We start from the raw sequence: 52,993 nt of genomic DNA, 5'->3' as shown, positions 1-52,993 counted from the left end.
GCAGCAGAACTGACGCTGACAACCAGCACTGGGATTCCCAAAACTTCCCAAATGCAGGCGAGCCAAGGTGAACAACCAGCACTGAAATCCAGCAGACAGAAAACAGGCAACCCCCCCACTGAGGCCACCAAAGAGCATCCAAACAAGCTTTGATTCAACAACTACATCTTTCATCACCATCTAATGTTAAGTTGAACTTAGATTAAGAAATAACCTTGGTAACGAAGTAAAATGGATTTGAATTCAATGGGGAAATGTATACAAACAAGTGGTAATAAATGTAAAATGTATATATATATATATTAATTATATATCCAATTGGCAAATTTAACACAATTACATGTTAATGTCACAAAACTTAGTATCTAGTTAATCTAATCAATCACAGCACAATTAGCCAACAGTTTTAAATTACAGCCCCAATAGAATTATTGGCAAAGGTAATAACTCTGTCTTGTCTTGATGCATTTTCTGTCTGCATTGGGATTGTGAGTCGTGCTTGGGAAACCTGGCTCTGAACAGTTAAAACAACTTTATCAACGGACAGATTGCTGGTGTAGAATATATCATATTAATATTTACAAAATCTCTGTACAATCAAATACACAATATCTGCCCCGCCAGTCAAGCATTCCAGAAAACAGTTAAAAGGCTGGATGTCTTCTCGTACCAGGATGTTCGACCAGATTAACAACCTCTGAGGAAATGTTAGGAAAATGGTGTGAAAGATATTAGACAAGCAAAAGGTCAGAGGAACATGTCATCACAGTGGCTTGTATTTAATATTAGGTTTCACTAACACTACAGAGCTCCAGGACATTTCAAATACTTTTTCCCCCTCAAACATCCATCCAACATGATAGACTAGATTAGAAGAACATCTGGCACCATTCAAAAATAACTGTCAGACACATCTGGAAAAAAAAAGAAAAGAAAAAGAGCTTCTTCTGCTGCATAATTGGGTCTGAAACATCCTGATTACGAGCATCCACCTTGATTAGTGTTAACTAAATCAGCAGGACAGAAACTTCAGGAGGAGAAACTCTCTCTCTGTCAAGATTCAAACAGGATTTCTCAGAAGGAAAAACTAACAGGGTTGCATATCTTTTAGAGTAACATCAAGTCAAATCAACTCTGGTAGGTATTAAAGAAGAGACGTGGGGACAAAGATATCAACAGACGAGATACTGCATAGCTTGTTGGTTAGATTTCACTATGATGACATAAGATTTGCAGTTCAGTGGACACTGTAAGCCAGGGGTCCCCAATCCCAGTCCACGATGGCCAGTGTCCCTGCAGGTTTTAGATGTCTCCTTGATCCATCACAGCTGATTTAAATGGATAAATTACCTTCTCAACATGTCTTCAGTTCTCCAGAGGCCTCGTAATGAACTAATCATGTGATTCACGTGTGTTAACCCATGGTGAGATCTAAAACCTGCAGGGACACCGGCCCTCGTGGATTGGAATTGGGGACCCCTGCTGTAGGCCAAGACTCTGTACAGTACATAGAAATACATACTGGTCTGAATACAGATGGTCCCTTCCTATGGGAAATAAAACACCAAAAAAGTGTTAGTGATGTTCAAGCAGAAAACTCTAAATTCAGACTGCTGTGAAAGCAGACAGACACCCACACTGATCACTTCTGATAACAGAAAAACCCACCACTTAGTAGTTCATTTCCTTAAAAGGACTTAATTCTTGTTTCACATTTTATCTACAGCATGATGCAGTTCCATAAACATTTTATCTGAAGAATTTAAAACCCAGCAAGTGTTCTCATTAGAAACAGTGAAGCTACAACAGTATGCAAGTACACCAGTTAGTTTCAACAATACTAAACGTATCTAAACTCAATATAATCCCATAATCCCATAATCCCACAACAGTCTATAACACCAGCTTCAAATTTCTGGAGTATGAAAATTATGTAATAGCTTGCAATTGTTAGTGGGGATATAGGGGTGAACAGTAACATTAACAACATATCATTTATGTTCTACAGTGATTATGTATCATCTCAAAATGCTTCCCCTAACACCAAGTAAAAAGATACAACCACTGGTTTCCATAAAAAGATGTTCCCCTGTGCTGCGAAACAATGTTCTGCAGACATTGGTGATATGTGTTCAAAAACTTGCTAAGATAAACTCAACGCTTTCCCACAGATTTCTGCACATTGACAGATTATGACGGCTGGAAGAAATTACACTGGTCTGTTGGGCCAACTGAAATCAATGGAAACATCAATAGAGAACAAAACAAACAAAATAAAACAGGCATTTTAGACATTTTGAAATCACACACACACAAAGATGCCAACTCACATTATCACTCCTTACTGGCCACAAAAAATAAGGATTAAAAAAAAAAAAAAGACAGTCACAACCTCTACCAAAATAAAATAAAAAACAAAGGAAACCAAAGCTAGCGCATAAGGTTAATGTTGTTTATGTACCAAGATCCACTTGGGACTGCAGGTGGACACTTTGATATTCAGACTCTGAATGGGTATTAACTGCAATGAATCTTCTGTTACAGTACAAATGAAAAGGAAAAAAAAAGCAAGAGTAAAACTTAAAACTTGTGAAAATGAGGTGAAGTAGCAGGGAACTGAAGGGCACAAACACGGTGCAACCAGGCTAACACATGTTAAAAGGCAAATGATTTGCTTTTTTCAGATTAAATGAAGTGGTGGCACAAGTTATCAAACTCCAGCCTGATTTTAAAGCAGAGTGGCACCTGACAGATTGAGGTCACTAATTAACATCCAAACATCAGTTGGTACAAGGCAAAGGGGGGAAAACAGAAAAAGAAAAACACACAGAGAAGAAAGCATAGCTTGTGTCACAGTTTGCAGTGTCATCACAGCTAAAAGAAAACATCAGGAAACATTGATCATTTTTGAGGAAGCAACTGCAAAACCTCTCTTCACAATATTATGCCTCCATTATTTCACTACACTGTTACTCAAAACACTTGCATAAGTGATGGCATTTACATTGTTCAAGCCATTACAAAGCTTATAAAGCCTGTTAACCTTTCAGCAGAAATTGAATACAAACTTTTAGTATGAATCACACTGGCTGGACTACAATGAGACAGATAACCCAAACCATTTGTCACAAAAAAAAAGTACAATTATCTATTTTGATTCGGTTCAATCACCAAATGGGAAACGATGATGCATTTTCAATTCACAAGAAAATCTTTATAGATGTTATTGCACTATGGGTGTCAGATTAAAATAAACGTTTCACAAAAAGTGGTCTATGATCCTACCCTCCTATGTGTTAAACAAACAGATCAGCAAAGCAGCTTAAGGGTCAGGGTCAAAGTGTAGTCAGTGTGTATGTTAGATGGTGAAGTGGGGACAATATTTGTCAATAAAATGTTCAGAATACTTTAGTAGGCTACATTAAGCTAGATCCTTAGGATTTTACCCTTGTAATTTTAAGTTTCTGTGTTATTCAGGTACTGTAGGTAAGATTTTCACGAAAATCCGCAATACTGAACACAGCTGGAGGTGTGAGTGTTGATAAAAAGTCTAATGATTAAACGAATTAAGCGACGACTAACTCGAGATTGCGGAAAGAGCATAGTTCCTATTCGGGAGAGTAAAGGCAGGTAGACAGTTACGCCTAATATAAAACAGTGGACAGTATTTCCTGCTTTGCCCAGCTTTATAGCTCAGCTGCTTTTATGATAAAAAGAAAGGCTGTAAAGGTTCAGGCTAGGAAGTGAAGATGGGTGGGACATAACAGCGTAATACACTTGTGGTCTGTTTCTCAAAAAACACTAGACAATTCTTATAGCAAATGGAAAATTTACTAGTAGTGGGACTCTCTACAACTGTTGTTTCTAAGCTTAGTAAATAACACAAACCTTTCCTGTGACCATGCAAACATGCGCTCATGTTAACTAAATTTCAGCATTCTCAAATAATCGCAGATCACGCTATGTTTCCTTTAAAAAATGGCAATGCTAAATTATTACATATTAAAGCTCTACGTGCCATTTTCAAGTATATGATAAATATACAAGTGTGTTACTTTAGCCCCGGTTACCTCAGTGCAGAAATCTGGACTGGCTCTCGGTTCAAAGGGTCTGAGTCTCTGATCCTATGGGTATTACCCTAAGTGTTAAAAATAGACTTGTTTATAGTGCTAGTGTCAATATAGACTTAGATCAGTGCAAACAGGCAGTAATAGCATATGAAGCCCATTCTCTGTTCAAAGTCTACCACATATTTGTGGCTAATACTCACCAATTATTTCAATTTAGACAATTTGTTTTCATGGTTGTTTCATAGCAAGCATAAAGTACCTGTTTAAAATTCTTGGGAATGTTGGACAACTCTTAATATTCTGTAAGTGCTTGTTTTTAGAGACGAGTAATTGGGGTTTGGGGGAAAATACAATTAATGGACCAAACCTAAAACAGCTACCAACAGTGTCGGCACCAGAATGGTAAACAGTCTAACATGTTGGGATGACTCCCCCAAACTGACACTTTACTTTTGCATCATCAGCTAACTATTTTTTATGTTGGGATTCTGAGTCTGAACATTATTAAACTCACACTACAAATCCCCAAACAAGGCATCAGCGTGGCAGAAAAGCCAGAAAAGGATGAATGAAGCTTCCATCTTCCTGACACTGACAGAAAACAGGGAAGTTAAAGAAAAACAGAAATAAATATAAAGATTAGATCAAGTATTTCATACATCACAAACACAAGCCGCCGAGTCAGACTGGGTCCTCAACAGTAGTTCTGGCGATGCCAATCAGAACAGAACAGAACAGAAATCAATGATGCACTGCAATCTGTTGGAAGACAACGTCTTGGTCCCGTCACCTAACACTAAACTCAGCAGGTTGAGTATGCATGCATGGCAATCTGGTGGTGCTAGTTTTGCTTACATATAGGCAGACAAAGGAGAGACAAACAAAAAGCAAAGGCCATATGCAGTAGAGCAAAATAAAAATCGTTTTTTGTTTGTTTGTTTTTTTGCTTCCCGTTGGAGCTGAAGGAGGCAGGTAAAGTATGAATCTCAACAGGTTTTGGCTTCAGTGCACTCTGCAGAAACAGTAGAGCAATGGGCTACTTTTTGTGCAACAAACCGGCAACCACAGCTGCCCAAAGGTGATGTTTCCTTGAGTTGCTGGTGGTACAAATCCCTCATTCAGCAGTTAACTCTTCTGCAAAGCTATCCTATTTTAAAGAACTGTTGCACAAATTGTTTCCCGGCACACTACTGTCCCCAGGATGTAATGCTACAGTAGCTATTCACACAAACACATTAACAAAATACACTAAAATACTTTGTGTCTCTGCTTCCTGACATAGGGCTGATTACACGAATCAGCAGACCCATTTAACGGAAACCATAAATAAAAGATTACAATATTAAACCTCTATGATGGGGGATGATGGGAAATTTAAGAGATGAATATTAGAGGTCATTGTTATTTACAGGTGTTAAATTATTAAAAATGGCTTTTATCAGTTTCTGTGTTCTCTCTTAGTGTTCCTTTTGTGGCCTCGACGAATGGGACCTTTCAGCAGCTTCAAAAGTTGATGATGTCACAGCATTAAGACATCACGGCCTTCAAGGGCAGGTGACATCGTCTTGTCAAGAGTTGATGTTGTCCTGACAGAATTTCCTTCAGGGGTCCTCTGTTGTCTTGAGCAGCTCCATCAGTGCTCCCACAGCTCCAAAGTAACCCTGGAGCAAAAAGACAAGCAAATATATTTTATAGGCTTTTATCATGTAACCAACCAGTGCTTTGTTTCTGAGGGTATATATAATGATTATAATTATTATAAACACATTAAGTAATTACTTTAATTTAATAAAAGGACAGCCGTTTGCTCACCTCGTGTTCAAGGAAGAGAGCTCTTAGTTGGCCTTTGGACCAGTAGTCCATGGCATAAGCTAGCAGCTTGGTGGACACTGTGTTGATACGGAGGAAGTTCCCAACAAACACCACACGCTCAATTTTCTTATGAGAAAAAGAAGAAAAAATTAATTTTAGAGAAACTGAGACCCAACAAACAAGAGTTTAAACAAGTAATTCACAAATTGTTCTGATAATGAAGAAAGGTCATTTCTAAACACTCCTGTCATCTTAGTAATGACTCATAAATAGCTACACATAAAACATGTTAGGTTATGTTCTCTTTATCTTTCAAGAGTTCAGCCAATATACTTAATTTTTAGATCTAATATTTTTATAGGCTTTAAAAATCCTTTATTAGTGTGACTCTAAAATCCTCACATATGGCCTAACAAGGAATAATGCAGGGTTCTTATTTCTCTCCCCTCTGTCCCTGGACACGGTCACCAAAGTGATACTAAATCCCAGATCTTTCATTTGGTAAATTTTTGTTTATGACATTGACATTTAATCCATGTCATGCAAATCTGATTAAAAACTGACTGTAATAAAGGCATATAATCTGCAAATACAGTAATAAAGAAAATATAAATAAAATAAAGGTTCTCGAGCACCACCACATGGTGGTGCTAGAGAACCAATAAACAAACACTGATGAAATCTGGTAGAATACCAAAGACACAAAAATGTTGAAAAACATCCTGCTGTGGTGTGTGCGAGTGTGTAATTCTTCCTGAAAACTTAGGGTAACTTTGTGTTTGTCGATGTAGCTTAAACAGCACAATTCTTTGCCAATAAAATGGTCAAATACAGGACTGAAATCCAGTTATCAAGATTTTTGTTTATGATAAAATGGGGGCCTTAATTTTATTACTAAGGCTTTCAGAAGTCATTTAAAAGAAACCCTCCATAACCCTATATATGCACGTTTTTCTTCGCTGCAGCTCTGCATGCAGTGATAGCCCTGTACAATGCTGCTTGATCGCCATGCCACAAGGCAACACTGTAAAGAAGCTCACAGCATGTAGAAATACTCCAGACTGATCCTTTACTTCAGCTTTAGCTGCTATGGCTTTTGTTTTTAAATTAATTTTACAGTTGCCTATTAAAACTAATAAATTGTTGTCACATAGTACCAGTAGCCCCAATCCCAGAATTGTTTTCTAGCTTACAGCTGCCTATTTACAAAATATTACAACAAAAGTGTGAAATCTGGTGATTTTGTTTTTGCCAGCAAAAACCCCCCAAAACATAAGCATGGTTTAAAATATAAACAAATCCAGCAACCTTACCAAAAGAAACCCCAAACTTAAAATTAAGGAATATATTTGGACTTCTAAAAATGCAAAAACAAAAAAACTAAACAAAAAAGAAAGCTCCACCCTCCACCACCACCACAGACACACACAACAACAAAGAACTTTTCTTTTCTATTGTTAAATAGCTATAGCAAGCCATAAGATGTAGCTTTTGAATGTGTTTGTAAAGAACAATTAGTTGATTTTATGTTTTCGGTAATCCTGAGTAGCCAGTAAAGAGTAGTTTAGGTGTAGGAGTGTCGATGGGTGATGCAATGACTAAATTCTGGTCTGGGTGTCTGTTTCTAAGAACTCAAAGAAACTATCTTAGAGGTTTATGAAACAGTAGATAAACTCATGCAAGTATCTGTATTACATAACCTTTATATGGCTGTTATGATTAGCTGGGTATAGTTGACTGATTCAGCATGTGTGTGTGTACCTCGTTGACTGCACACATGCGTGCTATGGATCCTATGTTATTAGTGATGGTGACCAGAGTGGCTCTGGCCAGGTCTTCCTTACTGATGCTGTCTCGCTTCTCTTTGCTCATCATGTGACCAAAACTATAAAAGAGACCATAAAGAAAACAACATGTAGAAGACATTTTCCTCAAAGTTTGATTAACTTTTCACATTAAAAAAACCAAACAAACAAAAAACGGAAACAAAAAAAAAAGTGAACCCGTAATTTCTTCAAAAACCTTTTGAAGCAACTGTCACTGGGTGTGTGTGTATTTGTGTGTGTTTTGTTTAATTAAATCACTAAAAAGAACACCATAACAAAACACTGATTAGAACTTGATAACTGTGATTACATGTGTTTTTTACAATGCTTTATGGATCAACTTTGGACCCAGAACTGCAGGTTTACTGTATACATGGTAAATTCAGTTTAACCAGAGCACATGAGCCTATGTGTGTCTCTGTAAAATATTTATTACTAACTGTTCATTTATTGGTATGTTTTTGCTTTTTTTTTGCAATTAAACAATGTCCACACAATTTTGGATAATTTATCCTCTTATCTCATCGTGCTAAATGAGCAATTTATGTGAGCACATAAATCAGAGCTTTTAGCTCACTCATCAGGTTCCAATGCAATTTCATCCACATCCACAAACATCGCTATCGTTTGTTTCGTGGTGTTGCAAAATAAACTGTTTACGGCAATATTTTTTCATCGTTTTGATGGTCACTGTAGTGGCTATATTAATTTCTTAAAGCTCTCTCTTTCTCCTATATTTAATATAACCACGCTACCGACGGAGAGCGCCTGTTTTTTATGCGTTGTCGTTACCAACGACGATGGTAAAACCCTCGTGTCCGCTTATTTATTTTCCACATAAATCTTTCACAATAAAGCTCAAGATCCTGTTGAGACTTTTCAAAATAAACAGAATCATGTGAAAGAGTATGCAGAGTATTTACGGATGAGAAGCAAAAAAGAGCCATCAGGTGCTAAAAAAATAAACCTTTGACTCAAACGTTAGAACAGGCTTTTCCCTGCTGCACGCTGCGTAATAAATACTCACAAAGAAAACGGCGGCCGTTACAACTTATGTCTAAAAATGTATAGTATCATGCATCAGTTAAAACATTCGACTCCAGGTACACGACGCCCAGCTTGAAACACTTCACGCAAGTCGAGCTGCCCGACATTCACAGAATTTTCAGAAAATTTAAAATTTTTGTGATTTATATCGTTATCGGACGATAGATATTTTATATCGGGATATAAGATTTTGGTCATATCGCACAGCCCTAGTTACAATAACCAAATAGTATTTTAACAGTAAACAATGCAGTCCACCACAGATGCAGTGCAGCCAGCTGAAATAAGCTCCTATAACATCTCCTGTGACATCTACAAAAATTACAAGTGTCACATACAGTCATGTGAAACAGCACAACATTGTGAAAACTAAAGTACACTCTTATTGCTTCCACAGAAATAAAGAGCAGACAGACTCTCTTAATCAAATGCAACAGATTAATTGTTTATAAATCATCTGCAGCTGTGATCACCTATATAAAAGCAGATGGTTTGCCAGTTTGCTGTTCTGGAGTGTTCAAGTTAGTTTTAACACAATGCCACAATATTCCTAGGAGTGGACATGCTAGAAACCTAAGAGCTACATCTCAGATTTTACAGGCCTCAGTTAGCATGTTAAAATTCACTACAAGAAGAAAAAGACTGAACAGGTAGGTCAAATGTGAGGCCATCCGTCTAACATTTAAAACGTGGCCCCAATTTGGACATGCAACTGGACAATGATCCCAAGCAAAAAGAACACCTGAGAAATAAAACAATCAAGCTGTTGCAATGGCCCAGTCAAAGTCCAGACTTGGTGGGACAGGTCTCTTAATGTCAAGCAGATAGTCAGAGATAACGCTTACTTCAAGTTAGTGCTTCTAAAGCTGGTTCTACAAGCTACTAAATCATGAAATGCACTTAACTAAAATGTTCAGTTTCACATGAATTCACTGGTTTTCATTATCATGTCAGAAGCGAAGACATCGGACAACCAGACAAATACAAGATGTCCATCCTGGTCAAAGTTCAGTAATACAAACAAAACACAGCTCTGTTCATTGCATCACACTGTTCTATTTATTGTCTATTTTATAGTATGTATACAAACACTCCTGGGATCAGTCTGTATTTCATTGTACTGCTAAAGAAACAAAAACAAGAAGCTTTAAAAATATAGAAAGAAAAAAAAGTGATGTTACCTGGATGCTACAGCAGAGCCCTGTAGACCAAATCGCTCGTAGTCTCCCCCATAGATATCTTTCACAAGTTTGTCCACATTTGTAGAGTCACCTTTGCTAGCCATTTCCAAAGCCTCCTCAAATGTCTCGCAGCCAGTGAGCAGACAGCAAAGCCCCAGGAATGTACCACCTCCCAGACTGAAGGCAAGAAAAAGAAAGGGTGTAAACAGCATAAATTATAGATCAAAGAAAAAGAAGGGAGAAAAATGCTACTGAAGTTTAATGAAGCAATTGAAACGGTGTGAACACTTTAACACTGACAGTACAAAAAAATGCCCATATCAACTCCAACCTTGGAACAAATGTCAAGTCCTAGGCCAACAAAATGTCTCACACATTATGCTTCAACTGTAAAATAAAGCTCGTAATAAAAATCTTAACACATCTATGGTTTTTATGGCTTTTGGGTGACTTGTCATTTTAGTATTCAAGATTTAGTTTACTATGTTTTTATACTTTTATGTCTTTATTTAAACTCCATATTATTCATTTTATTTTTCTTTGCATATATTTCTGATATTTGCTGCTAGAGAATGTGTACAACATAGGCAGTGTTGGGGAGTAACGGAATACATGTACCGCCGTTACGTATTTAAAATAGAAAATATGAGTAACTGTATTCCGTTACAGTTACCATTTAAAAAGGTGGTATTTAGAATACAGTTACTTTGTTGAAATAAATGGATTACACGGCGGTACTTTCCTGTCTTATTATGTTGGCGGGACAGGCCTGTTTGGGTTTTGCTTGACAGCTACGTTCTGTTGTTACAGGCAGCAGCGTTACGGTTGCCATGGTTACAGGGTGATGCTCTCTCTCTGCGTGTTTCCTGGGTGAGAGAGGCCTTTATGTTGTTGTTGTGCTAAGCTAATAGGCAGAATGCTACCGGTATAGCTCTAAAGAATGTAGCATCATAGGCAGTGTAGTCCGTGCTGCAGGGAGAATGGACTGCCATACACGTTATGTGTCTGTGAGCGAGGGAGGGAGAAAAAGGAAAAGTACGAGCTGTCACCGAGCAAAAACGGGAGCTGGAAGCATGTAAATATAATAATAACCACTGCAGCCAAGAAGAGTGCCTGACGAGCCCAGTTGTAAGTAAGCTATTAAGACTCAACTGTACACCGTGTTCGTGTTTTCCTCCAAAAACAATAAGTTCTGTTGAAGCAGCTTTTCAACGCCTCTCTCTGTCTCTCGCAAGCAAAGTTGACCCAGACAACAAAGTAAAGCTAGTTTTCGGCTACGAGCCCGACACAGAACCCACCATATTAGCCAGAGGTCCCTTTACTACGGTTCGGAGCCGCGGACCTTCAGTAACAGTAATAAATCATAGCAATAGTACATTCATGTAGTTGTAAACAGCATGATAATATATTAATTAATCCAAAGTATTCAGAATACGTTACTCTCATTGAGTAACGTAACGGAATACGTTACAGAATACATTTTGGGGCATGTATTCTGTATTCTGTATTCTATAAAAGTAACCTTCCCAACACTGAACATAGGTTATTTTTAAACTGGCAATATAAATACATTCGATTAAAATATGCTACAAAATAAACACCTAGTTGGTGCCAGAATAAGTGAGGAGAAAAAGAGCCAACACGAGACAGCTGTTTTGAAATAAAATACTTTATACAACATTAATGTATAAAGCCTTTGTGCCTCGACTTGCCCACACTACAAACACCCACAACAAGTGAGTTCTGTTTGATCATGTTTCTCTTCCTGGAACAGTGCAATAGATTCAGATGGAGGCTGTACACACACACGTAAACACTGATGTCACGGTGAGTAGCTGCAATAAGACACACTTGCCATTTACAGAACAAGGAAGTAAAGAATGACCAGAGGTATACTGCGACAACAGCGACTGGCCATAGTTGAAAAAATTTGTTTATAAGGTCAAATATGATTTCACTGTATTACAGAATATTCAGGAGGCTGAGTAAATCCTAATATCATCAAAGGAAAAAACTCTTTGTACAACACATAATGGGTAGAAGTAACTTAAATTTCTTATAAATGTTTACAGTTCATTCTATGATCATATCTAGTTCTACTATTATGTAAGTACTAAGGTACACAAGGTGATAATGAATGTGACTGTTGCAACTCAAGCAACTGAGTCTGGCATATCTGCCAGATCTACTAAAGCCATAAAAGTGCCACCTTCACCTTTTGCACATACTCTTGAAAAATACTTCTCATGCAGAACTTCATGTTCAAAGGACACGGGTGTAGGACTTAAGAGGAGTTCACCACAACAACAAACAGCTGCAATCCTTCTGTTGTTTATTAGGTTGGAAATCACTTGGTTGAAACAGAACCTATTTTCTATCACTGGCACTTTTTCTTCCATAAATTTTGCTTCAAGCAATGAGTTTATTTCACAGCTGGGTTATAGAAACATTTTTTTAACAAGTTTGTTAATGTGAAGAATAATGTGTATATTCTATTATTGAGTGAAAAATAAAAAATAAAAATAAACACTTATCTATAGTTTATAGTTTAGTTATATATATATATTTTTTACTTTTCTTAAATTATTATTGGAGCTGAACTCCAATATAGTTTCTCTGTACTTAATTAATACTTCTGTTAATAACTTATTGGTATTGTCTTCTACTGACATGGACTGTTCTACACACCATCACTTGCCTGTGACAGTAGACACACTGCATCATTAATCTCTTGATCAGATTTTTTAAATATCTTTAAACTTATCTAATCTGAATTTTTAAAAATTATATTCTTATTATTATATTCTTCCACTCTGCTTATAAATATTCTGTGTGCACCATTAAAGAGGTTCCCATTCTCCTCACCTGGTACCAGTCACCCGTTTGTAGTTGTTCTCTGAGTACACAGCCAGTATGGAGACTCCTGAGCCAATGTTGACCAGCAACATAGGAAAGGGGTTGTCCAAAGTGCAGGGCTTCTTCACACAGCTCTGGGTGTCTGATGGGTTCTGGAAGTAGTAGCACTCAGGGTGTCCGTTGAAGCTTACCCGATCGACAAACAGCAGACCACGAATCAAGCAGTCTAGCTCGTCCAGCTTAAGCAGCTCCAGGTCAGCCATCTGCTCACAAATGTAGGAGGTTTAAAACATTGATAAGGCACTACTTTATCTACTAAATTGTTCCTGATGATTTAAAGTAAAACATTCCTTGAAACCTTTGATTTGTCAGTTGTATAGTATTAAAATGACTCACTGAAAATGGTCTTTAAAAATTAAAAGGTTCCTTATCCAAATGCAGACTAGACTATCAACATTCCTATAAAAGTATACAATGTGGATTACTGTAAATTGGCATGATGGTAACGGTGTAAAAATTAAGAAGAAAACTGGTTGCTTGTAGGGAATAGTAGAGCCCAAGAACAACAATGAAAAAAGTAGAACCACTTATTTGATAGTGTGGAACAACACTGAGTTGGAATTGTTACAGCAAGTAACATGAGTATATGGTGGTCATGGTGGGTAAAACAAAGACTTATAATTGTTGTAAGCAATTATAAGTCTTTATAATTGGAAAAAAAAAAACTTGAGGGGCAAAGACGATTGCCTTACCCTCCTAAGACCCGAACTCTTTCATGGCATGCATTTTCAATTTCTCTTTGCTATTTGGGCTGATTGGGACCTGATGAATGTAAAAACAAAGAATTACCTGATTTTTTCTTTTTAACCTGATTTTTGTTTCTAAGAAAAATGAGATCCACATAAGAGGACATTTGTTTTAAATTTTGATAGAACAGTGGCAGTATAATGTCCTCGTAAGTGGATATCAGGCCCTTGTAGAGCAAAATTTAGTATTTTGGTCTTGACAACCAAAAATTTGATGTCCACATATGTGGACGCCAGGTCCTAGGAGGTTAAAAAAAACCCTCAAATACTGTAAAATACTAGGACATGACCACAATGTAATTAACACTTATTGCACCACGCAAAGTATGAATCCTTGCAATAGTGCTGGTTGCTTGCATTGGTTACGTCGTGGGCTGTATAAAGAGTCAATGCACAAACTCTAAATCTGCCGTTATTTGCAAAGGGTAACCACCGTGAATTAATCTGCATATTTGAATTGGCACAGATTTTCAGACATGAAGGATTTGTGTCTCCTCCCAATCTTGCACTGGGGAACTTTAACATGTTAGACAAATGTGTTTACCACTACACCACATATCTATTTTTAATCAACTAAGTATTTGATTAATCAACTATTCACTGTAATTATGTCATAATGTTTAATCAGTACCACTGATACTGAGATGTTATCTCTGTATATACTGCACACTCACCATTCTGAACTCATTCTCAAACTTGTAAGCCCCGCCTCCAGTGGCACAGAGTGTTGTGTGCAAGCTAGAGAAGTTCTTATCCCGTCCCATCTGAATAAAGCGGGGCATGGCCTGTGTTGGGAAGCGAATGAAGTGCAGGTTTCCTGTCCTGCCGCACATGGTCAGATTCCTCAGCTCCAGGTGAACGTCACGGACACCTGTTTTACCTGAATAAGGAAAGGATCATTTTACCATATGGTATTGTCTCCTGATTTGTGTTATGCTTTTAATTTCTTTTGAACACTCAAGTGACCCAAAAGCTGAATTTGAAGCTGATAACAAAATTCATCTCATAAATTGAAAAACTGTAAAATATATCAGTGAGAGATACCTATATCCATCTGCATGTGTAAATAGTCATACCATAGGCAACGTTTGAGGTGAGGTAGCGGCGGATTGACTTGAGGTTTTCCACTTCCTCCTGTTCTTCCTCTGCAGTTATATCGACTGGCTCAAAGTACACCAACTTGACCAAAGTCCCACCAATGTCCATACCAAACCAGGGGAAGGCTGGAGAAGGTAATGGAAAAACAAGGAAACTGTCACTTTAAAAAGAAAAACAAGACATTATGCAGACATTTTTGCATAACATATTGAATTCTGGTTGTTCTGTTAATAAAAATAAATACAAGACTATTTCCTTTGCAAATGATAAGGACATACCCCTGAACCATGATGTGCTCTAGACCAAAGTTGCATGAAATAAGCACCAGAGACTCAGAGTGATAATCCTTAATAGAAATCTATGGAAGAACTCAATAACGGCAAGGCATTTATCTCCCAATCCCTTTGCCAAAAGCCAATTAAAAGCTAAACCAGGAAACATATGAGCCAACTGTGTTGCTGCACAGATACATGCAGTTGTGAATCATAACACTTTCAATTGTGATTGTGACAGGCACATCTGCTCATTATTATCCAAGTCTATGGATATCATAATAAAGGAATGAATAAAGGAAATGAAGCAAGTTCCAGTAATTCTATCAATGGAGTTTATTACTAATGTCTCCCCGTTCATTTAGATAGGAGTTGCAAAATAACTGCCCAAAGGCAGTTACGATGTCCAAATTGCCAAGACAGTAATCTTGCTTCCAGGATGGTTTTAATAGGAGCACTGTACATCGAATGCTGCAAAAAAAACAACAACACTCGAGTGAGGGGAAACAATCTGGACTTGATATTTTTGGGGGTAGAACACTGAGTTCAGCACAAAAAAATGAAAATCTTCCAGCACCACTGGCTAGGGAAAAAAGCTACCACAGCACAACAAGATTGCCATAGAAACAGTTACCACTCCCCATCATCTCCTGTTCGCTCGGTATCTCATACACTGTTCAGCCTCCTATTTTCTCTTTCCCTTAGCTTCTCCTCTCCACCTCTCAGCCTTTATCACAGTCTCATACACACCATCCATCTTCCTTTCTCGACCTTTCCCACTTCCTCCCCTCCTCCATCTCCATCAGCATTCTCTCATTTGGAGTTTCTTGCCTTTCACCACACATTTTTCCTTTTTGTCCTTTCAGCTTTTTATTTTAGTGAACACCATCTTCTTCCGGCTTCATTCTGTTCCACTCCTCCTTATAGCTTTCCCTTGTTTCTCATCTGTCAGTCACTTTAATTAAATGAACATTTACATGGCCAGGATGACATAAGTGATACTGCGGGATGTTTTTAATTCACCACAAAGCAATGGATATTTGCCTCCAAAAACAATACATCAAATTGTATTCTTATTGGTTTTTTCCAAGATACAAAATGTATTGCTATTTTTAGAAGCTAACTGCATTGGCACTTCAGCAAAGAGAAAAGTTCTGGTTGAAATTTTGGTAAGAATGGTTTGATAACAAAATGAGGTTACACAGAGCTAAATCAGAGGAAAAACACACGGCATACCTCAAGTTTAGTTTTAAGGTTTTGCTGTGCTGTAGAGAGGCAAGACAAATATGAAAAGGAAGGTTTCGCACATGACATTTAATACTGGCTGTATCATTTAGTGTGTAGTTAGGAACAATGGAAAACATGTGCTAGTGTTCAAGACAACCATGCTCACTTAAACTGTGTTGCTGTGGAAGCAATGAACAAAAGAATGTGTTGAAGCAAACCATTTAGTACATAACTGGTAAACAGCACACTGAGACAATATATAATGTCTTTCACATGTAAACAAAATCCTACAGAAACACAGATGATAAACAAATGAAGCATGCTTCTATAACTCGGCTGATCAGTTTATTATGAGATGTATGACCCAAACACTGACACTTGTGATGTGTCCTTACTTTACACATCAGCTTGATTTCCATTCTGAGTAATATATATTTCCCTGTAAATATAGAATAAGCAATTCAAGACTCCAGACGTATAAACTTGGATTTGGTTCACTGAATACTGTTAGATGCTAAGAACACGTTTTATTTTAAACCTTCAATGAGAGTAAATGTTGATCAGTAAGCTTCTCTACTGAAGCAGCTACCTCTGAATAGAAGATCAGCATATGATTAATCACTTAACTGTAAAAAGAGTGTGTCCCTGCAGTCATCAGTTTCCTATCAATTTCAAAAACTCTCAATAATAACACAAAGATTAAATAGTAAAGACAACATTCATAAATAATTCATCAATTAACTGTTTCAAATCCAAGTAAATCAGACTTAGAACATTGATATCTTTGACTCTTTATCTTCATGACAGTAGTAGTTAAACACTAAACTAATTTACCACCATCTGGACTTAAAAAGGTCAGCATGTGACTGTTCACTGCCCTCTCTGCGCCTTTACTGTGGCCCTTGCATGATGATCAGAGTGACTATTTCACAACTGACCAGTGAAGGGAACAGACTGACTGTCTGGCTTACTGAGGCAAAGTCCACTTTCAGCTAAGCTCAGGATTCCACTTCAGAGGATGATCACTTGTAAACACATACTTTATGATTTACTAGCAATTAGTGTTAGCAACACAAGCATATGCACATGTGACCCCTCGATCTAATGTTTATGGTAAATTATGTCAAACTGACATACTATACAGACAAAAGTATTGGGCCAAATGTCTTAATCTTTGAATTCAGGTGTTTTAAATCCACAGGTTTTATACACAGGTGTATAAAATTAGGCACCTAACAACGTAGTCTATCTTTAAAAATGTTTGAGAAAGAATGTGTCGTTCTAAAGTGCTCACTGAATTCGAGTGTGGTACTGTAACAGGATGCCAAGATTGCAAAAACTAAGTTTGCTGCATGTCTTTCCTTGTAAAAATTCCACAATCAACTGTAAGTGGTATTATTGCAAAGTGGTAGGGTTTAGGAACCACAGCAACTCAGCCACAAAATGGCAGACCATAGAGACTTACAAAACAGGGTTGCTGCGAACTGAGGATCTTAGTGTGTAAAAGTCACGAGTGCTCTGCTGACTCAATAACTACAGGGTTCCAAACCACCCTCTCAGAGTAAACATCAGCACAAAAACTATGCACCAAGACTTCGTGGAATGGTTTTGGCCAAGCAGATCCTGTAGGGGCAATGTGTCCTTATACGATACTGTTTACGGTTTGTCAGAAAAGTGAATGCGCAACAGTAAATTCAGTATTAATCTCTTTAATATAACATCTCATTTTTGGTGAAACTGTGTCACAGTCTCCACTTTTACACCTACTAAAATCTACTTTCTTTTGAACACATAAAGGATAGGCTTTGTAAATGATATAACACTGATATTGCTTTTAATGTCAGCAAACTGTCGTAACCAAAGGTTACTCAGGTTTCACATTATTTTTAATATCTATAAAATGATTTGCACAGAACAATGTAAACTCGTGCAATACTTTTACACCTTTGCCTATTGAAAACTGAGCTAACTAATAGGAACCAAAAACAACTCTATGACTTTTAGCCCTGTTAAGGTTATCTGTTGATAACCCAACGCTACACCTGCTCCAACTCCACTACAGTGGCTAATGCCCTTCAGTCACCCACCACATTGTCTAGTGCACTTTTTTGCCACTGTGCCCTCTTACCCAGTGACCTTCTCTCATGTCTGTAAATAAGAACTGACAGACATTGATTTTCCAATGCCTGCTGTGGAAATCTCACCTGCTAGATTTTTTTTTAACGCAAACATTCCTCTTGTTGAGTGTGACACTAATGATTCTTAGATTCATTACTATCATTTTATCCTGCCAAACAAAGAGAGTATTTTTTTCTTTTTCTGTTTTTTTAATAAAGGAAATACATACTTATAATAGAGACAGCAGCTCTCACCACTGAGATCAAGAGTAATGGTTTAAAAGAGAAAGTAAAATTGCACAAGTATTATGGATTGTTACTAGCATTTCTGCCTTCCACCTTTGAAGAAATGAAATCTCCCACTCTGAGAAAATGAAAGGCAACACTGCAAGCAAAAGGAACGAAAGCCAGCCAGCCAGGGTAGATGACAGGGTCTGTCTCAAGTGACAATCATGTTTTTCTCCATAATCCCAGCCAAAAAACAAACTCACAAGCAGTACATGACATTATTCAAATTCAGAATTTAAATTTATACAAACAAACATATTTATTTAACATTACACTGATTACATGACTTCCTCCCTGAGATAAACATAAATAATCTAAGGATTTTAATTTTGCCTATTTTGAGCTGCTTGGAGACTCTAACTATGTTAACATCACTGTTGTGACTTTTTAATGATCTGTGTGAAAACTACAAACTTCCTGTTTCCCTTTTTAGGGTTTTATGTTGTCATTGTGGGAATTCTTTAAACTACATTTAAGCCACAATAATAATGTTAGTAAGGAAGATGTCAGTGTTGGTTCAGATGGTACAGCAGAGTGTCCACTAATTGCAAGCTTGGTGTTTCAAGCTCCAGCTCCTCCTGCTGATGTCATATGTCCTGAACCTGAAGCACTGAAATTGCTTGGCCCATTACATGGGCAGCCAAGTATCATGCACAGCGCCTGCAACACTGGTGTTTGCCTTGAACAAGAGGCCTGTTGGCGATAATGTACAAAATGTAATGCCACAATGCAATAATTGAAAATGACTTTGTCATTAAGACAAGATATTAAATGTTGAAAATGAGAAGTTGTGGCTTCCATTTGATTACATGATACTGCATTGCATTTATTTAACAAAACTCTTTAACTATTTGGGAACTGATTTGACCAATTTTTTTTTCTTGATAAAGGATATGAGCTGCTCAGCAGTTCAGTTATACTTTTCATTTTGTAATGCTTTCAATAAGTGGCAGGTCTACATTGCCAGCCCCAGTTTTTTATGAAAGATCCATGCTGTTGTATTACATGGAGAATTTAGTGTGGCATTATTCTTCTAAACAAGCCCTTTCTTGAAGAAGACACTGTTCCATAAAATATTTACATATTGTTCAGCATTAATGAAGCCTTCACAAATGTGCAGATTATCCGTACTATATGACGCCTCATTCAGTCAGAAGTACTAGCTTTTCAACTTCAAGCTGATCACAAGTAGGAAAGGTCCCTCTACCCCTGGCCCAGAAAACACAGCATCCATGATTTTTATTTTTTTTTTAAATAAAAAAGCAAAAAAAAAAAATCCCTTTTTAATTTGACAGACCACCCGGACAGTTTCCATACCACCTCAGTCTATCATAAATGTATTAAATCTTAGAGAGGATAAAAATTAAGCTTTACAGTTGTTCTGAGGTTGTGTCTAAAAGTGGGCTTTTAGGGCTTAGTGGACAGGGGGAAAAAAAGAGGAAAGAGCAACAAAGGGACCTTTTTGGATTTTAATGAAGGATGCTACATTTTATTCAACAAGGCCACTACATCAATGGGAAAAGGAACTAATAGAGCACAGGTAGTCATCAATCACCATCAATTTTGTGTGTGGAAATCAGAGGCTAAAAAGACTGTAAATCCAAAGTATGGGGACAATAGATAGCAGAGATTAAAGTTGTTAGTAAATGCATTAAGGTTTGTAAGCCCCTCTTGTTTTACCATTTCTGTTTGTTACTTTTGTGTTTTTTCAGTAACCTTTTGCACTGCCTATTTGACTTGGACTTCTTAAAAGAAGAGACCTGGTATGTCTTCAGGAACTTTGTAACTAAATAAAGCATAAATAAAAAATAAAGAATATCAAAGAGATATAAAGTTAACTAAATGCAAAAATACTGTTTATACAAATACTCCCTTCTGCCAGCTTGGCACAATAGGCCAAGACAGACTACCACCAACTTTTTCTAACATGTCAACATTGGCTGTGTTGGGACAAAGTTTCCACTTTATGAAAAATGCATTTCCTGACTGACATGTCACCGTTTTGTCCTGAGGGTGTCTGTATCTCCAACTTGCGAGGATGCTTTCCTGGGAGAGATGTTATTAGCAAATAGGGCTGGGCCATATCATACCTTTCACGGTAATACCGGTATAATGTTGGGCAACGATAAGAAAATGAAATCTCGCGATAGAATATGGGTAAAACGCGCATGCACAGTGCCTTTGTTTTCATACGCACATGGCGGAAAAAGCATGGCGGCGACGGAGAATGAGAAGGGCGAAAGCGGAACATTGAATGAAACGGATGAACCAGAATTGGTTTATAAAAATGCTGCAACTTCAGTGGTGTGGCACTGGTTTGGCTTTCGTCCGTCAGATACACAACAAAGCACTATTTTTGGTAGAGCATGCTAGCTTGCGTCGTTATTACCATGTTTTTTTGGAAAATATGGCACACTTAAAATCAATCCTTTGATTTTTTTTTCTGAAACTTGACAGAACCCCTTATAACCCGGTGTGCCTCATGTATGAATTCTGGTTGTGTTTACTGATCTCGAAATGATTTTATGTGGTACACGGCGCTCGAAAATCTGTCAAATATTTTAGTACGACTTTGCTAAGCTACGAACCCGCACCGCTTGATGGATTGTCGGAGCATTACGGCTACCATAGGCAGGCCAATTTCCACTGGAAATGCCTTTTGGTTAAACTGTCAGCAAGGAATTTGGATTTGCACTGTTAAATTTTTATATAACTTTAATGCACATAAAAAAACAGCTGCTTGTTTAAGTGAAAATACATTGATGGTTTGTTTTTTGTTGCACTAATAAAGTTGTGGAGTTGTAAAGTATTTTGTCTAGTGTCAATTATATCGTCAGTTATATCGTTATCGCAAATTTGCAAATGTATATCGTGATAAATATTTTTGGTCATATCGCCCTGCTCTATTAGCAAATAAGAATATGTAGCCTAGTCATTTGAGTACATTTTTTGTTATTGTTGAATTTCATGGACATGCCTGTGATAGACTGGCAGTCTATCCAGGTTGTACCCTGCCCCCTCACACTATGATAGATGAGATAGGCTCCAGCACCACCAGAACCCTGAATTTGATAAGTTGAAGAAAACGGATGGTTGAGTGGATGGATTTCATTACATACTGAAACTTGATTCACTGCAAGGCAAATAGGAAAACTACTGTTAGCTGTTTCCATCACTCTTTTACTATTATGTAGAAAGTTATTTAAGGTATCCAAAGCATTTAAATCGCTCTACGAGTTGCTCTTTAGCAATTTCAGGGTCATCGAAAAAACAAGAAGTCAGGAACTCCTGACTTATTCAAGGCTCTGTATGCTCTTTGAAGCCTTGAATAAGTCAGGAACTTCTGACTTATTCAAAGAGCATACAGAGCCATATCACACAAACACACTTTGCCCACCAAAGAGCAAGGTTGGGGCATGAAGACTGATTTGTGTAGATGTAGGTAAAAGGTCCTTGGCCTAACAAACACCGATATTGCACTGCATGTCCCCATGACATACACAGATTTCACATACACACATAGACACACAACCCGGCTCAGCTATCTTAGTGAGGACCTTCATTGACATAATGGTTTCCCTAGCCCTCTACCCTAACCCTAACCATTAAAAATGAATACCTAAACCTAACCATGACCTAATTGTAACCCTGACACTAAAACCACATTTTGAGCCTCAAAAGGCCTTCAAACTTGTGAGGACCAGTGAGTGTGTCCTCACAAGTGACTGTTGGTTCTCACAAGTATAGTAGAATGCAGATTTTGGTCCTCACAAAGATAGCTAGACAGGAAGACACACACACACACACACACACACACTAACATATATATAACATTTCTCATTGCTTCACCTTAAAGCTCAGGTTTCAAAGAAGGGTTTGGTGTTTGTATGTGTGTGGAAGCAAATTATGTAAAAAGAAGAGAGAATGACACAAAAGTATTGCTTTTGCCCTGCATGACAAAAATGAGTGAGAGAGAGTAAAAAGGTACACCTATTGCATACCCTAGACAATATATTTACTGTTAGTAATGACAGGGCATTACTTCAGGTCACAGATTACATCTTTTTTCATTTAAAAGATTTTAACAAGTTATAATGCTAACCAGAGGTTGAATGTATATAAATACATTTACTCAGTACAAGTACAAATTACCTGTCCTGTTCAACTGCATTTGCCTTTTTTATATTCTGGGATGATGTAAACATCCTTATGACGATAATAAGGATGTTTTGTTCTGGATATTCTAAAGTCTTAAGATTAAGTGTTTCACCATTATCTTCATCTCTTTTTGCATCCACTTTACTTTTACTATTACCTATTACGAACATATTATTATAGTTACAATCAGAGAAGTACCGCCATCACCTTCACTGTTACTGCTAACACTTAATTACATCCATCATTTCCCACACTTGAACTTTACTTAGATGTGTATTTTTTATATCCAATACAACAACACAATCAATTTATTACTGAGAAATCTTTGTCATTATTTGAAGCTTCATCTGCTGTTACCACATAGTCTGGTCCGTCTGGTTTCATGTTTCCTCATGGGCAGGCTGGCCTTGAGTCTGTCTTACCTCAATAAACAAAAGCCTGAGTATTTTTTGTTATGTTCTCAACAAAAATGTATGTTAAAAATCTCATGGTTGACCACCAAATATTTTTAAATACAAGAAAAATCCTGGATTTAAATCTCAAGTATTCCCTTGTTCTGTACTGTAAGTATCAATTTGTGATATCACAGGAAATTACTTTTTTCATTGCAGACTATTCTTTGTGCAATTTATTTTGTATACCACAAATATAAAATACACACACACCCTGGAAACAACTTATTTCTATTTTAAACCAGCTGCAGACCACTTTCTACCTGCATGTTGTTGATGGAGGCAGTGTACAAATTATGTGGTACAACCGGTCTGTGGGTTACTCTTCCTTGAGCTGTTGCTGGTGTCAGCCAGCCAAAGAGAAGAGTAAAGTCATAGCATAAAAGATAGGGGTGGGAATCACCATACATCCCACGATACGATATTATCACAATACTTAACGCACAATACGATATTATTGCAATTTTTTAAAAATATTTTGCGATATTCAGATTCTTTACATAAAGGTAAACTTTACAACTATTCATTTGATCTAATATCAAAGTCTCACACTCAGTCTTTCTCTCATTTCAGTCAGTTTTATTGTTGACAAACTGAACGGTTTGTATTACAGTCTAGTCCAACTTAACTGAATGCAACCATCTGGTACAATTATAGCTATTCTGAACTATGCAATTTATAAAAACTATGCAGCCCATTCAGCAACTGAAGAATTTGAAAGTAAATTAAAACAAAATATAATTTTACATTAAATAAAAAAGTTTTAAACTTAATTAAAATAAAACATGTCTTAAATTAAAATAGGTAAACTGTCGTGTTTATTGCTGCCAAAAAAAAAAGTTAAACACATTTGGACAGTGAAGGAATGTCAGGATTCTTGCTCAGAAAAAGGAGCTGATCAACATGCTCTGAAGTCAGAGCATGTTCCAGTCCACAAAAACTTTTTTGTAACAAAATATCAATTTCTGCTGTCCCTGTATCGATACATTATTAGCAAACAAAATATCACAATACTACACAGTATCGATTTTTTCCCCCACCCCTAATAAAAGAGCTGAAGTGAAGCCAAGTGTGTCCACTGCAGCCACTGTGTGTAATTTTCATACCTAATGTTTTTTATATTATATCTCTTTTTTTCCCTCACTTGTCCCATTCCTGTCAAATCCCGCCATTCTCTATTCTGGAACACTTGTCAACCAATCCGCTTTCAACCACTGCACAACATCATCAAAAACCAGCAATTTGCAGTTGGGATTTTGGGGGACTGCATGGGAGCAAGTTTTCATTGGGTGAAAAATCCTCCAAGTGCACTGGGACAATGGGGACATATATAGGCAAATGGCACTTTTCTACTCTTTAGAAATGGAAATCAGAAGACTTGTAGGACTCCACATAGTTTCAGCGTGGAGGAGAAGTTTCAGTCTGGAGAAGAAGTTTTGGTTGGTTTTTGGGTTTCATAGGTCAAGCACTTCCCGTCATCTGAATTTACATTATCTCTGAAACAATCTCCACCTTCCCAAATTTCCTAAACATTTACTGAAACTCGTCATCATCTCTTAGTCACAATCCATTAAATAAGGCAATAGTAGAACACTGACTGAACCTGTGGCACACCTGGATGAACCTGTATCTCTTTATCACTGCAACTATGTTACTAATTTATGCTCAGGTTGAACAGGCTGACTCAAATGAGATTGAAACTGGGTATGACACTGTTACTTTTTCTGTCTGTCTGTTTGTTTCTGTCATTAAATGAAAAAGTCACAACCTGAATATATCCAAAGACTATCAAGGGTTTCACTTGTCAGAATGCTTTTGAGACACTTCTATATATAAGATATATATGTTTTCTGTTACTAAAGTGGCAAAAATAAAATAAAAATGACAATTAGTACACCCTCAATTAAGGGACATACATACCAAAGTTTCAGGAAAACTTTGGTATGAGATCCTCACACTAATCTAACTAAGCTTAAAACATATTAAATTCAATTTTATTGAATTGCCAATTCACAATAAAAGTCACCTCAAGGTGCTTTACAGTGTAAACCCTACAATAATACAGAGGAAACCCCCAACAATCAGATGGCCTTCTGAGTAAGCACTTGGTGACAGTGGGAAGGAAAACCTCACTTTTAATAGAAAGAATTCTCCAGTAGAACTGGGCTCAGGGAGGGACAACTATCTGCCACACCTGGTTGGGGTGAGGGCGACAGTGCACTTCAGTAATGGATGTAATTACTGTATATTTGCACTGTATTGAAACATTGTCTTCAACTTATATAACTTATACAAATACCTCTTTATGCCTGTTTGAACAAACAGGATAAAATCAAATGTGCTGGTTTAAAACTAAAAGGTCAAACTGAAACATTAACTAATATAAAACTGTGAAGACAAGTTTCTGCTTTGTTGTTAACTGCATGTGCTAACTGCTGCCAAGTTGCTTTTGGTGCAAATAAAGGGTACTACAGGCAGTGTTACCCGAAAGTAACCCCAACCTTAAACCACTTCAAAAATCACACCCCCGAGGGAAACACATTCCAGGTTCAGCCCTCACTGAAGAAAAGCTTAGAAAGTTATCCGGGTTTGACAGAATGGCTGGCCTGCATCCAAGGATAACTCAACCGTTAAGCAGAGCAGCTCTGACCGGACATTTCAAAGTTTACAGATGAAATAGTCCTTAATGTTGTAATCCAGGCTAATTCTGGTGTAGGTTCTTCTTTCCAGTGGCACCACTTCTCTTATGACTTATGCACCAGTTATCACAGAAAGCCAGATCAAGATGTGAAATATAAAAAGTATGTTATATTAGTCTACAGTAACATTTTATCATGGTCATTTTCAGAATTTCTGATTAGTTTTTCTCATATCACTCACAGATACAAACCTCAATACATACTATATATCTGCAGGGGTACATCTAACCAAAAGAAGTTATTCTGTCTTATCTTTTTGTACTTGATTTTTCATCCCACAGAATAACAACTGATAATATTTATTCTCTGATAAGTCGTTCAAACAGATTGCAATGTCATTCTATAATAATAAAACCTTTTTTATGGGTTGATTTCTGTCCATCAGTGAGTAAAGTGTAGCAGTACTATAAAAATATTGTGACAAAGTAACAATGAAAGAATTTTAAATATCAGAGCATAATTAAATATATTTCAATACTCACATCACTTTTTAAAAAGATTGCAATGCATTAAGAACAACATGTAACAGTTTTCTTAGTAAGCAAACAAAACCAAGCACTTATTAAAAATATGTGTACACATAGTGTATTTGAGATCTCATAAGGGAGGAGATTAATATAGAACAAGCTTGTAACGGGTTAAAGTGACAAAAAATCCACTGAAAACCAAGAATTATGTCATCAGCCTTTGTCTCTCCCAAATAGTCTCTAACAGACTCGCAATGCTGTCGTGCTTACTTATAAACAAAGGCATTCAAAAGTCCATGTGGTCACTCCGCAAGCATCTCCACAGAGCAGTAACGAGATTTACCATGACAGCCACACTCAGCCATAACAAACCCAGTGGCTTTCACTGAATGCTTAAGTATGGCTGGCAATCAGCTGTGCACGACAGCATTACTGACTGCTATGTCCATGTAATTAAGAGTAATTCTACATATGTTGTAATGCCTAGATATCCTCAGTACCAACAAATAAAATTAAACTAAAACTTACCAGGCTTCTTCTCATTTATGAGTTTCATAATGGTGCAATATATCGTCTCACGGTGTGAACAAAATAATAATAACAACTGAAAAACGTTAAAAACTGTATCTCCGCAGAAAGTCTTAGTCAGTCCCGGAGATCAGAAAATACTTTGCTCGTTGAATAAAACGAGACTTTCACACATTCTCTGTTAAAACTTCCAACTTTACCCGGATGAACCTACTCCCATCATCAGAACATACTCGGTAAATAATGGGGCGGGACTGCTGCTCATTCGCCCTGACTCTTGTAGACAAGAGTCCAGTGCTTATTGGCTGCGGTAAACCAGGCCCATTTATCAGGAGCTTTTTCACCACCAGAAACCGACCAATCACAGCGTTCCAAATGCAACCTGAGGGTTCATTAAAAACAAAAGGGGGTCTCCCTGGCGACGGCAGGGCTTGAAGATTAGACAGAACAGTTCGAAACGCATTCTGATCGGACACCAGTGTGATCTGAAGCAGATAACAGTTATAATAAATTATTAATCGTTAACAATAAGGCAGAACTCGCGCTGAGTGACAGCGTTTCCATTCCTGTCATTGCAACACTGCACGATTGTGCAAACACCGGCCGGTTGGTATTGCATTTACCCGGCTCATGTTTGGCACAAATGACAGCAGATACAGAAAAATCATGTCAGAACGAAAAAAAATCAACTTACGGGGTCTGTGTTTTCGCACCGACTCGGTCCTCCTCCGTAGTCTGCACCTCTTGGCCGGGGACCCGTTGCACTCTGCATCATCCCCGCGGTGCAGATGATGCATGTTTTCAAATGTGCCGCTGCCGCTGGGTACGGTGCTTGAGCCGAATGCATTGCTGCTGCTGCTGCAACAGCTGCCGTTAGTGGCCACCATGACATGACTGTGAAAAACCTTCTGGCTCTGCCCATTGTTAACATGAAAGGGTCCCGAAGCTCCTTTCTTATCCACCATTGACTTGGCTTTATCCATGGCAGCAGCTACCCTAGCCTAACGTAGCTTAGCATCTGTGAGGGAAACAAAACGTAAGAGCCCCAGCCGCTAGCAGTGTCTATCCCGGCTACTTTAGCTTAGCCAGCTAATACTAGCCCGTCTTCCAACGTAATGAGGCAGTCTAGCGACCAGCTAGCGTCTAAACATAACGTATTTTAATCTAAAGTATGTGGCTAAATTGTGTCGTAAATTTTACTATAATGTCCGTAAAAACAAAACTGCGAACAGCCGCTAAAATACAGTGTTTCCCTTGAGGTCACTCGCGGTCATTTCCCTAAACTGAGATCCTGGCAGGCAGCAGCAGCCGGCGCGCGCGTGTGTGTCGGTGGACTGCTACGTCACATCAGCTCCTCCAGTCAAGGCCTGAACCTGTTCACCTCCTCTAACCGGTTTTCTCTGCTTTTTGCAGGAGATGCACCGCAATTCTTCGCTTTAACACAAAGACATGCAAGAATGGACTCATTCCCCTTCGCCTTCGATGCAACAATGAACTGCGGCCGCTCCCTGCTGGCTTACTCTTCACTAAAGTCTACAGTACCACTTCGTGCAGCGGTGGGCGCTTTAATTATAAGCGTCGCCGTTGGCCGTCATCCTCATTCCCCGCAGTCCTCTCCACGCGTGATGCGCGCACAAAGCTGCCAGTCAATATATCAGTCATGAAAATGAACTGTAGTGACCCTGAAGTTGCATGCAAAAAAACGCACATCCAACTGAAAAATCTGTCTTTTGAGCAGTGTTTTTGTTTGTTTGTTTTTTGCCGCAGAATAATTTAAAATCAGTATCTGATATTTTTTATTATTATGCCCCTCTTATAGTTCATTTCCCACAAACTTTATAAAAAATAATATATAATAAATAGCCAGAAAAAATAATTTACGTAAGACATTGGGGCAAAGAGAAAACAATGGACAGAACATTATATAATGAGCACGGTTCAGATAAGATACAAAGGTCAAACAGCAATATCAGCTTGAAAAAAGAAACTACAGACTAGAGCAACTAATACGGACGGCAAACCAGAAAGACGGTTTGTAAAGGTCTTAAAAGAAATGCATAAAATATCCCATTACAGACACATCACCACAAACTGATATCATTACGTGATAAATACAATGAAAGGTTTAAAATACATAAATAAAATATGCTACAATTGGACTCCCTATTATTTTAGAAGCCATACACAGAGCATTTAGAACAGTCTCAGTCACGTGTGTATATATTGATACAAGTTATAGCCAGTGTTGGGAAGGTTACTTTTAAAATGTATTCCATTACTGAATACAGAATACATGCCCCAAAATGTATTCTGTAACGTATTCCGTTACGTTACTCAATGAGAGTAACGTATTCTGAATACTTTGGATTACTTATTATATATGAGCATCATATATTATCATGCTTTTTACAACTACATGAATGTATGGAAGCGTAGAGCTGCCACCCAGGCAAAAGAAAAATACAAGTGTATCATGTTATAACATGAAAAGTTTATTGTTCTAACAAGATACTTTTCCTGTTTGTACAACATAATATCACGTTATTACAATATACATATTGTACGAAGAGATAATTATATTGTACGAACATGATAATTATGTATATTGTAATAACGTGATATTATGTTGTTCAAACGTGAAAGGTATATTGTACAAACATGATAGTATATTGTACAAACAGGAAAAGTATCTTGTTAGAACAATAAACTTTTCACGTTATAACGTGATACACTTGTATTTTTCTTTTGCCTGGGTGGCAGCTCTACGCTTCCGTATGAATGTACTATTGCTGTGTGATTTATTACTATTACTGACGGTCCACGGCTCCGAACCGTAGTAAAAGGACTTCTGGCTAATACGACGGGTTCGTGTTGGGCTCGTAGCTGAAAACTAGCTTTACTTTGTTGTCTGGGTAAAGTTTTCTAGCAAGAGACAGAGAGAGGCGTTGAAAGGCTGCTCCAACGGAACTTATTGTTTTTGGAGGAAAACACGAACACAGTGTCGAGTCTTAATAGCTTACTTACAACTGGGCTCGTCAGGCACTCTTCTTGGCTGCAGTGGTTATTATTATATTTACATGCTTCCAGCTCCCGTTTTTGCTCGATGACAGCTCGTACTTTTCCTTTTTCTCCCTCCCTCGCTCACAGACACATTACGGGTATGGCAGTCCATTCGCCCTGCAGCACGGACTACACTGGTCATCAGGCTACATTCTTTAAAGCTATGCCTGTAGCATTCTGCCTATTAGCTTAGCACACCAACAACAACAAAAAGGCCTCTCTCGCCCAGGAAACACAGAGAGAGAGAGAGAGCGTCACCCTGTAACCATAGCAACCGAATACAGTTACTCATATTTTGTATTTTAAATACGTAACGGCGGAACATGTATTCCGTTACTCCCCAACACTGGTTATAGCAGTCCCTTTTTCACTCTTTGAAATACTATAGTTACACTATAATTGAGACCACCATGCCACAATAAACAAGCATATCTCAAAATTCCCATTATGTGGCCAACTAGTTTAAGATAAAGCCAAACTGTTTTACCCCCCAAATTGATGGAGTCTTGTACTGCTGCCATCTTCTGGTTAAATGGTGCTTTGGTTATACTGAGCTTACAATGATTAATTAAAACTAAACAAATTATAATAACCAAAAAGAAGAAAACTAACGCCAAAAATACAAACTAAAGTAAAATTACACATTTGTAAACAACAAAAGCAAAAATAAAATGAGCAAACCCACCGTGGAAACTACAAGTGACATAATGTAACATGGACTGATATGGACCAAAAACAAAAGGAAACAAACAAAAAAACACCATATACCATGCAGTAACTGTTAGGTATATTATTTTACTGGCTGCACCATATTGTTGTAGTATAGGTTTAAAAGACATCCGAGTAACCAAGACTTGGTAGGAATCCGGTCAACCTTATATAAAAATCTCTTAACAGGATTGAGTTCAGTCATTACCCAGCCAATTAGTTGCAGCCCACTATGCCTTAAGGCTCTCCTCTACTCTTCTTATGTCCATGTGTCCATAACATACTGACCTGAATGTGGTTCATCAGATTTTTTTCCCTCACAGTAAATGTTCACAGAAAAGGGAAACAATCAGTTTTATCTACTAAGGCAGTCTATTTAAAATATTAAAACTGTTCCAGTTGGTGTCATGCTCCCTGTTATACAGTTTATAAATCTGGGTTTTTTCCTCTGACTGTGGTGGACCTCTAACCCACAAAGTTACATAAACAAAAATATATGCGGTCTGAATGTAGCCTTTGGCAAAGAGTCAGTGTTGTTTCAAAACTTCTGTTGAAATCACACTGGCTTAACAAATATAGTAATTTAACTGCCTATAATCTTATTATAAAACAGGATTCATTTAGCAAAGCAAATATTTTAAATCGGCACTTAAGCAAAAGTTCTAAATCTGAAGAAATGTGCCAGGTTTATGTAGAAACTGGAAAGTTGCAGCTTTACAGAAATGTTTTGGGCCCCTACTTAAATTCCTCATCTCTCATCTTCCTGTTCACCTGCTCCCTACTCTGACATTGTCTACAAACATTACAGTCCATGGAGACGCCAGCCTGACCTCATCTGTCAACCTGTCCATCACCACTGTAAACAAGAAGGGGCTCAGAGCTGATCCTTAATGTAATTTTACATGCTCTAAATAAAAACCATCCTCCGTGCAAAAACACTGAAACCTCTACCTCAGTGATGAGGTGTGGTTGACTTCACTACTACTTGTGAAACATAGGTTGACTAACAATTATTGACCAACAACAATTAAACAAAAAGACACATGCTTTATAATTGACAGTAAAACTGACCCACCAAGTCATAGAAGTAACCGTGTAACTATGAATATTATCTTATATGTAGTGAAATCTTTTATTTAAAGTGTAAATCATGTTTTAAAAAGCAACTTACAAAACCAAAAGCCTACAAATGCAGTAATCTATTTACATTATTGGAGTTGTATTTATTTTCTTATGATTACGGGGGTGACCGTGGCTCAGGGGATTGGGAAGCTCATCTGTAACCAGAATGTTCTGTCAGTCTGCCCCAGGGCAGCTGTGGCTACAACTGTAGCTTGCCTCCACCAGTGTGTGAGAGTGAATGAATAGTGGAATTGTAAAGCACTTGCCTAGAAAAGCGCTATATAAATGCAATCCATTATTATTATTACATATTAAATTAACTTTTTCTGAATATATGAGGTGGTGAAAGCAATAATTGTTTTGTGACTACACCTCTGGTGGAAGATTGCAACAGACTGAGCCATGACTGCTGCAGTCCAGTGTTTTTCCAGTTGCCAAATAGCTTCATCTTTATATCTCATAAAGAGTCAGATTCTTAGGGATTAACTTTTATCACAATCAGTTTCAGACTTAATGTGGATGAAAAAAATCTTACAGATCCTATCTAAAGGATTGTATTATTTTATCTTTAGGAGTTAGTCTTTGTGCAACATTTGCATGTAAAATGTACTAGCAGAATAACTCCACCCATGCAATCTTTTTTTCTTAAAACATACTGCATGTCCACAGCACTTGTTTCTAAAATGACTGCCTGTGTGTGTAATGCAACCACAAATTTTAAACAGTCAGATAATTTATACACCTTTAATACAAACCACCTGATGATATTACTGAATTGGGGAAGGACGTCAAGATTAGTGAGATATTACATGATTTTTACCATCAAAATGAGCAGTGCTAAACTACATGAGAGTTGTATGAAATATCGAAACCAGATACATTGTCAATAATGGCTTCACACAAAAGCTGTATGTGCTACAGATGATTTAAGCACTTTGGATAATTATGAGGTAGTAAAAGAGGTTTTTCATTGACCATCTGAACTGTCACTTGAGCACGAATGTCTTGTACGGCAATAGCATGAAGTCCAGCTCATCTCCACATTGTCTCAACGCTGCTCAGAAATTCACCATTAAGACCAGAAGTGGTGAAATTCCTCTCTTAGAAATTCTACCACGGTAGTTCGGTTCCATCCCAGCTGTACGCTTTTCCAGTCTTTTCTATATTTAGTGTGTCAACGATGCTCATTAGACAGTTCACAGAGTGTTCAGCGCTGAACAGCTTGTCTTGTGGCACATTCCGGTGATAAGGCCTGGAGAGGTCTGTGTTCACTGTTCCTGGATGTAGGGACACACAAACAACCTGGAAAAAACAACACATCATTATGGGCTATGGGATCTACAAGGGCATGCCCTAATCCATGCTCTAAAAGAAAGATACAAACACCAGTAACAAGCATCTTAGACCTTAGGCTCAGAGATGTTTTTTCCCTTTTTATGTAAATCCTTGACTCCCTGCTCAAACCAGAGTTCCTCCCTGTCCAGGATGTGTACATCCTCATCAATGAAAGAGTATCTCACGGCCTGTAGGTGTGAACAGACAGCGGAGTCCTGGCCTGACAAGTTAGCTCTTGTGTGCTGTGCCATCCGTTTAGCCAGAGGTTGTTTGGTTTCCCCGATGTATAAATCCAGGCAATCCTCCTGGCACTTAACAGCGTACACTATATTACTCAAGCGGACCAGATCTTTGGGGTGGACCAATTTTTGGCACAGTGTGTCTTGGGGTTTGAAACCAACAGAGACCCAGTCTTAAGAGAAAATGCGTCTCAGCTGTTCTGATACTCCCGACACATAAGGGTGGAAGTCACTTGGACGAATGACGAAATGTTTCTCCCACTGAAAACACCAACCAAACAAACAACCAGATAAATATGTCTGTGAAGGTTCTCAGTCATCCAGATCATCGTAGTCAAAGGAGTTTGCAAAGAAAAGCGTCTGGACTTCTTTAAGTTGCTTGAAGACGTTTCACCTCTCATCCGAGAAGCTTCTTCAGTTCTAAGGTCAAATGGTGGGGAGTCCCAGATTTAAACCTAGTGGGAGTGTCCCCCCACAGAGGGACAAAAGGACCCCCTTATGATCCTCTAATCGCCTGAGCCAAGGTGTGAAACTGGGTGTGGGTCCCAATCAGCCAGGGTTTTGGGTGAGCTCATTGTGAAACCTGGCCCCACTTTATCATGCGAATTCCAGAGGTCAGATGGCCCAGGGTGTGAGTGGGCGTTAAGGCGTCTGGGGAGGGAACTCAAAACTGGATTATAGATGACAGACAGTTGGTGTCGTAAACCACCACCTCTGTTCAAAGATGGTCGCTCTCAGTGGACATAGATGGCTTGAAAGAGGAGTGAAAGAAGCCATCTATGTCCACTGTGAGCGACCATCTTTGAACAGAGGCGGTGGTTTACGACACCAACTGTCCGCTTTTCTTTGCAAGCTCCTTTGACAACCAGATGAATAGAATCAACTTTTTGGATGATTGAGCATGCATCAAGACATTAATGCAGCATGTATGAAAACACTTACCTTGGGTCGACTGCGGCCCAGCTCTATAGACAAATTCCTAGTGGCCATGTTAAGAGCTGCTTTAGACATTCTGTAGCTGTACCAACCTCCAAGACCTGAGAAAAAAGTGTTAGAGATGAACATTTTACCACTGTGCATGCATGCACATTATAATAAAAGAGAAATATCTGCTTTGTAACCATGCTCTGTCCTTCAGCTAAGTGAGATAAGAGGTGCTGCCTACATGCATAGGTGGTTTTAGACAGGGGCCAACAGGGGCCAGAGCCCCCGTAGAACTTGCTCTGGTCTCTGTGCTCAAGAGATAATAATTAATTGATTTCTTATGGTGATATGCAGTGGCATGGTAACTGGAACTAAATTGCTGAGGTGTTCAACATGGACTGTTTAGGGTGCTGCACGCTTGCTCTTTTAAATTTGGAGCCGTTTAGCTGGTGGGTTTTGCCCCTGTTAACAAAGAACAGTGTAGAGAGAGAGGATGAAGATCATGAGGGGATGAAAGAGAGACAGAGGAGTTAGCTGGAGAGGATGCAAAGAACGAGGGATCAGAAACAGAGACCGTCAATCCTGTACAGTATGTGCATTTAAAAACATTTAAAAAATCTTTTTTTTTTTTGTTCTGTGCCCCGATTAAAAAACAAAACACTGGTCCCACCGGTAAATCTGGTCTGAAACTGCCACTGCCTACATGACATGTATGCACAAAGTGTTTTGGAACCACCAGATACCATTGTCTCCAATTGATCCCACTTTCGCTGTGATGTTAACAATGATCCCGCTGTGCTGTTTGGCTTTCTCTGCAGGCTGCTGACCAAATCCACCACTGCCCTTAAGAAGGAGGGGGGAGAAATACTTGGCCATGACCAGGGGACCCACTGTATTGGTCGTTAAGGTGGAAATGATACCCTGAAAATGGGGGGAAAAAAGTTACTTATTTAGGTTAAGGATTTAATGAATTTGGTGTTGCCGATTTCAGACTCTCTTGGTGGACACAGACATCACCAGCACAGTTTAAGGACCACCAGAGAAAAAGTCCAATGTATGTACCACTATAGGGGGAAATCAAATGCCTCTATGATGATGGTGTCTCACCAAGTTTTTTGCACTAGTTCTGTGCATGTATTTTCTACACAGGCAACAGTTTGACTCGCGACAGTGAGTTAAACTAACTTTTACTCCAGTTTTTACGGAAATGTGGCTTCTCACACTAAAACAAAGGTCTACCTGTGCAGAAACATCCCTCAAGCTGGTCTCTCCTTTCCCCGAAGGGTGAAGCATTGCCGAGGAGTTGACGACTAGATCCAGCCGACCGAAGCTCTCCTTAACCCTCTCTGCAGCTCCGCGGATGTCCTCCTCGTGGTTCACGTCCAGTCTGAAGACCATCAGTCGGCCCGGGTGTTGGCCGGCCAGGCTCCGCAATTCTGCAGCCCCGTCCGGGTTTCGACATGTTGCTACAACAGTAGCGAGTGATTTATTTTTAAGTATATATTTGCAGAATCCAAAGCCCAGTCCTCTGCTCGCACCTTGAATAAGAGCGACGGGTGCAGCCATGATTGATAAATGACATAACGAACAGTGTTTGCTGCCTTCACTGCCGCTCAAAGGGTCGTAACATAGAAAATCGGGGGCAATTTAGCGAGGACGCTTGCCGAACGACATCTTAAATGGGCTCATAAGCGACCTTTAAACTTTTTTTTTTATAACCCCCCCCCCCCCCCCCCCCCCCAACGCTGTTACAGTGGTGGTATGTTTTGAAATTATACATTTGAAATTTGGGGAAAGAAAATTACAAGTGGTAGTGAAGGTAACACGCAAGGCAAAGGACGTAACGTACGCCCCCTGTAGGTCTTTCTGAAAGCACTTACACAACTGTGCATTGCAAGTGTCCTTTGAAAGAGTGATATAATTTTACAGGGCGTATTGACCAAAGTTGTAGATGTGGTGCTGGATGGATTCGATCAGTCAAAAGCTGAGGATTATTTGGGGGGGGGAGGGTCACGCTCGATTTGGAAGAGAAGTAAAAATATCAGTAATATTTTTTGTTATCTTTTTTGGACATAAAACCTGTAAAAGCATCAAACATCTAGAATTTAAAAACTAGTATTAGAGGAAATGGAAATGTATTACATCATAATTTAGAGGGTATTTGGATTCATATATGATTGCAATCAATAATGGTAGTTTTGCCTTTTGATCCAAAATTTGGCTTTAGACCGATCAATTTTTACGCTTATGGCACTGAATCTGAATTAATGCGCATTAAACACAAACAACTCCAACATTATGAAGTCGCAGTAACGTCAGTAATTTTTCAAGGAATCGTGAGAAAATATCCAGACCAGTAGGCGGCGGTAGCTTGATGTAAGCTTGTAAACTGCCAATAATTGCGGAAAAAACAGAAAACATAGTCTTTGTATTAATATCGCGTTAATTCATTTACGAATATTTAAAAATATATTACATAAGCGAAATATGCTGACTAAAACAAACCCACAATAAGCACGGAAATTACATTGACAATTTAAAAAAAAAATCGAAGAAGTCAGTTGCTTAGCAACTGTTGGAAGCCTAGCGTCAGTTAGCAAGCTAGGAGATCAGCTAACACACGTACCGTGTGACCCTAAAAAGTGTATAAATGCCACTAAAAAGAAGAGGACCTTTGCAGCTAGCCCAGAGAGAAGTGGATGAAATAAAAAAACAGGTCAGTTCAAGAACGACGCTTTAAACTTAGGTGCGACTGTACCAAACTGTTCGGACTGAACGTTATACAGTTACCACCAGATGTACCACCAGATGTACCACCAGAGCTTTTTCGAAATGATGTGATCCCGAGGCTTGAACTCGACTGTTTCTCTAAACACTTTTGTCTTATAAGCCCTTTACCGACGTGGCATGCGCTAGCATAAATATTGATTAGCATCTGTTCGTAACAATTCATTATGATGCACTGCTGTGAGTTAGCAATGTAAACCACAATAAAAACCGACATAGTCATCAATATAAACGCTTAACTGTACATTGATTTAAACACTTTCACAGGTTGACAGTCTGGAGAAGGATGCCCAGAGCCAGGCTGGATCCACTGAAGAGGCCTTTCGAAGGTAACCAACTGTGGCAGAGCACCAGCAGTGCCCTTCCATGCTCTTAAGATGAGCACCCTCACCTGTTTCAACATTGAAATCCTTGTATGTAGTTATATAGCGCCTTTCTACTCAGCTGAGCACTCAACGAGTTTTCTGCTAAAAGTGTCACTCACCCAGTAACGCACAAATCCATACAGGATTGTATCAGCATTTTCTAACAATTACAAACATACTCACACTGCAATGGGTACATCAGTGAGTTCGTTATCAGTCTGCCCAAGGATATTTCAGCATGATGACCCTCTCTACCACATGCCCCGATCACCTACTTTATGGAATGCTTGAAAATTTGATATCTACTTGCAAACAGATGCCAAAAACTGCAAATGTCAGCAGAGGAGACACTAAGGACACTGAAGAAACTGAGCAAGGTTAGTTTTCTAATCTTTAAGAAACTTTTCAACCTTTTCAAATACTGTTATTATACACAGATTTAATATAATCTTTCGAAGCCACCAATTGGCAGTAATCAGTGATATTACTTGACTAATATTAGTTGTTTTTATTAAGGCAGTTGTCATTACTTACAGCAGCAAATCGATATATTAATTTATCTTTGTGGAAAATGTTGCATGGTTGACAGCAGTGTAGCTAATTAGTCATCATAAGCTAGTGCTTGATCTTTCAGGGTGATGAGCTGGCTCCAGTGGGCAATTATGATCAGAGGAAACAGGAAGAGGAGCGACGAGTGCAAAACATCGTGGAGCGTCTAAAAACTCTCTCTCTGGAGCTGTCGCCACCGGGACCTAGCACTGAAGCAGGGTTAGTGAAATGTGTGCTAATTGCAAAGAAGGAAAACTGGGATGGTAGAGTTTTTTTTTTTTGTTGATCTGTGTATGTACTTTATAGTCCTTGCTGCAGGGGCCTTGACTTCCCCACAATAATTTAATCTGCATGCTTCATTGCAAAGCATCAGTTTATCTGACAGATTCAATGACAATTGAATGACAAATCTGACCCAAGAATACCTTTTTTCACTTAATTATTCCCTGGTCCACAGTAATGTTTCAAAGGAAGATAGTGAAAATAGTGCTGAAGAAGACGATGACGAAGACAGTAACGACAATGAAGAAGAGCATGTAGAAAATGATAACAACACTGGCGGTGATGAGAGGCGAGATTTGAAACCGCCATCTCAGTCAGATGCTCGCATCTACATGGTCCTCAGTGATTTCAAAGGAGAGCAGGAAGGAGATCTGTCTGTTCGGGTAAAACACAAACAGCCTTGATGTCAGCAATATATTTAGGACGTTTAGAGCTTGGATTCTTTCCCCTTGCATGTTAAAAGCGATATTGTATAATATTTAGTTTCAACAGAAGAGGGCGCTCTAGCCATCCAAATCTTCTTCTTCAAGTCTTGCAGGCCTGAATTAAGTAACAAATGTAATTTACATATTTCTGAAAACTATATACCTTTTTAATTTTAAACATTTCTATGATGTGTCTGGTAGACATTGGCATGTAGTCTAGTGCACTGTAGTGTAATTTATAAGCTTTATTAATCGTTATGTCCATCCATCCATCCATTCATCCATCTTTTTCCACTTATCCAATTTGATATCCCTTTGTGTTAATGGATCTTATTCCATTGCCGGTTAATTTTTAATCAAGTACTTAACAGATTAGGAAGATAGGTTTATCCTCACATCTGAATTTTAGACACGTCTGTGATGAACTACGTTTGATCTCATCTGTTTGTTATAAATGTGTGAGTTATGTGAACTTACATGGTGTTCTGTGGCCTGTTGTTTCAGAAGGGGGAGGTGTTGAGGATTATCAGGAAGACAGCAGATGGATGGTGGCTGGCTCAGAACACTAAAGGCAGCAGAGGAGTGGTTCCAAAAACCTTCCTGAAGGTACAAAATGCAACGATAGCAAGTCCAACATTATGAATTTTCATTTAGACAAGTGTTTAGCTGAAGGGATTATAAAACATTACTGAGAACATTAAAATGCAGCCTGCAGCAGTTTTCTTTATTCATTGTGTTTTTAATATTAGTATAGACTGACAAAAAAGATCAAGACCATAACAGGATATGATTTCTGATTGTATTTTAAATGTAACCATAATGTGTTAGATTGGCTCTAGTGTTGATGAGGAAGATGAAGATGATGATGATGATGATGATGACGAAGATTCAAAAGGAGACGATGATGACAAGGAGGAGTCGGAAGAGGAGGAAAATCAAGATAGTGAAGAATTAACTGATGATCCAGATAAATGGAGGTTGAAAGTTTTTTTTTAATTTTTATTTAATGGCATTAAGCTTCCAGGATCTGTGTTTCCCTGCACTTGAGAGACTTTGTTGAAAAGGAAGATAATTTTGAAAACTACATTTATAAAGATTAATGGCAACATAAAAATATTACTTACTGGTGTGAATGAATAACATAATTATTCTTGGTTTCTTTTGTTTTTGTTGACAGTGCTTCACATTCTAACTGGTCTACAGTCAAAAAGGCTCTGAGTGAGGTGCGACTTTCTATACTCTACAACTACAAGAACTGAAACTGCTATAAATTTTCCCAACAGCAAATACTGAATTCACAATCTTTAGCGCTGTGTTAAATACGTTTTATGGTTTTATCGTGTGTCTGTGACAGATTGATGCAACAGATGTGCTCTCCGCCATGGGTGCTATACCTTCAGGATTCAGACCATCAACTCTCAATAAATTACTGGTGGAGGAAGGTCATTATGCAGCGTGTGTGTGTGAGAGAGAGAGAGAGAAAGAGGGAGACTGGATAAACTCACAAATTAATATGAAGTAAACTCTGCCCACAATAGGGGATCTGTGCAGTTTTGGAAGCACTGGCAGAATTCAGTAAATCCTAGAGCTTGCTGGTCCACTGGTGGGGAACAGACCTGCCTCCCTTAGTGCTGCCTGACATCATCCTATAGGTTAAGTGGCTGTTATAAGGCTAGGGGAAAACTTTTCTATGCCAGTTACTCAACTTCTGCCAATTACTTTGTCAATGTATAATTTTTCTATAAAGCAGCAAAATATGTGGATTACATTTCCCAAATTCTAAGTAATATATTCCAAGGTAGTAACAAATCCTTGCATTAGTGAAGCAGGAATCACAGGATGTGTCACATTTATATTTGGAAAAATCAACAATTATACAAATTGTTGCATCTTAATGGAAATTTGGATTTAAACTAAGATGACACCCAAAACTTAAAACAGCTTGAACAGCTTACACTGTGAGATAAAGGAGCTGGTTTAAAAGACATTTAAAATTATTCAAGTTCATAACTGCACAGGCTTCAACAATTAAGAGTTTATACTGGGTGAGTTCTACTGGATGTTATTTTTATTACTGTAGTCATCATTTTGGTGCAGTAGATTGAATGGTGAGTTAGATGCACAATTTTTACCCTATTGTTACCGTATTGATAGAAACAGCTGTCACTGTAAATAGTAATATTTATCTAACAAGCCAATGCTACATGACTTTCAGGGCAGAGCTGTAGCCCTTTGTGTCCTTTACTAGGTGTAACATACAGAGGAAGTCATTACATTCAGCCTCAGCTCAGCCAATCACAGCTCTCCTTTAAAGACCTCTTCCTGGACCCAGACACTGGCAAGGTGAGCTTGTCCCTGTGTTTCTGACACTTACCAGCAACTATAGTCATAAACCTGCCTACTGTGTGATTCTCCTGTGGTGTAGGTTCGTCCTCGGCAGGTCAGCACAAATGTTTGTTTCAGTTTGTGGAGCTGCAGAATGATTCCTACTCCTGGGGTTGGTGTTCAAGTCCTCAGTCGGCACGTCCGCCTCTGCGCCTTTGACGGAACTCAGGTATCATGGTTTTCTCTGTATACTTTTATTTTAGACACTAGTCCATGACAAAAAATGAAAAAGAAATTATTTAAAACCATTATGAGCACATTTTTACAACATAAATTTATGCAACACACCAAGAAAGGTACTAAGTCACAAACATTTAGAGAACTAAGAAAGATCCTGAACGCTTCATTATATGAAGTTTTTTCTTTTTTGCGTCACTCTAAATAGACTAAAATGTGCTGTATAATGTGGTGTACGGTAGTCTTCAAAAAGAGCTATTTCAACTTTATCTGCACATCTAGAATTTATGTCTTAGCATATTTGCTTGTGCAGAAAGCTTATACCACTGTCGTTATTACAAACAGAATCAGGGAAACATTTGCTTCCATTCTTCCTTGGTTGGAGCGATCATTATTACGTTCTTTTGTACTGTAATTTTTTACTGCAGTTCTTTAATTTCTCCAAATGTCTTCAGAGTATAATTAATTGTATTAATACTTTTGGTGTATTAGGTAAAACAGAGGTGTCAAACATTACGGCTAGAGGCCGGGATAAGCCCTACAAAGATTATAGATTTAAATTTTTTTCAGTGGGTCCACATTTTCTGTGAATTAGAAAAAACTTTCTGTTTGTAATTACCGGATATTCTGAACAATGAGGTAGCAGAGTGTTTTCTGTAATTTTGTGTCATACAATTCAATCCCAAAGAGGTCATGATGACAAATTTCTTTCATTTACTACAGCAGCATCTGTTTAGGGAAACTGAGGTCTGAAAACAACCTCTGTTGTTGTGTTACACAAAGGCCATGTCCACACTAATACGTTTTCATTTGAAAACGCAGCGTTCTGAAAACGCTTTTCAAAGCGGATACATTCAAAAACGCTGTTTTTGCATAGCAGTGTGAAACAAACCCGGAACCTTTTCAAAGTTGATGATACATTTTGTCATGTGATGCAGTCATGTGACCAATTAAACTATGATAGCGGAGGGCATTATACAGCAGTTGTTTTGTTTGTTCTCAATTTTGACAGCCCTATTAAAGATTAATATCAGTTTGCACATGCTCCAGATAGCTTTTCTTCAAATTCTTTAATTCTCACTTGCTTTGCAACTTTGTACTTTTGTGTTACTCGCAGCAACAACTCCACCTCATTGTTAGTCCATTTAAAAAACTCAGTGCTTTTCTTCAACATTTTGTCGCAACGTTTCAAAGAGCCGGAAAGTAAATAAGCAGCAGACAGAAATGAGGCAGGTCGAATCGTCTTGCGTTTCATGCATGCGCAGGACTGGAACGTAATTGTTTTCAGCCGTGGATCAACAACTCTGTGAAAACAACTGAAAACGATAGTGTGACGCGGAGCGTTTTCAGATAAAAATGCCGTTTTCAAATTTAACCGGGCTAGTGTGGATGTAGTAATTCATATCCTTGATTACTTTAGTGGCAGGAATTATGTATTGGTGTCTTTAAGTGTGTAAGCTTATGAAACAGTCACGTTTCAGCTCAACTCAGACAACAGAGAACACGTTTCTGCCATAAAACAGGAAGATTTTTATGCAGGTTTTTTTTTTTTTTCAGATTTAACTCTTTGTATCTAATTCCCTCGCTCTCTTGCTTTTTTCAACATGAGTTTCCCTGTGTTTCAGGTTTTGAGTAACATCCACATAATAAGGGCAGCCTACAACGCCAAGAGCCCAAAGACCTGGAGCTTCTCTCCAAGGGTATGAGGAGGTTGCTATGTTTGTAACCTTACAACACAAACTGATTTGCAGACTCTTTGTACTGAGGCTCTGCAAAAAAAGAAAAAAAAGAAATTGTGAGAAATGTGAAATTTAGCATGTGTTCATGTGTGTCTGTTCAAGGTGACCGGTATCTTGCCCACCCTCTTGGATGGAGACTGTTTTCTGCGCTGCAACTTTGCATCTCCTAACCTCGGGATCCTCTTTGAATTAGGAGTCACTTTTATACGAAATGTAAGGGTGCATACAATTTTGCGAATTACAAAAATGTATATAAGGAAAGAAAAAACAGTGTCTCTGTTTTAGTCTACTGGGGAGAGAGGAGACCTAAGCTGTGGTTGGGCTTTCCTCAAATTGACAGATGATGCAGGAAATCCTGTGCCGAACAGGTAGAAAAAGCTGCGAAAATATATCAAAATATCTTTTCTTTAGACACCTACAGTAGTGAAAAGATTAACGAAGTAAAATGACACCTAGCGCAAAACCACTGACATTATTAAGTGCGCACTTGAAAAACATCGAATTATCTACTGTGTACAGGACCTATGAACTGCCTGTGAATGGTGGCACTCCATATGAGAAGGATGTAGCAGTGGAGGCGTCACCCACTAGAGGATGTAAGGAGAAATGGCAGACTCAGTACATTTTGATCTTAAAATAATATAAGGAAAAAACAATAGAAACAAAATAATAGTTTTTATGTTATATTAATCAGTGTATCTCCTCTCCTTTCAGCTCCAAGTGGTGTTTTCCAGCAGATGCTCCAAGCCAGGCGGCAGCCCAAACTTGTTGTTAAGCTGAAATCAGCCAACAGCCGGACGCAAACACAGCTCAGGTTAGAAGATCAGTGAAAAAAAGACTGCCGCTGTGCTTGAACACCTGCAGTAGAATATCTTATCCATAAAGCCTTCCAAATATATCCCTGTGTGCATGTATGTGCGTGCATGTATATGTTTGTGATAAGTACATTTTTTTCTCTTCAGTGTCCTTCCAGATACTCTCCTCCACTGCCTAAACTGCATCCATCTGCTGGTTCTGCACAGGCATCTGCTCGCAGACGCACTGCTGATGGACAGGCCCACAATGCAGAATGCAGGTAGCTCGCACTGTCAGTGGTTCTTATCCAAACCGATCACATTCACAGCTCTGGGTTTAATGCCATTATCTCTCTTTCAGATCTAATATGCAGTCCTATTCTTTCAACCTTTCCTGTGTTGTTGGACCAGCCAGACCTGTTAGATGCTCTCAGGGTGAGAAAAGTCACATTTGTCATTCAAATAAGATTGAACAACTGCTCCTTTGTTTCGTTGCTTTATTAACACAGCTGAAATTCTGCTTGTTGAAGATGATTTCTGTGAGATTATTTTTAATATTCTCATAGTAAAAATAATGTGTGATTATATATAGAGAGAGTTTAAAGCTTGTTAAGTGGTATGACCCATCACATTTGTTTGATGGTAAGAACAACTAAATATTCAAATAACTGTGTTTCTTCCAGAGTGCCTGGCTGGATGCTGAGACTAACATGAACAGAGCACAAAAGGTGCGTGCGTGTAGGTGTGTAGTTATACAACTCTGTGTCCAAACACATTTTGGCCCGGTGTAAATATAAAAAATGGAATGCAAATTATTTGAACTACATATTTGCTTAAATAGTATAATGACAGTCATTATAAAATGACTGAGAAACTGTATTTCTCTGTTAAATATCTGCTGAGTTTGAGTTTAAGTGTAGTTGTGTTGGTGGTCTAACGCAGCGGTCCCCAACCCCCGGGCCTCGGACCGGTACCGGTCCGTGAGTCTTTTGGTACCGGGCCGCGAGAGTTGAGGCTCAGGTGTGAAATGTATGGTTTTCAGGGTTTTTATCGGTTTTCAGCGTTATTTTGTTATTGTTTTTATCGTTTACTCGGTTTTCCTCGGTCTTTTCACCCGTGTTATGAATAAATCTTATTTTTTTCGGTACCGGTACTAGTTTTATTTTGTTGTATTTATCCGCAACACCTTAAAGGCCGGTCCATGAAAATATTGTCGGGCATAAACCGGTCCGAGGCGCAAAAAAGATTGGGGACCGCTGGTCTAGCGTCCCCAGTGTCTGGATGGAAGCATATGCAAACCTGTAAATATATTAATCAGGCCTGTACCAACTATTTTGAAACATGTAAAAATTTTAATTATTTTTTCCTTCCAGGTTTTTAATATGTCTTTTTGTCATGTTTAATCAAATATAAGGGATTGTATGATTTGCAGGCCAGACATTCTGGATTTATTTGCATTTTATGCATTATTACAACTCTTTTAGAAACAGGGTTTTGCGACACAGATCCCATTACAAAGTGATATGTTGGGGATCTGCTTTCCTTTTTGGGAACAAATTGGAAATAGGATGTTTTGGTTAGGTAGCTTTGAAGAAGTATCCATTGCCTGGTTTAATTAATTAAACTCAGTAACAGTCTGTGAAATGGTGGAAGCGCATCTTTGGATGCATAATACCAGCTCAGACCTGTAGAGGATGCTGTCAGTATAATAGATTGGGTGGCTTACACTGAGACGTGAATATGAACTAAAGCTTTCTCCCTGTGTGTTTACAGAGGGACCTCTCCTATCTAAAACTGGAGTTTGTTAAAGTCTACATGTCATCTGTGTATTTCCTGCTCCACTCTCCATCGCTGCCCTGTTATCGTTGGGCGGACCCGCTCTCTGAGGAACAACGAGCAAGAGTCATCTATGCAGTGCTGGAAACGCTGAAAAACCAACGCAACAACACCGTCCAGTCAGGAGTTCCTGAGGTCTTTGTTGATGGCGCTCACACGCATCTCGCTTTTGATGTTACCGAATTGACTTTTGACCTTCTCCGTGTGGCGTGGTGACAATAACGTCATCTCCCTCTGGCTGAAGGTGCTATTTGGTTGAAGTTAATTATCCTAATTTTCACATATATTTTGAAAATAATTAAAGGTTAAAACTCGCAATATTCTATATGTTTATTATTTTTAGTAAATTTTAATGAAGAAGACCAAAACCAGCAGTGGTTGAAATTTGAATGAAAGCTTCCTCTTTAGTAGCTGTTTTTCATTACAATATATCACATACTATAACCTAGTTAGTCTTTCATGTAGTTATTATAGTTTTAGTTTTGGTCCATGGCACAGATGATATATAATATGTCATATTTTAGATACACTTAAGATAAAACATGTGACAAGATAGGGAAATTCTTCATTGGTTTTTCACTGAATTTGTTGAAAACAGGACAAAACTCACATGTCCAACACGCTTTACTTCCTTTCTGCTTCTGCTAAACTACTGAGCATACACATCTTTGCGAACCTTATGTTTACCAAAGGCACTGATCGTAGTCTGTGTAGCTGTGAAATAAAATATTTTATTTATTTTGTATTTAATCACAGAATCAACGTTCTTTCGCTTAAAGATAAAAAATGTGTTACAGGATTAAAAAAGGGACAATGAGTGCCACTAATGCCACTAATGGTAACATTATTGGCATGTTTTAATTTAAATTTTATGATAAAAGTTGTGTTGGTATCACTTATTTACATCCACAAAGGTTCTTTTTCAGCCTTGTCATCTCACTGGGTACTGAGCCCCACCCATTATTTCAACATCATTATGTGTATGTGCTTGTTTGGGAGGGTGTGTAGTGTAGGGTTACAGGAGTTAATAATTGGCCCGCTGTGTTCTTTTTATAGCCTGGTATAAAAGCCAAGGAGCACTAGGAGGTTGGGTCAGTTTGGGTGCTGTCGGTTACGGCTTCACATCCAAAGCAACATTTATTACAGCAATTCAACATACTTTTTTATGATAAATTATATATTGTCACACTAAACATATTTCTTTGGGAATAAAATCTGAAAAAGTTGTTTGAAAGGCATTCAAGGCTTCTGTAATCATGGTTCACAGTTCAGACTTTAAAAATATGAAAATTAGGGTTTAATTTATGAGATAAGACCTTTAAAAACATCCATATTATTTACACTGTTGGTTTTGTAATATGAAGATGTTAGGAAATGTTTCTTTAAACTCTTCACATATATTCCCCAACACATTCTGAATAAAAAAGAAAGGAATAAGATGTAACCTGTTAATTGGTGAGTAGAGATGCTTAAGGGCAGATTTTATTTCCCCATGTGTATTTGACAACTGACTACAATAATTTAATTGTACCCTAAAGACATGAACATATCAGCCAGGTCATGCTACTCAAGAAAAGCAACAAAGCCAGTAAGAATATTTCCAAAATGACAAAGAGTGCAAACACCTATCAGCATGTTAGTAATTCCTATTACATCCCCTCATCGTCTAACATGATCTTAACCTTGAAACTAACACACATTTAACCTTCTGTTTGAACTTCAAATAGTCTTGTTTAACTGAACACTGACTATAAAGCCTTTATCCCCCCCAAAGTGATACTCCAAGTCCCCAGCCCAATACCTAAAGTGGTCTTTCTGAATGTGTATAAACATACCAAGCCTTTTGTTGGTGCACTGTTTGCAGGCGACTCATATTCCACATCCTGTATTTCCACATTCCGGTGCAGTTGCTGCAGTTGCTGTATGCTGTCCCTGATGGCCGGAGCGTTGATAAGCTTTGGAAAAAACAAAACAAAACTGGATTACCATCAGGGTAATAGTAGTAAGATATCCCAGGGCTGTGTCAAACAAAGGGAAAAGAAACTCTTTGTGAAGCCCAGAACAGAAAAGTGTTTGGTCCTGAATTATATTTACAGGTTTTAGATTATCCCTTGATTGACAGTAGCAATGAGCAAGATGTGTTTTTCCCATGGTATCTAGACGGTAAAATAATAAAATAAAAATAATAATTAATGAAATTTAATGGGTCTGATCATCTATAATAATAATAATAATGGATTGGATTTATACAGCGCTTTTCAAGGCACCCAAGGCGCTTTACAATGCCACTATTCATTCACTCACTGGTGGAGGCAAGCTACGATTGTAGCCACAGCTGCCCTGGGGCAGACTGACAGAGGTGAGGCTGCCATATCATGCCTCTCTGGCCAACATCAGTGGGCGGTAGGGTAAAGTGTCTTGCCCAAGGACACAACGACCAGGACAGAGAGCCCAGGGATTGGTGACCTTCCGGTTACAGATACGCTTCCCAACCCCCTGAGCCACAGTCGCCCCCGACTAACATGTGTTTGAGTAAATTTCCAGGGTTGGTGAGACAATGTTATTTGAGATTAGTCAAGAAATTATCTATTAAAATATTATATTGCACTTGGGAAAGTGATTTTCTTAAATATCTACACACAACACAACAGCAAAGTACTAACCACTGCTAAACTCGCCCACTGTTCCTTGCCAGCTTCTATTCCCCGTTTGTACAGTATCGTTCCAGTGCTCACTGTGTGATAAGGTGTCACCTGTGTAGAATTCCACTAGCTTCAAAGAGAAAAGAGGACAGTACCAGGGGGAGAAACAATATTGAACTATTGTGGACACTTTGTATGTGTTAATTAATTGTCACTAGCTGCTATATACTACTTTTTTCCATATATGAAAATTGCTTGACAGGGGTGTGAGCCAAAAATGATCTAGCTTCTGGGTTTGCTCAAATGTTTCTTCTTGTTATATGATGGTTTTATAATAACAGAAATTCTAGACATTGGTAAATGCTGCTACTGAGAGAGAAACTCTCAGTAGCAGCATTTACTACTGAGATGGGGTAAACGTGTACCCCATCTCATGGATTACTGACTACCTCACAGACAGGTATATAAGGCAGTATGTGGGCAGTAGAGGGGGGTCTGTGCTATCTCCATTCCTTATCACTGTGTAACCTCATACTTCTGATTCATGCTACCTACAGAAATACTTTTATGATTCTTCAGTGATTGGATATATAAGTGATGAGCAGGAGGAGGAATACAGGGGACTAATGGTCTGGGATAAATCATATGCTTCTGAATGGGAGTAAAACCAAAGAGATGATGATTGACTTCAGATGGAAGAAGATGGCTACATGACCTGTATCTGTGCTTGGACAGGATTTTGATGTGGCGGAGGAGTAAAAGTATTGGGATGTCCACACGGACAACTGGCTAAGCTAGAAAACCAACACAGAGGCTTTATACGAAAAGGGTTCTTTTGGATCTTTTCAAGTCTGCAGCGCAGTGATTAAGATTATCCATCACTCAATTGTGGCAAGTGTAGGATACTCGGCTGGGGGAGCAGTGTCAGAGACACCAATAGACTGAATATACCAATTAGTAGAGGCTGGCTCTGAATGGCTGCAAATCATCATTATCAAATCTCATGGTATTAAGAGTTTGTTTAAAAAGAGAGTAAAATGTGACTTTGTTTGAAAGTCGTGGTGTATCGTCAGATGCTCCTTTTTTCAAATTGTGGTCAAAAGGAAAGAAAAATCTTATCTGTGCCATATTGAGCTCACTTTGCTAACTATAGAGGTGAAGATAATGTATTAACTCCACTGCAGATCACTCAACACGGACCATCATTGTGTAGATATAAATGATACTGGACTGCAGACTGAAAAAACTGTAAAACTGTAGACCTGATTGTTATCACATGGAAAAACTGAGACGTTCTCACCCAGTTCTCTTTGTGCCCCAGGTGGACTATTGTCTAAGGAGGAAGAAGTAGAAGAGGTGATAGTGGTGGGGATTTCACACAGTAAGTAGTTAAATGCTAGAATATGCACACACAGATTTAATGTCCTATCAGTGTTATTAAAAGAAAAAAATAGATTCATAGTGGAGGATCTAGAATTATCATGATCACAGATTCAGTTTGGGAAACGGAAACTTTGTGTTACCTTATGATGTGGTGGAATAATTATTTGGTGTCTATCTCATGTTTTCAAAGAGTTTTCCCTTAATTTAAATGGAGACTAACTATCTTCTAATGGCTTAAACAGCTTTTTGTTTGAAGTTAGAGCTTGTGCACAAAATTGCTAGGTGAATGGGTTACAATGTATATGTGTGTGCCTTTGTGTTTTGCATCTTTACTGTAGTTTTAATTTCTTTCTTTCTTTCTTTCTTTCTTTCTTTCTTATTTTGTTTCAAGTAGCACTCAGTGGACATTTTGTAAGAACTTGACACAGCTGAAAAGTTTTAGATGTTTGGACCATTAACCAAATGGAAAGTGAGCCAACTAAAAGAGCTGAAAGATATTAAAATGCTTCAGGCATTTTCAGGAACACAGTGTTTACTACATATCTAGTTATTAGATACGGTGGCCCCTAGAGACAAAGCACGTACAAACTCCAAAACACTTGCAAACTCCAAAACACTTGCAAACTCCAAAATGCATGCAAATTCCAAAACACATGCAAACTCCAAAACACTTGCAAACTCCAAAACACATGCAAACTCCAAAGCACATGCAAATTCCAAAACACAACGGAAGTGCTCCAGGACGCTAGGGGCAGTGTTGAGCTCGATTTGCAAAATAAAAGCCAAGTTTGTCTGTATGGGACGGTCTAGTCTCTGTCGTGCTTCCCAGGTTGCCTAGCAACCATGATACTAACCGCTGGAAACGTGTCATACAACTTTGTTTGACAGAAATGAAGGAAAACATATTTTGTTCATTTGTTTGTTTGTTTCTACAAGAGCTTTGTGTGATTTGATAAGTATCTGAGGCTGAGACCACAGGACAGTAAAACATGATTTTTGGGCTTCATTTCTGTACTGAACAGTCATTTAAGATTAGTTAGTAAATAACAATTAGCTAATGTTGTTCATGAGACTAAAGTCATATCACTTTGGTAATGTAAATATAATATGGCCAATATTATAGTTATTATATTAATCATTATTAGCTATTACAGCAGTGAACATGAACTCTGTGTCAAATACTGAGCCTCAGTACAGATTCAAGTTGCAGTTATTTATAGGTCTTATCACCTTAAATCTTCACTCAAAGACAAGTATCTTTGACAGTGCATATATAGGTGTATCATATATAAGAGAGAAATGTTGTTCCTTCAGTATGTTGGCATTACTAAATTTGGCTCATTGCTTACATACGTGTGTAAAAAGAAATTATATGAGCTGTGATAACTGTTTCTGATAAAATGAAGAGTAGACTGATATATTGAATATTCCTTTATTGGGTGAGAAAATCAGACCATGTCATAACTGCTTTAAGTTATACAGAATAGATATCAGAGCCTTAAACAGGCTGACTTCTGCTAAATGGGTCAAACTGGGCAGAAAGTATACAAACACATAACATCATTATAGAATATGATGTAACACTATAGATCAACTTACCTCAGAATATATAAAGCATATAAACAATTACAGCAATATGATGCAACAAACACAGCAGAGCTACTAATCCAAAATACTCAAGGCTTCATAGAACTGAAACAAACATTTATTTTTAGGTCCATTCAGCTGCTGATACATACTTTAGGTTTCTGAATATTAAACTTGTTTCTTCCTTTCATAGTGTGTAACTTGAAGGCCCTGAGTACTTTCTCCCACACTGCAAACACTGGAATGATAAAATTATTTGGACATTACCTAATAAGACTGATTCAGGACAGACAATTAGTTATGTTAAACTTTCCTAGCAGTCCTTCACAAACAGGGAACAGTCTGTCTATTCTCTCCATCTGTCAGCTGCTGCTGGCTCTTCCTCCTCCTCTTCCTCACACACTGCTGAGTTTGTCCTGGTGGATCATCAGGGGTGCAAAGCCTCACAGATGATGTGCAGCAGTGAGTCCCTCAGTCTGTCCTCACTCTGGACACTTGCAGTTGTCACACATGGAAATCAAATGCGTGATAAGCTGCAGGATTCAAACACAAGTGTAACTTATAAATACATGTTCATACTTTTATTCCACAATCAGAGTGAAAGAAAAAGAGAGAGAGTGCAGGACAGACAGACAGGTGACAGTCTCAGGTGTATACACTGCTACAAAACAGCACAAAAGAAGGAGGACTGTGTTATTACGAAACAAGAAGAGTTCCCAGATGGTACAGTGGACACATGTGTTACTCCTGTGATTAAAGCATCTTTCTTTCAGCTTAACGAGTGAACCGTCAGCTCGTTCAAACACACGTTAAACTCCATTTGGCTCGACACCACCAAACAGAGGCAGCAATATAACATAGCTAACATTAACATTGCAGTGAATCCTGCTTGTGCCGTGATATTCAGGACTGCAAACCGAGCAGCATCACTGACTTTCAGCCTGTTGTGTTTGTGGATATATGACTGACTTTAATTATCCATAAAATCATCACATTCTCTGTAAGATTAAAGTCAACTATTGAACAGCGTATATTTTGGAGTAAAGGCTTTAAAACCAAGTTAGTACAAACATCGCTAATGTCACATAACTTTCCCGACATGTGGCCAACAGTAATGTTTTAATGTTCTTCATTATAAAAAACATTTGCGCATAAATAAGTGACATAATATTCAGTACTTACTTCTGAAAGTTTACTCTTCGGCGGCTCCGCTTCCGCCGTTTTTTTCGGCAAAATTATCCACACCACAGCCGCGCTATGAAACCTGGGATATGTTGGGCCATGAAGGCTACAGCGACCCATCCTTAAAATTCAGGGAAATTAAGGACGCATTTGAGGGCTGCATTTCGAGCAGCCTTTGAATTGGGACAGCCTTCGTCGTGTCGCTGTGACGTAATCGGCCTTAAAATGCGGCCTTTAAGGCTGCAGACCCCAAATCCGGTCATTGGTACATCCTGGCTTGTGTAGTTACTAGGTAACAAAAGCTCAACACTGCCCCTAGCGTCCTGGAGCACTTCCGTTGTGTTTTGGAATTTGCATGTGCTTTGGGGTTTGCATGTGTTTTGGAGTTTGCAAGTGTTTTGGAGTTTGCAAGTGTTTTGGAGTTTGCATGTGTTTTGGAGTTTGCAAGTGTTTTGGAGTTTGCATGTGTTTTGGAGTTTGTACGTGCTTTGTCTCTAGGGGCCACCGTAATTAGATCTTAACATCCAGTTTTGATTAAAACATGTTTGTAATGCATTCAATGATGTTT

At 38.4% G+C, this 52,993-nt stretch overlaps 3 protein-coding genes across 7 annotated transcripts; 1 reads left to right on the top strand and 2 right to left on the bottom strand.

The window, feature by feature from the left end:
• Positions 1-4,137: 4,137 nt before the first annotated feature.
• pank1a (pantothenate kinase 1a) lies at positions 4,138-28,604 on the bottom strand. Of its 2 annotated transcripts, none has more exons than XM_006783567.3 (8): positions 27,599-28,604; positions 14,675-14,821; positions 14,273-14,478; positions 12,802-13,055; positions 9,937-10,113; positions 7,644-7,767; positions 5,883-6,008; positions 4,138-5,731 (listed from the first exon to the last, which is right to left on the bottom strand). In XM_006783567.3, exons 1-8 carry the CDS (start codon positions 27,885-27,887, stop codon positions 5,672-5,674), a joined length of 1,383 nt encoding a protein of 460 aa, XP_006783630.1. In that variant the 5' UTR covers positions 27,888-28,604; the 3' UTR covers positions 4,138-5,671. The 2 variants fall into 2 exon arrangements, with proteins under 2 accessions (XP_006783630.1, XP_006783631.1); XM_006783568.3 differs by lacking the exon at positions 27,599-28,604 and adding an exon at positions 26,905-27,215.
• Positions 28,605-31,800: 3,196 nt separating this feature from the next.
• On the bottom strand, positions 31,801-35,870 carry zgc:65997 (uncharacterized). Its single transcript, XM_006783566.3, has 4 exons — positions 35,532-35,870; positions 35,036-35,213; positions 34,311-34,405; positions 31,801-33,096 (listed from the first exon to the last, which is right to left on the bottom strand). The coding sequence occupies exons 1-4, from the start codon at positions 35,856-35,858 to the stop codon at positions 32,905-32,907; spliced, it is 792 nt and encodes a 263-aa protein (XP_006783629.2). The 5' UTR covers positions 35,859-35,870; the 3' UTR covers positions 31,801-32,904.
• A 752-nt stretch (positions 35,871-36,622) lies between these two features.
• Positions 36,623-49,656, top strand: nphp1 (nephronophthisis 1). Of its 4 annotated transcripts, none has more exons than XM_087850067.1 (21): positions 36,624-37,008; positions 37,347-37,408; positions 37,761-37,821; positions 38,079-38,212; positions 38,451-38,658; positions 39,205-39,306; positions 39,529-39,677; positions 39,878-39,923; positions 40,055-40,142; positions 40,949-41,043; positions 41,126-41,254; positions 42,888-42,962; positions 43,104-43,214; positions 43,287-43,369; positions 43,521-43,597; positions 43,716-43,815; positions 43,964-44,076; positions 44,157-44,230; positions 44,479-44,523; positions 45,569-45,766; positions 49,595-49,656. In XM_087850067.1, exons 1-21 carry the CDS (start codon positions 36,943-36,945, stop codon positions 49,622-49,624), a joined length of 2,046 nt encoding a protein of 681 aa, XP_087706193.1. In that variant the 5' UTR covers positions 36,624-36,942; the 3' UTR covers positions 49,625-49,656. The 4 variants fall into 4 exon arrangements, with proteins under 4 accessions (XP_087706194.1, XP_087706193.1, XP_087706192.1 ...); XM_087850066.1 differs by having other exon boundaries at positions 45,569-45,875; XM_087850068.1 differs by lacking the exon at positions 49,595-49,656 and having other exon boundaries at positions 36,623-37,008; positions 44,479-44,537; positions 45,569-45,728.
• The last annotated feature ends 3,337 nt before the right edge of the window (positions 49,657-52,993 follow it).

Source organism: Neolamprologus brichardi, chromosome 13 (genome assembly GCF_056152115.1).
Source record: "Neolamprologus brichardi isolate AB-2024 chromosome 13, ASM5615211v1, whole genome shotgun sequence".
In the NCBI taxonomy this organism is placed as follows: domain Eukaryota; kingdom Metazoa; phylum Chordata; class Actinopteri; order Cichliformes; family Cichlidae; genus Neolamprologus; species Neolamprologus brichardi.
The sequence above is the reverse complement of the archived record's forward strand: the minus strand, read 5'-3'. Positions and strand labels throughout refer to the sequence as shown.

What these genes read in the sequence shown, in the direction of transcription:
- nphp1 (XM_087850066.1), top strand. Translation starts at nt 36,943, where the DNA reads ATGCCACTAAAAAGAAGAGGACCTTTGCAGCTAGCCCAGAGAGAAGTG. An exon ending in TGGACCCAGACACTGGCAAG is followed by an intron (nt 41,044 to 41,125) that starts GTGAGCTTGTCC and finishes CCTGTGGTGTAG; the next exon opens with GTTCGTCCTCGGCAGGTCAG. An exon ending in GGAAATCCTGTGCCGAACAG is followed by an intron (nt 43,370 to 43,520) that starts GTAGAAAAAGCT and finishes TACTGTGTACAG; the next exon opens with GACCTATGAACTGCCTGTGA.
- pank1a (XM_006783567.3), bottom strand. Translation starts at nt 27,887, where the DNA reads ATGGATAAAGCCAAGTCAATGGTGGATAAGAAAGGAGCTTCGGGACCC. An exon ending in GGTGCGAAAACACAGACCCC is followed by an intron (nt 14,822 to 27,598) that starts GTAAGTTGATTT and finishes TACCTTCTCCAG; the next exon opens with CCTTCCCCTGGTTTGGTATG. An exon ending in CTCTCTTCCTTGAACACGAG is followed by an intron (nt 5,732 to 5,882) that starts GTGAGCAAACGG and finishes TTTTTGCTCCAG; the next exon opens with GGTTACTTTGGAGCTGTGGG.
- zgc:65997 (XM_006783566.3), bottom strand. Translation starts at nt 35,858, where the DNA reads ATGGCTGCACCCGTCGCTCTTATTCAAGGTGCGAGCAGAGGACTGGGC. An exon ending in TGAGGGATGTTTCTGCACAG is followed by an intron (nt 35,214 to 35,531) that starts GTAGACCTTTGT and finishes CCCCATTTTCAG; the next exon opens with GGTATCATTTCCACCTTAAC. An exon ending in TGGGCCGCAGTCGACCCAAG is followed by an intron (nt 33,097 to 34,310) that starts GTAAGTGTTTTC and finishes TGTTTTTTCCAG; the next exon opens with GTTGTTTGTGTGTCCCTACA.